The sequence below is a fragment of the Eucalyptus grandis genome, chromosome 2 (genome assembly GCF_016545825.1).
Source record: "Eucalyptus grandis isolate ANBG69807.140 chromosome 2, ASM1654582v1, whole genome shotgun sequence".
In the NCBI taxonomy this organism is placed as follows: domain Eukaryota; kingdom Viridiplantae; phylum Streptophyta; class Magnoliopsida; order Myrtales; family Myrtaceae; genus Eucalyptus; species Eucalyptus grandis.
The window spans coordinates 12,652,769-12,703,334 of record NC_052613.1 but is presented as its reverse complement, the minus strand read 5'-3'; the positions used below and the strand labels follow the sequence as shown (position 1 = coordinate 12,703,334).

Below are 50,566 nucleotides of genomic sequence, written 5' to 3'. Positions count from 1 at the left end.
TGGGGCTCCAATGGCCTCCTTTCCTTTTCTCTTTGAAGCAGACTGAACAGGAGTTTTCACTCTGAATTTCTCCATTGCCTTGGAAAGTTCTTGCAGACGCATCTTCGTTAACATCTTTAAACCTACCACCATCTTATCACACGGTTGAACACAAAGAGTTTGAGGCGGTTCAATATTCATGTGTCTGAAGATCTTGGTCACAAGACCAGGATAAGGCAATTGTCCTTTGTCTTTCGACATTGATCTGTACATATGGAAGAGAATAGTGTGCGGTAGAGAGAACTTTCGTCCTGTGTTGATCGCGTACATCAACTTTGCTTCAGAAAGAGACACAGAAGTCTTTGACGTAGACTTTGGTCTCGAGACGGTTGATCACAATCTTATGAAGCACAATGTTGATGACATTCATCTGGAATAGGTAACTTTCTTTCTGCGTCCCTATCTTTGACCGGTTCGAGTAGTGCGAGCAGGTGAGACTTTGATTGGTAGATAGCGTCCTCGTTCAACTCCAACTATATCAGCCAACATATTCACATCTACCACGTAGACTTTGTCTCGTACACTAAATGATATTCTATTCGCATCCAGAAAGCTTAGATTTGAATAGAAATAAGCGGTTAGATAAGCATACCCATCCGTAGAGTCAGAGCAAAAATTCTCAAGTTGAAACAAATTCAACTTTTCTCTTAAGTTTATGTTGATGGCGTCCAGGAAGTCAAAATCGACACTTCTAGGGTTTATCACCCCTCTTTTCAACAGCCTGGAATACAATTTTTCTTGATCCTTGGATTTGAACAAATCCATCCGATTTCCTTTCACTTTTGCTGCCACTCCCACTTTCGGTTGAAATTCAAGGAACATTCTGTCATCATCGTTCCCTTCAATTAAATTTTGTCTGGCATACGAGGATCACTTGGAATGTTCGCAAGTGCTTCCTCTGCTTTTCCTTTCGGGGTAATTCCCCATTCCTCCATTTTCTTCAGAAAAAGATACTCATTCCCATAATTTTTTTCCTTAAGGAAGTCATCTATATAATTCAATGGAGTACCCGTGCTTTTCAACGCACGATAAAGTTTATACAAAAAGGAGGGCTTTTGAACTCTTACTAGGTCGGCATCCTCGATTATCTCTTCTTCCATTATGACTTGCACCTTGTGGGCGGGAGGCGATGAATGACGTGGATGAGAGCGAATCGGACTTTGTCGCTGACTTGTTAAGTCTTCTTCCTCGGTGAGATCGAAATGAGTCGGTCCCTTCTCCATTCTTTGTGGTCCCCTGCTTGCGATTCTTGATGATTTCCTCGAAGAAGACATCTTTCTTGTCGATTGGAAGATTCCTTCACTTGCTTTCCCAAGGAAAAATGACCACTTTCTCGACGATGAACAAGCAGTAGAAACAGTATCGGGAGAAGAGTGCCTTTTAGGGTTTTGAAGATTTGGGAAAAGAAAAAGTGTATATATATAACTCAGTTTTGAAAAGGGAAGTTCAATCGGTGCAAGGAAAGTAAACGATCACTTCTTTTCAAAATCAATAACGCCAAAATTATTCTTTTAAAAAATCTTCAAATTTCATGCGGATTATAGAATAACCGAACAAAAGATCGTACCTTTTCGAATGAAAATTCGTACCTCTTAGATGAAATACAACTTGAGTCTATAGCCACGAATGTCGAGTCGAGGATTTAAAGTCTGAAAGATTAGAGTCTTAGAGTTGGTGAGTCTCTAGACTTTAACTTCTTCGGGCTTCAAAATGTTGAGTCTTGAACGGATAAAGTCGAATTGATTTTTCTCCAAAGGCTTTGTGAATATATCCGCTAGTTGACTCTTTGAATCAACAAATTGAATCGAGATTTCTCCATTTTGAATATGATCTCTAATGAAGTGATGTCGAATCTCAATATGCTTTGCTCTTGAATGAAGGATTGGATTTTTGGTGAGATTAATCGCCTTTGGTGTTGTCACATCTTATTTCGTGCATGAGTCTTCAATCCCAAAGTCTTGTAGCTGTTGTTTTATCCATAGAATTTGCGAACAGCAGCTTCCAAGAGCTACATACTCTGCTTACGTCGTTGAAAGAGCTACGGTGCTTTGCTTCCTCGAAAACCAAGACACCGTTCTATTTCCAAGTATTTGACAAGTTCCGAGGTGCTTTTTCTATCGACTCGCAACCGGCCAGATCTGCATCCGAGTATCCTAGAAGATTAAAGTCTCCCTTTTGGGATACCGAGAGACCGATGCTTGATGATGAGGCAACGTATTTGATAACACGTTTTACAGCACCGAGATGGGATTCTACGGGATCCGATTGAAACCTAGCACAAATGCAAACACTCAACAAAATATCAGGTCTAGAAAAGTAAGATAAAAAGTGAACCGATCATGCTTCGTACAGCTTTTGATCTACTTTCTTCCCTTCTTCATTCTTGTCTATCTTCCGAGAACATGACATTGGTATGTCGGTCTTTTGCACTTTTCCAATCCAAACCTTTTGACAAGGTCATTCGCATATTTTTCTTGATGGATAAAAGTTCCTTCCTTCATTTGTTTCACTTGGAGTCCAAGAAAGAATGTTAACTCTCCCATCATACTCATTTCAAACTCATCCTGCATAGTCTTAGAAAATTTCTTGCATAGACTTTCATTAGGAGATCCAAAAATAATATCGTCTATATATATTTGAACAAGTAAGAAGCTTTTGCTTTCCTTTTTGATAAACAAAGTAGTATCTACTTTACCTTTGACAAAACCATTATGTAATAAGAATTTACTTAGTCTACGTCGTACCAAGCTCGAGGTGCTTGCTTTAAACCATACAAGGCCTTTTCAGTCAAGACCGAGTTTGGCTTCTTTGGGTCTTCAAATCCAGGTGGTTGTTCCACATAAACTTCCTCATGGATGAATCCATTTAGGAATGCACTTTTGACGTCCATTTGGAATAACCTGAAATTTTTATAACAAGCAAACGCAAGTAATAGACGAATAGCTTCTAACCTTGCTCTTTGGAGCGTAAGTCTCATCATAGTCTATTCCTTCTTCTTGCGTATATCCTTTGGCCATGAGTCTTGCTTTGTTTCGTACGACTTTTCCTTCTTCATTCATCTTGTTCCTGAATACCCATTTGGTTCCAATAACAGTTTTACCTTTTGGTTTAGATGTCAATTCCCAGACATCATTGATGTTGAATTGTCTGAGTTCTTCTTGCATAGCTTCGATCCAACTTTCATCAGATAAAGCTTCTTCTATGCTTTTTGGTTCGATTTCAGAAATGAGAGCCACAGCACTAGATTCTTCAAGCCTTTTTGATCTGGTGTGGATTCCTTCATTGATTTCGCCAATAATGAGATCTTTAGGATGACTGGATTTATGCTTCCAGTTACTGGTTGTTTTGCCTGGTTGATGATCTCTTTCTTTGTTTGAATCTTCATGTGCTTCTTGATGTTGGACTTCCAGAGACTGAGATGCTTCTTGAGTTGTAAGCATTGGAAGGTCTGGAGTAGGTTCAGACTCTTCATACTGAGTCTGGCTGGATTCATCTTGCATTGAGTCTTGGAATTTAACATTCGTTGATTCCTCCACTGACTGGCTTTTCTTGTTATAGACTCTGTAGGCTTTGCTTGATGTAGAATATCCAAGGAAGATGTCTTCATCTGATCTTTCTTCAAACTTACCAACTTGATCATTTGCATTTTTCAACATAAAGCATTTGCAACCAAACACATGAAAGTATGAAACAATAGGCTTTTTACCTTTGAACAATTCATAGGGGGTTTTTTCTAAAATAGGTCTTAAAAAGACTCTATTTATAATATAGCAAGCTGTTGAGACAGCTTCAGCCCAAAATCGTGAAGAAATTTTGCTTTCAATTAAAAGTGTTCTAGCCATTTCTTGAAGAGATCTATTCTTTCTTTCCACAACTCCATTTTGCTCTGGAGTATATAGAGAGGAAAACATAGAGGTGAGGACACCGGAGTGCCATAACTTGGCACGCCGGACACTTAAGTGCCATAACTTTAAAATGGTACACTTAAGTGCCATCATCGGAGCAAAATGGGACACTTAAGTGCCACTCCGGCGAAAATCCGGCCAAATGGCTGACGTGGCAATTTTCCGGCGAGTTTAGTCCAAAACGGCGTCGTTTTGCACGCTGACGTGGCGGAGAAAACGCAAAAACGACGCCGTTTCGTGTCTACGTGTAATTAATAATATAAAAATTAATTAAATTATAAAGTATTCAAAAAAAAAAAAAAAATTTAAAATTTTAAAAAATTAAGAAAATTTTAAAAATCAAGAAAATTTTAAAATTTTTAAAAAATTAAGAAAAAAAAAGGGGGGTCGAAGGGGCGGCTGAGGGCTGAGCCCTCGTCGCCGCCGCCGCCCCGTCGTCGCCGGGAAGGGCCGGCGACGGAGGGGGGAGGGTCGGCCGGGGTCGCCGGCCCGGCCGACCGACGGCGAGGGCTCGCGGCCCTCGCCGGATCGCAGCGAGGGCCGCGACCCTCGCCCCAGATCCGGGCGAGGGCTTTCGGGCCCTCGCCGCCGGTCGGCCGGCCTCGCCGGCCCCGGCCGGGCCGGCGACCCCGGCCGACCCTCCCCACTCCGTCGCCGGCCCTTCCCGGCGGCGGCGAGGGAGGAGGCCGACCGGCGGCGAGGGCCCGTGAGCCCTCGCCGAGATCGGGCGAGGGTCGCGGCCTCGCCGCGATCCGGTGAGGGCTGCGAGCCCTCGCCGTCGGTCGGCCGGGGCCGGCGACCCCGCCGACCCTCCCCCTCCATCGCCGGCCCTTCCCGGCGACGGCGGGGCGGCGGCGGCGAGGGCTCAGCCCTCGCCCGCCCGCCCCGCCGCCCCTTCGACCCCCTTTTTTTAATTTTTTTTAAATTTTCTTATTTTTTTTTAAAATTAAAATTTTTAAAATTTTCTTATTTTTTTAAATTTTTAAATTTCTTAAAATTAAAATTTTTAAATTTTTTAAAATTAAATTTTTTAAATTTTTTTAAAATTTTTAAAATTTTTTAAAATTAAAATTTTTAAAATTTTAAAATTTTATTATTTTTTTATTATTTTTATGCTGATTTGGAGCTCCGGCGAGCCACGTAGGCAAAAAATAATAATAAAAAATTGCCACGTAGGATTTCCGGCAAGGGTCGCCGGAGGTGGCACTTAAGTGTCCCATTCGAAAAAAAAAGTGGCACTTAAGTGTACCGTTTGAAAGTTATGGCACTTAAGTGTCCCGGCGTGCCAAGTTATCGCACTTGCGCTGTACTTCTGCCGGAAAACATATGATTAAAACCAGATTTATCACAAAATTTCGTAAAATCTTGATTTTCAAATTCACTTCCATGATCTGTTCTTATGCTTGAGATTGCATATCCTTTTTCATTTTGAACCTTTTTGGCAAATTTTTCAAAATACGAAAAGGTTTCTGACTTACTTGTAAGAAAATATACCCAAGTAAAGCGGGAGTAATCATCCACAATTACTAGGCAATATTTCTTACCTCCAATGCTCGGGTTCGGTTGGTCCGAAGAGATCCATATGAAGCAAGCGTAGTACATGATTAGTAGAAACATAGTTTATTTGCTTAAATGAATTTCTTACCTGCTTTCCCAGAATACATGGAGTGCATGAATCAGACTTTTGGTATGGCAATTTAGGTAGACCTCGAACAAGCTTCTTTGATGAGATTTTGGCTAATTGTTTCATGTTGACATGGCCAAGCTTTCTGTGCCATAAGACTGCTTCATCTTGAATTGAGATTAGGCATTGTGCTTCATTTGGTTTTACATCAAGGAGGTAGATATTTCCATGCCTTCGACCCATGAAAGATTGAGTTGAGTCTTTGCTAATTCCAGAACATATGCCTTCTTGAAAGGAGATCTTGAAACCAGTATCACACAATTGGCTAATACTTATAAGATTGTAGTTGAGTCCTTCCACTAGAGAGACATTGCTTATTGTGAGATTTCCAATTTTCACAGTTCCAAATCCCACAATGCTTCCTTTGCTGTTTCCTCCAAATGAAACTTTTCCACCATTCACTTCAACAAGCTTTATGAAGCAGTTTGAGTCTCCTGTCATGTGTCTTGAACATCCGCTGTCAAGATACCACTTAACTTTCTTTTTGACAGAGACCTGCATTCAAAAGAGAGTCTCAAGCTTTCTTTGGTACCCAAATTTTCTTGGGTCCTTTGGCGTTAGTAGAATAAGCATTACTAGGTCATACTTTCTTAACAGGCTTCCAAACCATAGGACACTCTTTTTCAAAATGATCCCGTTGTTACACTTTGAACACCTTAGAGCACTTCGACCTACAGACTTTACAAAGACTTTCTTGAAATGATTTTTGTAAGCCTCTTTTGACGGTCTTTTCTTAATTCTTTCTTTTACTTTTGGAAAATCAATCAAGGGAATTGTTTCTGCTGTCATACCCAAACCAGACTTGTTAAAGTAAGGTCTTTGGACTAAAAGAACTTTTTCAAGTTTTTCAGACCCTATTGAAAATTTCTTTGAAATATTTGATAAGTCAGTTTTTAAGAAAGCATTCTCTTTTGAAAGTTTATCTTCATTCTCCTTAAGAGTAGAAACATTCAAGTCTAAACTTTTCACTTTTTCTTCTAAAATATTTTCCTTTTGTTTTAAAACTGAGTTTTCCTTTTTAAGTTCGGAAATCCTTTTCAGAGAAGTCTTAAGACTAAAACATAGTTCATCAATGTATTTAGAGACTTTGACAGGGATTTTATAATCACTTACCTCAAATTCACTATCCGAGTCGATCCGAATCGAGTCGATTGTGCCATTAGACAAAGGTTGGCATATTCCTCATCACTTTCTTCACACTCGTATCGCTCCAAGTTTCGGCTTTGAGAGCTTTTCGAGACTTTTCAGCTTTTCCTCTTTTCTTCTTCAGGAGAGGACAATTTGGTCCGATGTGTCCCTTTTCTTATATTCGAAACAAACTACATCTTTGTTTGGTTCCTCATTATCAACAAACTTGGTTTGCTGTTTCAAGACTTTGTTTCCTTGAGTTGAACCTTCTCCCTTTTCTATTCAGCTTTCGAACCTTCTAATCATAAGAGCAAGCTCCTCATCGTCCGAGATCTTCTTGAGTCCGTATCATCGAATCATCGTTAGATTTTAATGCAATGGATTTCTTACCTCTTGGATCTTCGTCTTCATTAATTCGTTCCACTTCATAAGACCGAAGAGTTCCAATCAGCTCGTCTACGAGATAATGGCATAATTCTTTGCGTCTCTCTTATTGAAGTCTTTATATGATTCCAATCCTTGGAGAGTCCTCGCAAAGTAGCTTGTTCACCTTCATAGGATCAGAAATTTTCTGTCCTTGATTCTCAAGGCCATTGACAATATCTGTAAAACGGCTAAACATGTCAGTTATAGATTCTCCTTGTTTCATTTTGAAGGCTTCATATTGACCAAGGAGAATATTAATTCTGGTCTCCTTCACTCGGACTGTCCCTTCATAAGTGATATGTAATCTGTCCCAGACTTCTTTTGCTGTATCACAAGAAGATATTCTGTTATATTCAGTTGGTGATAAAGCACAATATAAAGAGTAAATTGCTTTTGCATCGAGTGCTTGTCTCTTGTTTATCTCTTCTTGAGACATTCCGCTGATTTCAACAGTTTCTTTCCCTCTTTCGGATGCTGATGCAGCAGTAGGAGTAATTCCTCTTTCCACCACATCCCATTCCAGAGGATCCTTTGATCGTAGAAAAGCTTTCATCTTGTTTTTCCAGATGTTGTAATCCTTTCCATCAAAGTAGGGTGGTCTGGTATTGCTTTGCCCTTCCACCAGCCCTGGTGCTAGTATACTAGCCATGGATCTTTTACTCAAGTAAAACACTTCAAATAAAGTAAGAACACATGTGCTCGATACCAATTGATAACGCTAGTACGAGTACCTAGAGGGGGGTGAATAGGTTTATAAAAATTTTCTTGAAGATTGCACAATACTTAGACAGATGAAGGATTAAAAAATCAATCGTAAGACTGAGTAAAGGAAAGAGAGAATTAAACACGAGGTTTATAGTGGTTCGGCTTGATTCAAGCCTACATCCACTCTTCTGCACTGACAGCCGATTGGCTGGATTCCACTATGAACAAAGAGATGTTACAGTGTTGATCTTCCTTGATTTCTCGATGTAGATGAACTACTACACTCGCTCAAGGTATCACCAAGTATAAACACTCTGTGTATACAATTTCGCTCGAACCGTATCGACTAACAATCAAGGTTCTTCGAGACTCTGGAATTTTTCTATCGATCACACACTTAAAACAACTAGAACGTCTTCCTTTTATACTCCTTTATGCCATCATAGCCGTTGGCACTTACCAAAGGAATTCCTCCAATCTACCCGTTGGACGGAATCAATTAAGAAGATCATCCGAGTTATTTAAGGAATCGATGATAGCCCATCAATCTGTTCGCCCATACAATCAGGATTTTGGTTTCAAGAATAGAACATTCCAAGAATGTTTCGTCGACCATCGGATCTTCTATTGTTCTTAGATAAGAATAAAAAAATCCGAAGTGATTATCCAACCAAGGGATCTTTTCCAGAGGATTGGATTGAATCCCCAACCATATACTTCGGCCGGATATCCTTCGCCACCTTTGGATTAGAAAGACTGTCAGTGAGAATAATCTTGAGTCTTGAGTCTTGAGTCTTGAGACTTTGAAATTACACAAAGTTTTGAGACTTTAAACTATCGATATCCATACTAGACTGATAGAAATGTTTTGTCAGCTTCAAAATATTCTGGAAAGATTTCTCCAACAAAAAGAAGGGACTGAGAAAGATCCCTCCAATGGCTATGAGCAAATCAGTTCATTGTAGAAGTTATGGCAAAACAAAGTGATGAGGAGCTAATGGAGAGAGAAAACCATAAAATTTCAAGAAGATTGGGACTTTCACCTACTAAAGGTATCAATTTCACACGAGGACTTTCATATACTAAATATATCATTTTCTTTCTTGTCTAAGAAGTGCAGCACAAGTCAAAAAGTGATGGTGGTAAAGAAACTTTAATAGATTTTAGGAAGGCCAAGATTTTTGCACGCCTTTTGATGGCGGGAAAAAATTTAATAAATTTCCAAAAGACCAAGACTTTGCACGTCACATGTTTTGATCGTGGTAAAAAAATTAATAAATTTCAAGAAGACCAAGACTTTTGTATGTTTTTTGATGGTACACGTTTTTTTATGTTGGAGAAGAAACTTTAATAAATTCCAAAAAGACGAAGACTTTGCATGTCACGTGTTTTGATTGTGGGAAAGAAACTAATAAATTCCAACAAAACCAAGACTTTTGTATGTCTTTTGACATTGCACACTTGATGATGGGAAAGAAACTTTAATAAATTCTAAAAATACTAAGACTTTTGCATGTCTTTTGATGGGCACATCTTTTGTTGATGGGAAAGAAACTTCAATTGATGCCCAAAAGACCAATACTTTATAAGTCTTTCTTGTGGTTATCAATAGACTTCCGGGTGTTATAAGTCTCGTTTAAAATTTAGAATACCATAATTTTCCTCCAACTCATTTTCGGTCTAATCATTTTGGGATTTTTCTATTCATTAATCTCTATTGTTTCTTTTCGAATTTGAGTTCAACAAAAGAAAAGAAAAGAACAAAGAGAAAGCCTAAAAGGAAGAAACAGCAAAAAGTTAACAAAAAATATAAAGAAGGAAAGGAGCAAGGTAGAGCACCATCAAAGCACGGCCATGGCACTATGATGACTATTTCCAACTTTGCCACCTTACAATGACCTTCGTAGATAACATTTTTCTTGAGATGCTTTTCTTAACGTGGTTTAGAAGTTGAGGATAATGACATCAAAATTATCAAAACTTTTGCTTAGCTTACTATTGACTATCTAAACTTCTTTTTTAATCAAGTACCTCATTTTTTAAAATTTGATTCAATTTAAGGCATTCGTAAAATGAATTATCATGTCATATGATTTTGTTGACATGATTTGCTCACTATTGGAGATAAGGTAAGAGTAAGGTTAGTCATTGCACAGGACTTAGACGATCCTAGCAAGCTGAGATATATTAGACGCTATATGTCAAAAATATTGCAATGGCTATATGTCAAGCCCATTCAGAGACTATAAAGTTCTCAACGTTGATTTCCTTTAGATTTTCTGCAATCATTCGACCATAAAGCATTGCTCTTGCCCCTTTTTCTTGGCCAATTCGATTGCTTTCCCTTTGATCTATTCACCCAAAACTTAAAAAGTATGTGTAGGTAGTTCGGCCTAAATCAGTTTGAATCAATTTAAAAATATACCAATTTTCAAAATTGGATTCACCTATTTTTAGAGTCTCACGGGTACAGAACTGGGCTTTTGGCTACTGTTGCACATGGAGGGACTCGAGCATTGAACTCCATGGATCACTGGCACTTCACTTTACCACCAAGGTCGAATCCACAACATTACTTATCTATAATCGTTTGCTCATGACATCTTCACCGATTCACCCGTCATCCAACTGCTTGGACCACGGACCAACAACCTAACTGGTTCTTTGACCGGCCCAAGTTTGAAACATTCAAAACTCCAATCCCTTCTTAAAACAAGTAGGTATGATTATCTAATATGAATTGAGCCGTAACGCACGCAATACTTTTCCCATGTAATGGATAATGATAGCTAAGTGATTATAACTGATAAACATCGATGCTGCTCTTTCTCCTTGATTGTATGAGGTCTAGAAACCTTCGTAGTGCACCAAACGAGGTTGATGCTCAACCTCCATGGTACATTACTCCTGTCGCTGCTCTAGTTGGAGCTATGACTGATGCTTGACTTTTCCCTTAAAAAAAAATCTCGTATCCAACGGTGAGTACTTGCTTTGGCATCGCACAAACTTTGATTTTAGATGCTAATAAATCTCAATCAAGAGGGAAAAAAATTAACGTCTACCGCTCTTAGGAACATTATATGCATTCAGAAACTTAGTTGAGCATGGCATGCTGTCGAGGGGTTGGAGGACTCTGTCAGGCTTGAGAAGAGATCTAATTGCTGCAATCAAAAGAAATGAAATCTATCAACCACTGGATTTTGTTATAAAGCAAAAACTAGAAAATAATGCAGTGTAATATAATTAGCTACATAGGGGCAGTTTAATTTGTCACATACAGTTTTGGATATCATGATTTTTATGAGCACAAGAAGAAATCTAATCGCAACATTTTGAAGCAAATTACTCAACATCATCTCCAGTGACTTTGCTAAGAATTTTCTTTTGATAAGCAAAAGCAGTTATTGCACAATGGCGTCAAGCAGATGCTAGGTCATGTAACAAATCATAAAGGCAATTCATATTATGAGGTATAAGCAAGAATGGACGTTAGTAATGTCACACAACCAAAACCTGTGGAAAGCCATCTATAATTCAAATTAAAAAACCAGTTCTGCTATTTTCAAAGGCTCTCCTATTTCTTTCTTCAAAACGAAACAGTGAGCTAATGAAATGAATCAACCATAAACACAGCCCAACATAAACAAGGAGTACTAAAAACTACTTACTGTTTGATGTTGGGTTCTAAAATCCAACAAAAAGAATTTCTCTTGTAGAACCCAAAAATAGGAGTGTGCCATAGTTTCATGGAGGTTTGAATAGAAATTACAAGACCTATGGGACAGGCAATCGGACAGAAAGCAAATCATGTTGCAGAAGGCAGTCTTAGATATTGTGGACCTGAATATCCATGCACAGTGATGAACAAGGCATTACTGCAGGGTGAGCTTGGCATCTAATTTGTAACAACAAGAGAGAGAATGTCAATCATTGTAGCAGCAGAGGCTATGTTCTCCATGATAGCTACTACCCAATCATCTCTTTGACCCAACAATTGAGATTCAAATGCAGTGTGGCAAGTTCATCTTCAGAATAGCAGATTAGTATAGCCGCACTCATTAAGTCAGACCAATAACTGAGAATGAACCAGTCACCGTAAATAGATTGCTTCTGATGTCCTTGCTGGCATCAAGGCGAGCTGAGAGTTGCCAAAAGCATTATCCGCACATTCTTTCTGAAGCATTGATTTCAGGAGTTTCGGTGCCAATGTTTAGGACTAACAAGGAATGAGATGGATCAGTCCGCTATTAGTTAACTTGGTTTATAGATGTAAGCGGAGTTTGTCTAGTTAAATCTGCACAAAAACTCGAAACATTGAACTTGTGAAGAAGAAGACTGGAAAGCAAGTTATCTCGACGACTTGAATAAGAACTTATGACCTTAAAATGAATCATGAGGCTTGTATTTATTGTCAATTTCATGTATATCCATGAAGGAGCTGTCTCCAACTGCAATATCCTCCAATCCACTGATGGCTTCTATTTGGTTAAGCTGCATAGCAATGCCTCCATCCTCAGAGCTACCCTCTAGAAAATCATTATCTTCCATATTTGATAAGTCCATAAAAGTTTCTTTTTCTTCCTCCCTGTATGACCAATAAGGCTTAGGGCCTTTTCCTTCCAAATAACCAGCGGACATTTCTGAATCAGCTCTGCACCTTCATAAGCTCCTGTCAAGAACACACTAAACCTCTTTCCCCTCTCAGAGACATAGAAAACGCCATAATGTTTCAACAGGAGTCTCATCAGCTTCTGAGGCATTGCAAATTCTTGTGGAAAGTGCATGAGGTGATCGGTTACCAACCTCTTTTCCATTGTGAAGCTAAGTAACTCGTGCATTGCTACAATGGCTCTCTTATTGAATTCTTTCAATCCAGCTTGAAGGCCACATGCATAAGCAAAAGGAGATAAGTAAGACCTTTTCTGAAAGTGCTCAATTTTCCCTCCTGATCTATACACCTTATAACTGGCAGGAAACTTCAAGGGGAAAGTAGGGAAAGCAACCCTGGAGTGTGAAAGGCAAATTCTGATACCCCCAATATGGGTTTCTCCAACTCTGTGATAGCCCAAGCAGGATTCCGCTCTATGAGCTTGAGATAATCAACTTCATCTGGAGATTTGACCACTTTGAAGTGCTGCGGATACTTGTGTACCCATTTGCTCCTAAAATCAGCTGGCAAACCAAACTCTCTCCTGAAATGAGCAATTTTATCCACAGGAAGCCATTTATCGACTGACATCATCAACCTCCTAGTCATGTATTCAACAGCCATGCCAGAGTGTCCACTAATCAATCTCTCCTCTTCCTCTGATCTTCCTCTAACAAGTCTTCAGCTTCTTTAGTCAATTCCAAACCACAATACCGCCTTCTGATCCCTATACAACTCAAACAGTTTTGGTGACTTCCGAATAAAATCCACTATACCGTTTGGCCTGGGTATAGATCCAGCGACCTCACAAAGATTATCATCTCGGGTTCCTTCTTCAACATTTCCATCAAAATCTCACTAAAACTCCAGTTGTCCTTGCTCCTATCTTGCACTCTCTTGCTGGTGGTCATGAATCTATGCTGCGACTAGTTAAGTAAAAATCTCGCCAAAACTCCAGTTTCTTCTCAGGGTAGGGAAACGCACTAGCAAGGTGACAAAGCAACCAAACTCTCTTGCCGCGCTCCATTCATTCGAGGAAGCTGCGGTTTTACCAATGATTTGAAGATGGCTCATGTCAAGTTGGTAATGCATCGCTCCAAATTCAAGAAACAAGCCCAAGAAAAGCAAATACCTCTCGTGCAGGACAAACATCAAACGGCTTACGTGCAATGGAATTGGGAACAACAAGAGCCCAAGACAAAAACATTCGAGAAGATCGCCGTAAATGCGCGATTACCACCTCTCTTGGATCACTCGACAGAAGCTGGCTGGGATTTCAGGCGGGGTTTGTGCGGAGAACGAAGAAGAAGAAGAAGAAGAAGCGAGGTGCGAAGAAGAGGGAACCGACAGTAGCCGCGGTAGAGATGAGAGGGCTTGTCATTTTGGTTTTTGCATCCTTGGTAGTGTGAGAGATGATATTTTGATTTAAATAATTAAAAGAGCTCGAGGGTTTTATAAATGGCGATATTCTTGTGTTTTTTTTTTAATTATAAAATTGAGGCGTTTGAGATTACATCAAAAATCCGATTCAAAATCATAATAAAGTTTAGTGAAAAAAAAATCAAACCATATCGAAACCAAAAACCAAACATTGTACCTTGTAATTCATAGAGACCTAAATGTCTCCTCTCATTATACATATGCTTAAAAACTTATATAAAAAAACATTTTTTTTAGGAAAAATATGTCGGAGATTACTAATAGTTCTACATTTTAAGTATGATTTGCCTATTTTTGTAAATTGGAGTAAAAAAGGTTTGATATTAAATAAAATTAAATGTGCTCCATGTTCAACAAAAGAAAACATATGCTCCATCTTCATCACCTTTTGCTGAATCACCAAGTTACAAATTTTAGGATGTATGCCGAGCTAAATATGGTACAATCACACCAGTCACAAGAAAGCTCTTACTAGCCATTTCGAATCACTCAATTGTTCATTGATATTTTCATGATTCTATGAGCAATAAGAATGGAGTTTGAACATAATGCAATTAAAGCTAGTTAGATCGATTATTTTCCTTTTCTAAGAAGAACTTAATGTAGTGTAATTTAAGAAAATTATAAGCTGATCGGGATTAAGAAGAATACAAAACCAAGCTAAATGAAAAAAAAAACTGAGTTATTTAATGCGAAAAAAAAAAAATCAAACCAATATTTTCCTCTCCCTCTTTAGCAGTGTATCTGACAAATTCTTAAAACAGATCTATTAAACCTCAATTTATAAGGATCTAACTCAGAATAACGAAACTAAGTCAAACCTCTTTTTTCTTTAAAAAAAAAAAAAAAGAAAAGAAAAAATAAGCCGAGAGCCATTCTTCCCTGCTTCCCGCTCTCTCTCTCTCTCTCTCTCTCTCTATGTAAGATTCCCTCCATTTTCCGATCGTTTCCAAAATCCGCAGAAAAAATTCGAAAGTCTCTTCTCCTGCAACTCCATCGCCGTCGAAGATGCTTTCGTCTCTCAACTGAGTTTCGCGATCTCCCCTTGATTTCAGTTCATGTCCTTTTCCGCAGCGCGATCGCCGGCCACGATGATTCTGAGTTTCGTCTCGCGTTCGCTCGTTGATGTTCAGAGCCGAAGAGCAGAAGATCGTGGAAAGAGAGGACGTCGACGACGAAGCAGAAGACCTGCTCGAAACGATCGACAAACAAACGTAAGTTACGGCAAAACAGAGTGTAGGCAACCGCTCTGTGTTCATCTGATCGCTTTCGTAATGAGTTTCGGTGCGTCCTTTGATTCTCAGATGATTATCGTGATTTTTTTATCCCTGTTCTGAAGTTAAAATTAAGATGCAAATGGTTCGATGAAGCTACGGCTGTGATTATCGTGATGTACATCTCGACCTTTCTCTCGAACTCGCCGTGATTTCCTGCGCGTGCAATAGTTTTTAGTTTTTAGTTTTTGTCTTCTCATCATGCAAGAGCAATTCCAGACTTCGTTATGTTACGTGACCTTGGAATTGCACCATTGGATGTCTTATTTTCCGTGTATTCGTGACATAGCTGGATTAATTAATTCATCAATAATCACTGTTGGAACGCTAGATTGTCTATAATGATCTAGGAAATGCTTTTGTCCTGACATTCTACATTCACCAGAAAACAAAGAGTTTAATGCGATGGTTAGGCTCGAGTCTTTGTTGGAGGATGATTCTGGTTCGCTGAAATCCAGCAAAGTGAAGAATAATGTGAAGAGAAAATCAAAGACTAAGATCGAACAGTATCTCGATCTTAATTGACGAGGAGTAATTTCCGCTACTACTTGAATACAATATGTCTAATTCACCTGTTTGACGTCTGTCTTCTAAATTATACAAGAGCGATTCGGCCTTTGTTATGTTATGTCACATGGTAATTGCACCATCGGAACATCTATTTTCCACTTATTTATGGCACGGATGGATTAATAACGAATCTCCTAAGCTGAATTTGTCAATAGTCACTATTGGAACACTTTGACATTCTACATTCACCGGAAAACATAAAGTTTAACACGATGGCGAGGTGTTCTCATTTTCTTTCTCTGAACTTCTTCCTTTGCTTTGTTTGCGGTTATTTCTCAAGGAATAAATGCTGGAGATGTGAAAAAGCTCCAGGATGCAGGAATCTAGACTTGCAATGGCTTGATGATGCATACAAAGAAGGCATATCTGATCTTTAGTCCTGGGATTCAAGTTGGGGAACGTATTCTTATTTGGCCAAGTGATTTGATTTTTTTTTTTTTTGGGGGGGGTAGCACTTAACTGGAATAAAAGGATTATCTGAGGCAAAAGTTGACAAGATATGCGTAGAAGCTGAAAAAATAGTGGCTAGAGCTTAAATTCTTCTTGACCTGAGATGGTGGCTCCAATCAATTTGAACTTCTGTAAGCATCTTCGGAATACCTCAATGAGTTATTAACCCTTGAAACAAAGCCTGCAAATTAGCATTTGTGTTGCTCGAAGTACTTTAATGTCTTTATTTCCAGAGAAAGTTGGCTGTTCGCATCACAACTGGAAGCCAAGCCCTTGAGGAGCTTTTAGCCGGTAATGAACTTTCTTTTGAAGACCGTGTGTCTTATTCTTCATGCATTTCAACAAAAACAAATTTCACTGGCTTGGCGATGTTAAACAGGTGGTATTGAAACTCTGGCAACTACGGAAGCATTTGGCAAATCTGGGTGAAGATCACATTCCCAAGACATTACCTTGGACGAACTTTTAGTTGCTTTTGTTAGTTGGCTTTCTCAGAAAATGCTGCTAATGTCACTTCAGGTCTGGGAAAACACAGCTTGCACATACCCTGTGTGTTACTACTCAGGTTGGGCTGAATTGCATATTAGGTTTCTGTCGTTAACTTCTGTTGCATTTTTCGTTCAGATAAACAATGCCATATGGTAACATAATGATTGAATTTCTACAAAGAATAAAGATGTGGGCAATCTTGGCATCAGAACATGCGTATTAGGTGATTCTGGAAGTATGGCAATCTCATTTTCTGTAATCTGCAGTCAGTGTACTGAAACGCATATACAGTGGCTCAAACCAAGCAGGAAAAGGCCAGAAGAGTTTGTACTGTGTCATAACCGAGTAAAAGCCTTAATTATTGTCAGACTCTGAGTTGGATTGATCATTAGTTGAATCTGATGCTTGAAGATACTCTACTTTATTTGCAAATCCTACAACAGTATATACCCCTTTTTTCAATCGTTCTATTAATGGCTTGTGCATTCCATGTTCGTAAAAATTTTCAGCTGCCAACTCACATGAGAGGAGGAAATGGCAAGGTCGCTTATATCGACATAGAAGGAACTTTGTGTCCTATGATAATCTGCCTGTATTTTTCTTGACCTCGACAGAGCTGCTTGTGTTTCATAAATGTTGTCTCTCCATGTAAGCGCATGTGCACTTTGTTAACTTAGTACACCTTCAGTTGCCCTGATTGAATCGTGCCAATTGCCGAGAGATTTGGCATGGATCCTGATGCAGTCCTAGATAATGTAAGCAATGCTTTCTATACCGGTGGCAACTCTTACTTTTCTGGCTAGTGTACTTGCTGTAATCTAGTTTTTCCATGAATTTGAAGATCACATATGCCCGTCCCTCTACTTGTGAGCATCAGGACAACTTGCTTCTTGATTTTGGCTGCCAAAATGTCTGAAGAACCATTCAAATTACTGGTGAGACACTGCTCAAGAATCAAACCCTACAGATTTTCTGAGGTGTGGATGGTTGACGTATGGTGAGTGCCTTTTTCAGATTGTGGATTCGGTGATCGCTCTCTTGCAAGTGGATTTTACTGGAAGAGAACTTGCAGAGCGCCACGTTGAAACCATCAAATCACGTGAGTTGTTATTCTGCAGCTTATCTGGTTTGACACTAACGAATTCCGGATTGCAGTGAAAATTGGCACAAATGCTCTCACTTTTAGTTAAGATAGCTGAGGAATCTAACGTGGCAGTGTACATGACCAATCAAGGCACTGCATCACATCTCATTTCTCCCACATAGTCCTGCATCCATTCAAAGTTCTTATCCAATTTATCCCTTTGATGGTTGCACACTGACAAATAGCATTTTGGGGACTGCACAAAGCTCATACGAATTCTTGTAAATCTCAAGAACCAGCTGTTTGGTGTAAACTGGTGATGCATACAGTAGCTGCAGTCCATGACAAGAAAAGTTTTTTTTTTTTATATGACTGTCTTTGATTTATTTGTTTCAGTCTTAGCTGATCCATGCGGAGGTGTGTCATCAGACCCAGTGAAACTTGCAGGCAGGCATGTTCTGGCTCGTACAGCCACAATTAGGTTGATGTTTAGGAAAGTCAGGGGAGCAAGCATGTCTGCAAGTTGTTTGATGCCCCCAACCTACCCAAAGCTGAAGCTATATCCTTTTTGCGCCAGATCTTCCTCTAGTTATATAATTTATTGAAACTTATCACATCATACTGCAGAGACTATATAAAATATCTAGAAGTCTATATCAAAATCTGTGAGAAAGTTGATACTGTGTCTACGTAGGGATTGGTGGAGACCTGATTTAAGCAAGATACTCACAGTATACTTGATGTTGCCGGGAGATCCATGAACACGTTGTATGTGAATTTTGTGCAGAGGAATTAAACAAAAAGAAGTGGATATCGAGAATTTTCCTCATCCAATTGCTTCAATATGAATTATTTGGAGGATGCCTTATGTCTATTAATATTATATCAAATCAAATTCTGAACAGCTATACTGGCGGAACCTAATAAGATAGCAATAGGACTGGTATATTATTATTGGCTGTACTGTTACATAGATGATGCACATCTATCAAGACCATCACTCAATTTTGTCAGAAAATTTAGCAAGAGCTGGTCTGTCAATACGATGAGATTGAGATATTCCACATATGTTGTACTTGACAGACACAAGGTTTTTAGATAACACCAGGAGGCATCGCTGACGCGAAGGACTACAGAAGTCTCTCCAACCAGGAAGGCCAGGCGAAGTGCTTGTTAATCTGCAATTTGATATTAGTTATCGTATTGACAGCTTCCTCTGTCTTCTTTTGCTTCCTAATATTCGATATGCAGGGTGACATCTGTCCATCATCACCTTCAGAGTCACTTCCAATCATGGATGTCCCCTACTTGTTCATTTCCTTTCTCTGCAGTTGACACTTTTGTCTCCCTTGTCATGGATGTCCCTAAGTTTCGTGTGCTTGACAACAAACCATCCATTAATGACATGAAATACTTTCTCTTACTGTGATGTTTACCTGAAAAGGTTTTTCAACTACAATGTCACCTTTGTGTATCAAATGCAAAATATATCGCTAGGTTGCGGCTGAAGTATCCTTTCTGCTGCTGCGATTTATCTTAAGCCAATCGAATTTAAATAAGACAACCTTATATGCTGTTAAGAACTTAGTCACACAGGCATGCTATTGAATGGTCATAGGACTCCATCAGGCTTGAGACGATATGTAACTGCTGCAATAATAAGAGTGTTGATCATCGTAGTGGCAGATAGGCTTTGTTCTCCATGATAGCCACCGCCAAATCATCTCTTTGACCCAACATTTGAGATTCATATGCAGGGTGGCAAGTTCATCTTCAGAATAGGAGACTAGGTTTGCAGTACTTATTAAGTTGGACTGATAACTGAGATTGAACTGGCCATTGCACATAGACTGCTTCTGAGGTCCTTGTTGGTGACCTGAGAGTTGCCTAAAAAATTATGTGCACATTCTTTAGGAATCATTGATTTCAGGAGTTCAAGGGGCAATATTTAGGACAAATGAGGAATGAGCTGGATCAGTCCGCAATTGGTTTAGTTTACAGATGTAAATGGGAGTTTGTCTAATTAAATCTATACAGCAGATGCCCAAAACTTTGAACCTTTGAAGAAAAAGACTGAAAAAGCAAGTTATCTTGACAGCTCGAAGAAGAGCATTTGACCTTAAATCGAATTATGAGGCTTGTCTGCTTTGTCAGTTTCGCAATATCCATGAAGGAGCTGTCTCCACCTGCAATATCCTCCAATTCACTGATGGTTCCTACTGGTCAAGCTGCATCTTCATCCTCAGAGCTAACCTTGAGCACGTCATTATCTTCCATGTCCGATCAGTCCGTAAAAGTTTCTTTTTCCTCCTCCCTCTCTAACCAATAAGGTTTAGGACCTTTTCCTTCCAAATAACCAGCGGAGATTTCTGAATCAGCTCCGCATCTTCATAAGTTCCTGTCAAGTCCCCCTCTCAGAGACGTAGAAAACGCCAATATGCTTCAACAGGAGTCTCGTCAGCTTCTCAGGCATCACGATTTCTCGTCAAAAGCACGTGAGCTGATCGGTTACCAACCTCTTTTCCCTTGTGAAGCCGAGTAGCTCACGCATCACTGCAATGGCCCTCTCATCGATGGCGATTTCGAGACCGTGGACCCTCTTGTTCTTGCTCCTATCTTGCACTCTCTTGATGGTGGTCATGAATCCGAGCTGCGACCAGTTACGTAAAGCCTCGCCAAAACTCGAGTTTCTTCTCAGGGTAGGCGAACGCACTAGTGAAGTGACAATGAATCCAAGCTCTCTTGCCGCACTCCATTCATTCAGGGAAGCTACGGTTTTAACAGAGAATTGAAGAGGGGTCATCTCAAGAGGCTAATGCCTTGCTACGGATTCAAGAAACAAGCCCAAGAAAAGCAAATAAATGCCTCTCACTCAGGACAGATTTCTAGTTGTTTTCACTTTTAAAGACTGATCTGATTGTTTTGCAAATTTTAGCCGAAATGATTTATTCTGTTTGAGAAAATTATGAGAGGCGTGTATGAAACTGAACCAAATCTTATAAATTCTTAAAAGTTTTCAATTAATTAAACCTCCTTCTCTTAAAAATAGAAAATAGAAAAGAAAATTAAACCAAGGGCTCTTTTTTCTTTCATTAAAAGAAAAATAAATAAATACCAAAATTCCAACCATTACTCCAATCGAATTAATTTAGTTAAATCAATCCCGCTTACTGCCTTTATATATAAATACACTCTTAACATCGTTTTGCAATTGCAATTTGGGTTGACAACTACAACATGGTGGTAGGGGTGAGCAGCGGTCTAAGATCGACCCTAGACCGACCCTCGGGACTGGCCCAACCTTGCCGATCATGGTCCGGTTCCCAAGGGGACTGGGGTTGGTCCTTGGTTCTCAAATTCCAGGACCAACATTTGTGCGGGTTGATCCTCGATCCTAAGAGTTTTGGGTCGGTCCAACCTGGTCCAACCCTGGACCAACCCTGTATATTATATTATTTATAATTCTTTTATATATTTAAACCTAAGTAAAATGTCTGTTATATTATATTATATTGAGATATTCTATCAATAGCACTAATAGTAATTTTAATTTAAAGCTTTTGTTGAGTATTAATTATGTGTCGTTTGTTTTGTTTTCAGGTGTTTAGAAGTTCAAGTGAATTAACAAGATGTGAAGTTATATATTCATGGTTTATATTAAGTATTTTGAACTTTTTATGGTTTAATTGTATTTTACTAATGAATTTCAGCTACACTTTGCTTTTCAATTTGTGTCAAATGATAGAAGTTTTTGAAGAGTAGAGTAGTACTGCAGTTGCTACGGTGATTTGCTAGTCAAGTGGTGTGAAGCTCATTTTTTGGTTGAGTGGACTCTACATGATCAAATGCAGGAAAACGCTTTTGCATATAGTGTTATGAATATTAAAGATAGATGATTAAAAGTGTGGCCTCCTAGAATTTCTTGTCAATCCTTAGAGGTGCTCTAATTCACGTCTTGCATTGAGATTTTTGGCCAAGCTATTGGTGGGTAATTATTTGATAGGAAAATTCTATTTTGGCCATGTGAATTATGGATTGGAATTCATTAAATTAGGTCACAAAGTTTTGTGAATTATAAATTCCAATTAAGTGTTTAAATAATTAAGAATTATGTGGATTATTAGGATGAGGATGGGCTGGACATTTAAAGCCCAAACCAGCCCATAGCCTCACCCCATTCTTGGCCGGCCCACGAAGCCCAAGGAGGAGAGCTGTCATTGGCCCATGGCTGGCCCAAGCCCATGAGGGGCTGTTGACGTGTAAAGGAGGGGAGGGATCCAGTTGCATGCCTCCCCCATTTGTCACAAGGTGATGGCCAAGTGTCCTCCATGCATGATCTAATGATGGCTAATGATGGAGGGGAAGAAAATTAGGGGAAATGATGGCCGGTTTAAGCGAGAAAGAGAGGGAGAGAGAAGGGTTTGTCTGAGAGAGAAAGAGAGGAGAGAAAGAGAAGAAAGAAAGGAAGAAATGAAGAAGAGAAGAGAGGAAGGAGGAGGACCATTTGTCGACCGTCCGCCATGCGTCCATCGTCCGTCGCCGTTGTGCTCGTTGCTTGCTCGGTTTAGAGGCAAGTGGGATCCTTGATCTACTCTTGCATGTTGTGCCTAGTGTATGTGATTCAATGGTAACAAATTTCGGATGTTTAGGATGTGAAAAATTGAAGTTTTAAGAGTGGTGTTCTAGAATAGTAAACTGTTCTTGAGAAAACAGCTCGACCTTGGATGTTCTAGTGGCTTGCATGTGATGTTCGAGTTGGATTTTGGCTTTGAATTCTGAATTAAAGTTGTTAAGGACTTCTTGGAGTATAACATACTCATATTGGGGATAAAACAAACAAGTATAAGTGGGTGAAACCTTTATTCTTTGGAAAGACTGAATCTGGAGATTTCGGTAACTACCCTTGATGAATGCATGAACTGTAAGGCAATCTTTTTGTTGAAATTTCTCTTTGATTTCTCAACAAAAGATGTAAAGGAAATCCTGAGGTTTAACATATAAAAAATTTAGAGAAAAAAAAAACAAGAATAGGTAGGTGAAATCTTAGTCTTTCGGAGATGGTTAGATCTGGAAATTTCGGTACTGGGAACAGAAGTTTCAACCGCCTATATTTCATTACCTAGGACGAATATGACTTTGATGTCTTCATGAAGTATTTACCTTATGGTCTTTGCTATCACATAGTTGAATTTAATAATTTTTTGAAGGTCATTTGGGTACTTAATCGAAAATGTTTCTAAAACTGTGTAATCTGATGTGTTCTGACTTGATAATGTTGTAATGCGTGGTCTATACCGTTTTGTAAGAGATTTTTTTGGAAAATTTTTCTGCATGAAATATCTTTTTTTTATGTCTTGACTACAACATATTCAAATTTTGTAATTTTGAAGTTCATTTGCCTATTTAACCAAAAATGTTTCAAAAACTGTGCAATTGGAACTGACAGAATTAGTAGTGCTGTGATGTGTGTTCTGTATTGAGCTATATGGGAATATTTTGGTGTAGTGTTCTTCATGAAGTATCTGCCCTTATGTCTTGACTATCACATGTTTGAATTTCATAATTTTTGAATGTCATTGGATATTTAATGAAAATGTTTTCTAAAACTGTGCAAGCTGGATTGTGCGAATTTCAAAAGCTGAAATTGACCTTGTTGCCATTACATCATATGCCATGTTGATATTGAGGCACAAATGTGGATATGAATTATGATAAATGAGGATACCGTTGGAGGTGTGAGCCGACGATGTCTCGGTAGTGTTGGGATGCCCGGAGGTGGGTCTTGGATGCACAGGTGCGTGTGTCGGATGTCCTCGGGAGTTTCGGGATGCCGGAGATGTGTGCCGGATGCCGGGAGGTGTGTGCCGAAGGTTCCTTGTGACGCTAGGTTGGGTGCAAGCAATAAAATGTGGGATGCAAATTATTGGTCCCGAGAAAGAAAAATTGTGGTGATCCAATTGAAAGATAAAAAGCGGAAATTGAATCATGCATGGTATGGTGATATGTATGCATGGCCGTATGATATAATATGATGAGTGCATGGTGGTATGTGCACATAAGGCATGGATATGCACGAATGCTTGATGACGAGTGCATGGTTGTATATGCACCTATGGCATGATGGTATATGCATGAATGATATGTAGTCTACTATGATGTTATAATTGTTATGTTTGATGCATTGAGTAGTTTATAGATCCTTTACTTGTTGAGTGGTTGTACTCACCCCTTTGGGGACCAACATTTCAGATTAGACAGATGCCTCTCGCTCCAATCACGCGGGGTACCTTTTACGGTCTTCCACCTGACGTGAAGGTCGATTGTATGGAGCTTGATAATGTCACCATCCCTGGTTTGACGTTCGTACGGGTTCGGGCTCTGGTTATGTATGATGTGGGCCTGGCTAGGGGCCCGGTTGTCCAAGAGCTCTTGTCTATCCATGTCCTCCGTGACGGAGTGATGCGGGGGATGTTGCCGCCACCACTGCCCGGTGCACCTAGATGGGTGTGATGGCCCGCGTGAGGAGAGGGAGCTAACCTTTTTTGGATATAGCCGACACTTGTAGATGGAGGGTTATACATGATCGATATAGGGGTCGAGATCTCTTTTGAGCTGTTGCCAAGTTTAGCTAAAAGTCTTGGCTTTTCTTTTTGGTTGTACTGACCCAAGATGTCCATCCTAAAGATGTAAATAAAAGTGGCTCGACTTATGTTTTCCTTCGATGTGTAGTAAGTGTGCATTGTACCATCATTAAGAGAGTAGAGGGATGGTGAGACTGGTCTTTAATTTCGCTATGAGCTGTGCTAAACTCTTATAAAAACAAATGTGTCTATGAACTATGGTGCTTTCGCTAAGAGATGTAACTGGTATTCATAAGGAGAAGCGATTGGTAGCTGTGGCGACCTTAGCTGTTCGAGGGTGCCACAACAAGAACTTTCCATCTTGTCCCATATCTCGATGAGCGGTTAGCAGGTACAAAATTTCTATTATTGTGTCATCTTAAATTTGCTAAATATGTATTGGTATTTATACTTTAGTTGCACAATGCCACATTGTCAATGGATGTGTAATTTGAATTTATAGGTTTGCTTTTTAGGGAGTATAAAAAATAAGACGAAAAAAATTATCAATCGGTCTCGGGTTGACCTTGGAACCGGACCGAACCCATTGGGTCGGTCCAGTCCTTGGTCCTAGGCTCAATAGGGTCGGTCCTCGGTCGTAAAAATTGAGGACCGACACCATGTCGAGTTGGTCTCGGGGTTAAGGGGTGGCCCGGACCAGCCGGACCATGCTCACCCCTACATGGTAGTGACCTAGGACGAGAAGTGGGCCAATGGACCTCGAGCGCGATCTTAACGGATCGATCTAACCATGTTTCCACCAGTTTGAGCAGCATTATTATTAGGTAGTAATAATAATAATAATAATAATAATAATAATAATAATAATAATAATAATAATAATAATAATAATAATAATAATAATAATAATAATAATAATAATAATAATAAACAGTGGGCCCAACCTTTCATAGTGGCCTCGCTTGGCCCACTAAGTAGCCTAACTAAGCCATAGGATGTCGTTTCCAGAGCGAAACGGGCCCAAAACAATGCTCCTCTTCTTCTGTTGCATTTTTGTCGAGACCTCACTCGACTCTTACTCTCTCCGAGCTGCTATGACAGCGAGTGATGCACTCGTCTACATGATCAGCGGCCGCCAACAAAGTGGAGATCCAGTGGCTGAGCAATGCCGAGCGCTCGGCTTACTTCGCGAGTAGGGAGGAAATGGGGGTGTTGCGGTTGGTCCTGCAGGGAGACGCTTGGTGGCGGGCCGTCAGCTTCATCAAGTCACTCATCTACAGCTCCTCGTCAGGGAACAAGAGCCACATTCGCTTTGGTGTGCCAAATGCTCACGCGTAAGACGTTTAAAGTTGGGCGCGGTGCATTTGTGAGCTTTTGATTTTGTTTCCTTCTCTAGCATGGAGTCTCGTTTTGTTTTTAAAACTTGTCAAATTGGACCAATTAAACACTTCAATTGATTGCACTTTTTAAAATATTTATGACGCAATTGCATTTTTGTAACAAATTTTAGGACATGATTATGCATTTTGAAAGTTTATGACTGATTATACTTTCATAATAAGTTTTAAGATTTAATTATACTTTTTGAAAGATTTAGAATTTATTTGCACTTTCATAATAAGTTTTAAGACTTTTAGTGTAATTATCCCCTTAATTTTTAATTTGTTCAGTATGGTTCTTGTGACATCCACGGTTTTAGCCCAAGTATCAATAATGAGAAATGGCTATGGGATCGATGCACCAATAGTGGGGACCGATTATGGATCGATCTGCCCGATCGGAAGGACAGGCGAGGATTGGCCAAGGTCCAATCTAAAGATCAACCATGGATTGGTAGTGAATTGATCATCGATCACACAAGTCAAATAGAGCTATCTAGCCACATATCAGTCGCTCGATCATAAAGGTTGGCCATGGGACGGTCATGCACCATAATGGATTGATGGATGATCATGGATAGATCTCGCGTGGTCATGCATCGGTCATGGGTGATTTTCACTTGATCATGTACCGGCGTAGGTGACTATGAATCAATCTCGTGATTTGTGTATTGGTCGTCAATCGATTGATCCCACGTAATTACATGACAACCGAGAGTCCATGCTCGACCATGGATCAATCATGAATTGACCATGGATTGTTTGTGATGGATCACCGAATTGGTCACAGATCGATTTCGGATCAATTCAACGATTCTACTGCCTGGCCATGAGCTTGACCATGCACCTAGTCAATTCTGGCCATGCGCTTACCAGTCTTGGCCGTGGACTTGGCCACACCAGTTAGGATCGACCACGTCCAGCCATGTTCGGTTGTGAGTTAGCCACAAACCTCAGTCTAAATAGTGTAGTTGATCATGGATGAACACGAGAAGCTCTCGTCCGATAATGTTGGTGTTGACATCGGCTTCCTCCTCAAGCTTGCATTATGTTCTTTGGATGTTAATTATTAAATGAAGAGGATGAATAACCCACTTAGGTGGCAAGAGGAGGATTTGGTCATGATTAATGCTACTTCAGTAGCAAGAAACTTATGACCAAAGCAATGATACCCAAATCTTAGGCATTTAATGAAGGCATGACTCACGAACTTAGGTGGCAAAGAGGAGATTTGGTAATGATTGCTAGAAGATTTGACTTGGAGAACAACAAAGGCTAAGTCATGATTATAGGGTGACTTAGTAGCTTAAGTTGACCAATAAGGAAAATAAACAAAGGTCTTTAATCATTTCCTTAGAGCTTTAGAGTGCCACACCATTAAACTGGCTATGTTGCTAAAAGAGAGCCTAGTTGGCCACTTGTTAAGGCCAATAAATGAGGAAAGGCGTATAAATAGGGCATCACCTCTCCATTCTCACCACCTTTGGCTCATCTCTCTCCCTTTTTTCCTCTTGCGCCCTCTCTCCTTCTCTTGGCCCTTACTTGTTGTTTGCCCTTGTCGCTCGGCTACTTCTTGACCAACCGCCGCTACTTCATCGACTGTAAGTAGAATCCCTAACCTTTAGCTGGGGTGATGTGTTGTGTTATTGAATTTGGATGTGTGCTCACCCACGATTAGTTGTGTGTATGATGATGAGTATTTTGTATGGTTTGTTCATGTCTTGTATTCATAAATATGATCAGGCCATGAGTCACAGACGAGTCTTGCTTGGCTTTGGGATAGGCATTGAGGTGTGATGGTTCGAGCCTCACTTAGCCTTGGATTGGCATTAAGGTTTGTTGATTTGAGCCTCACTCAGCTTCGGATCGGCGACCAGGTGTGTTGGTTCAAGCCGCGAGTCACGTGCCGCACTCGGCATATTAGTATAGTTATGATGTTATAGGTCATGACATACATACACTTACATGAGCATGCCCTCAGGCTTTGTTTGCATTGGCTAAGATGAAAGATAATGAATTGGCTTGTATGATGCATGACATGTGATCACCTAAATGAAAGATAAGACTAATTGCCATTTGAGATGGTGACAATGCCTCATTAATGAGAATGGGATGCCCCATGTCAACGGGATGCCTCGGGGAGAGTTTAGGGATGCTACCGAGAGTGGGCAATGCCTTGTAAGGGAAACGGGAGGGCCCCCAAGGAAGGGTTGTTAATTGGGATGTTGCTTGGTGATGATGCTTGGCCTCAGTTGAGCCAGAAAGAATTATTTGAGATAGTCAATGAACTTTTGGTACATGTTGCTATGCGTGGTTTGATATGCTTGTTAATAAGCTGAAGGTAGGACATGCATAGATGGTAAGCCGGAATTGATCACATGCATATAGTCGAGGTATAGCAATAGAATTGCTATTAATCTACCATCAATGCATTAGTGCGAATGATGTTTAGATGGTACATTTGATGATGAGTTGTCCTTTTATTGAGGATTAGCAATTTTACTTACTGAGTTCTCCACTCACTCCATTGTTTTTCGAACTTGTAGGCATGGATACTCCACCTCTTCCTCGTCATGATTTGCTTATCTCTATGGAAGTGTCCGTTGCTGACATTATCAACGTAGAGAACAATACTACCTATTGTAGATGTGTCTCTACTGTATGGGCTGAAGAGGGCCTAGATGATTGGGTCCCCTGTTGCTATGTGGATTGGTATGTATGGTTCGATGGTGACCTTGTGGGGCCTCTTAGAGGTTTTGACGGATGCAGGGGCCGACCGGTGGGTCCACGCTCGATGGGGTTGTAACCAACTTGTAGGGTACGTATGCGGTGAAGGGAATACCAATTTTGGAGCTGCAGCCTCTTTAGAGGAGCTCGGGATTATACATATAAAGAAAGGGCCCGTAGATTAGGGCTTGTAAATATACTAACGCAATATAGGAGAAATGTGCTTTGTGAAGTGTTCTCTTGGCTACTTATTTGTTGTGTTATCTGGGTGTTTATTATTGTACACGTTTCCGCATTCTCATAAAAAACAAGATAAATCAAAAAGACAATGGTCAACGATGCACCTAGGGCATCACATCCCCTTGGTTGTGGTCCCTGTGGATGTGACAGTTTTCGAACAATTCCTAAATGTTCAATCTAATCCCCAAACTTTCAATAAAAAGTCAATATTTTCATAATTATACTATTGCTTGGATATTAGAATATCTTTTTATTTCCGCCCATATCCTAAAATCAACAAAAACTATGGCTGTCTCTTGATTACCTTTTTCACTTTGTGATCTTTTTAAATCTTGCGATAATTCCATTTAAATATATTTTAGCTTTTGATCTCTATAATAGTCAAAGTAGAACCTTTTTTACAGTCATTTAGGGTGGATGTTCTTACTATTATAATTTCCTACACATATTTAACTATATTTAAATGAGAAAGCAAACAAACATAAAAAATTAAAAAAAAAAATTATCTATCTAAAAAATTAAGAATAATATTTAGACTAATATAAGTACGGGCATCTATAGATAAATTAATATAATTATTAAATATTCTTATGAAACATTTATTTTTGAAATAAAATGAATTTGAATATAATCTAACTCTAAATGAGGTTGTCTTTTTAATATCTTAGAATCATAAGTTAAAATATACTTAAAGAGAACTAGTTTTTTTGTTGATTTATGAAATGGAATGAAATAAAAATGTATTTTGTGAGTAATACTGTAATTATGAAAAAATATGAATAGTGGAAGGACTAATTTAACTTTGATATGGAAAATTGGGGACTAGATTGAACAAATTGAAAGCTCAGGAACTAAATTGAACATATATGAATAGTTCATGAACCGCATAGAATGAATTAAAAGTCCAATGACGGCATTATATATTGAGCCAAAATTTATGAATTATTTGTGTCAGTTTCCCTACTTTTTGCCCTCATAATCTCTCAAGATTCTCCTTTAGGGTTGCTAAAAAAGGATTTTGCTTGCTAACACAACCAATCATCTCATAGAATTCCATGTCCATAACCAGGCAGCTTCGCAAGTGTACGTGGCAAAACACCACATGAAGTCAACATTAAAATCTTAGGGTTTTTGGCTTTCCTCTAGAATGCTCTCCCCATTCTTTCGTGATCATCACTTTCTACTTGAGTGCATAAATAAGCTTGGGTTTTTTCTAATCTAAATAATACAAATTCGGGCCATGATAACATTTTGATGAAGAACGCGTCTGGGTGTGCTTGGATTGATCAGATCAATCCCTTACGGGATGTCCTCAATACATAAATGTAGCATACTTCATTGCGGCATGGCCTGAAGGTTTTCAGTGTAAGAAGGATCATGGGTGATCCAAGAAGGCCGAGTGAGTCTCCTACTTGTGTACTCTTTAATATTCTTAGGGCGGCCAATATGGGGAGATGTACATTATTTTGGAGAATTCTTGTAATTAATGCAAGTAATTGGTGGATGGGAAGATGTATATATGGTTATGATTAGGGGAATACTTGTATATATGGGTCCCTTCCCTCATTTATATCATCTTACGAGTAATTGAAAATTTAGAGCTTTTTGGAGCTTCTCTCCAAGAGCTTCTTTCTCTAGAATTCTTGTGAGTATGGTGAGAAAGATTAACTTGGAAAAAAATCCTAAGAACATATTTCAAATTTTGCAAGTAATGATTGATCTTGAAAATTTAGATCAATGTGAAACTTTGCATGTAATGATTGATCGACCTAAATTTCCTAACGTAGATAAAGAACTCAGTGAATTGCAGACACGGTTTTAGCTAGTGAAAAGAGAGAAATTTGTCTGAAACATGTTTTCAAATTTTTCTTTAGAAAAAAAGTTAAATTATAAGAATGAGCTCAAATGGGCCCCAAATTAAGATTCATTTTATTTTGTAGAAAATGACAGTTTTGGAAAATATTTACCTAAAATTAATTTTTATTCTCATAAGAAAATAGATGAACAAAAGTATCTTTATCAGTCATGAAATATTAGACATAAATTATTATTGATAATGGAAAACATTTTTTTCTCCAAATCAGTTATTTTTCGTAAAACAAAAGAAGCTTAAATGGGGGAAGGTATAAGATGGCATGTTTGTAATGAATGGGAGGTGTTGTCTTGATTTAGAACCGTTTCATTGATAGAAGAAAGATGTCAGTTGAATATTTTAAAATAGCTTGGAAACCTAATCGAGTCAACTAATAGTTTTGGGGTAACATTGCTTATTAAACAAAATCAATTACCAAATTGAACCAAATTGAAATTTCAAAGATGACATAGGCACATTGAACGGTGGAAAAAAAGTTCAAGAACTAGTAATCACTATCATTACCCTGCCAAAGATAGATAGCATATATTATAATTATATCATGGGTCTCCAGCTTTTCCATTAAAGCCTGTTCATTCAAAAGAAACCTCAACACTAGCCACTGCCAATGAAATTTGGCATGCAGGTATTGAAGACATGCACAAAAATTTGGTTTGGTTTTCAGCATGGCGATCTTTAGATTCCCCGTGTTCAGTAATCCAACTCCTATCGTCCTTTGTAAAGAGAGTAGACATTCTACAGTCAATAATCGCATCAAAAAAGAGCCAACAATTGAAGGTCTTTGATTTCAAATGCAAGGCGGTAGACACTACTCCAACATTAATACAAATACAGAATTTACTTTTAAACAAACATCCTGGAATGAAAGGTGTTTTTGGCCTCAGTATAAGGAATGCCATTAGAGAGAAAGCAGGTAGAAAGACCAGGGAGTGTCTGTTGCAACCTTGGAAGAACTACGATAGATGGTCTTTAACAAGTTCAACAACCCATTCATCAGAAACTGTTTCAAACCAGCAGATGGAACCGATGCACAATAACTTTGTTTGGACTCTTCATTTTAAAAATTTCAAAGAGATCGGATATTACTGTTCAAATTTTGTTGTCACGCTCCTCACTAGTTGAACCAACTACATGCCTTCCTTCAGTATGGAGACAACAACCATTTGCTCTGGGCTAGTACCGCCTTGAATGTCTTCTCCAACCGTAAGAGCTGCCACAACGGCAGTGACTTTGGTGGCTCTGCCAACTGAAGTAGGAGCACTAGTACTTGAATAATGAGTTTCGGCAGGGAATTGATGTTGATTTAGTGATGACTTCCTAGCATCAAAAGCTCCAGAAAGAGTAGAAGGCACTTCTGTGCAAAACCTACCTCAAGTACTCGCCTCTAAAGCTCACCAAGAGCTTTTATAAAGAGGCATCGTTATGTTATACTGATGCGCAAAATTTGCCTCGCAATCGTCCATGAGCTTGGAGAAGAGGGAGAGTTGTTTTCAAACCACCTTCCGTAAAATCAGGTATTTTGACTAGAGTTGGTCCAAGTATTTTCGGCTCTGAAGCCTAATTGTTTCCCTGGGTATTTTGTTGATAGCTTGTTTTGAGCTATGGACACTCATTTCAATTTGATTATGGAGTAACAAATCAGTAAAAATGACAAAAGATCTGCAATAAGAAAATTAAAACTAGCAACATAAGATATTAGCTATTGTATCAAGCCTCACTAGGCCGACACATTGGACACTCATTGAATAAGCGGACCTCTCTTCCGGTGATTTAGGGAAATGAAGAATCCCTATTGTTTTTCCATCCCAGCAGACAAGGGGATTTATCTTCTGGAAGGAGTAACCCTAAATTCAGCGGTCTAGGTTGTCCTTTGTCCTTTTGATGACCCAAAAACTAGAACTTTTCCAATGGTTATCTCTGTTTTCCCTTAATTGTTAAAGTGATAGGTGGAGTAATTACTATCTTCTTTACAGGATAGCCTCGTTTTGCTTTCTAAATCCTCATCGTTATCACTATCACCACTTGGATCTCTTGCAGCTAGGATGGACTCCGTAGCATCTTTCGAAGCTTTTCTTTTCCCAAACTGCAAGTTGGCATACAATTTCCTTTCCACGGGGTCATTTGAAGGTCCGGGTCTCATTTGACGTGAAAACTCACCAAGACTAAGTCTATAGAAAGATTTGAATTCAATTTAACAATACTACATCTAGGAAAATATTACATGGTAAGATTAAGAAGATAGCCTTTACTGACCTAGATGGTCTTGGATTCTGCCTCTGTTTGCTTGTCCTCATCAACTTCAATCATATTATTGACCTATCGTTCAGCCTAACAATAAGCATGTTTCCATCAATGGAAGAAGCTTGAAATCTGTCATGCCCTCAACTGTACATGTATGGAGGCAATGACATGCTCGTCCTTCCACCCAAAGACGTAACCTCATGCATAACCATCATCAACCTATTATCGAAATATATACATCCATATATATTTGATTGAAGAGTCATTTGGTTACAATATCAACGTTTCTATAATCCATCAAAAGATACATTTGTCCCCATCTAACAATTAAACTCAAGCTCATCTTAGATATAAACAACTCATATCCAAAAATCCCACCTTCAAAATATCCTCATAATAATGTATACTCTTGCTCTACTTGCGGCTCATTGAAGAACCTAGTAAGACGAAGGGAATGAGCAACTAAAAATGTTATTTCTTAACTCATAATATAATTAAACCATATCACTTTCAAAATATGAGTTTACAAACTCAAAGAAAAGATAATACCACTTACTTGGAGAAGCTTAAAACCATTTTATGAAGATTACTCGAGCTAACACATGTATTTCTATCAATTAATCGAAAAAATAATACTAAAATCCGAGTAATACACTACTCTGACAAACGACTTGAATAAATTACACTTATTCACCAATAGAAAGACTGTTACATGCTCACGAAAAAATGTGTTTATAGCGAACATTTATCATTGTTATGATGTTACGCGTAACTTACACGTGAAACATTCATAAATTCGTTCCGATCAAACTATATTTTGGAATTAATTTTTGTCAAAACCTACGGCTCCGCCTTGAACTATCATTTTCATATAAATCCACAGCTCTATGACTCTTCCATTGAACACTGCCGTTCAAAATCGACAGAATTTTGAATTTACAACCTTACTTTGAAAATTACTCCTATTAGACGAGTAATAGGTTTGGATACTTACCAAGTGTTGCAATCCGGAGTTGATACGGCTTGTCAGCACGTTCGAAACGGCTACCCGCAAATTTTTTGTCGATCCTCTCTTTTTCCTTTTCCCTTCTTCACGGACAAGCTCCCTTCATTTCCTGGTTTGGTGACTTTTGTCCGCTGGGTTCATTGATTTCAACAAAAATGGGTCGGGGTCGGGCTTTAGCAAACATGGGCTGTAAAGGTGGTTATTAGAACATGGGCTTGGGCTGGCTCGTTATTACAAAATTGAATGGCAAGCATGAGCTTTAGAATGAGTTCAAAGTGAAACGAGACAACCGACAATTATAATATAACCAGCGTCATAAAAAATCTATCCTCTAATTTCCTAAAACTAGGTTCCAAAAACTAGCTGGACAATCCGTGTATTTTCTAGATGCAAAGACGTCTCATCAACACATCCCAATATTATACACCCCAGTTGCATATTTGGATGTTTTAGGTTTAGGCTAAATTCCAATTTTTGTGTGAGGGGGAGTGTTAAAATATTTGAAAAGAGCTCTAGAGACAACCAACAATCATAATAGAACCAGCATCATCAGAATCTATCCTTTAATTTCCTAAAACTAGGTTCCAAAAACTAGCTGCACATTACCATATATTTTTGAGATGCAAAGACGTCTCACCAATGCATCCCAATATTATACAGTCCAATTGAATATTTGGATGTTTTAGGTTTAGGCTAAAGTCCAATTTATACATGAGGGAGAGTGTTAGAATATTTGAAAAGAAATCTCTTTATAAAGCTAAAGATAGGGAATGAGCCAATGTTTGCGTTATGCAATGGGAGATTGATAGGCCTTGAGGAGTTGCAGCTAAAGTTCATTAGGAAGTGAATTTTTTTCCGTATTTGTGTGGTTGAAAACAACGGTAGACGTTTTTTGCTCTCTTGCTCTCTCATTTTTGAGTCCCTGATATGTACATAACAGGTCAAAGTAAACACGCTAGTTTCTTGTACGCATTAGTTTGTGTTATATAGGTGCACATCTACGACATTCTTTCGTAAATGTCTCTTAAGCGTATGATGAAATTGAACCGATGCAAAACCTATAATGCCTTCATCAAGAAGGATAAAAAATTAGCACCTTCCCTGAAGCTTTGTCTATTAAACTGCGATTTCTGTTGTACTACATTATTTCACCAGGGAAATGATATTTTCGCTTCTGAGCACAATTCACAATTCACAATTCGAACCCTGATCGTTGCAACTTGTTGGGATTAAAGGATTCCCTAAAACCGATCTGATACTCAATCAAATCCCTAAAACGAATGTGAATGCGGAAGGCGAGCCTAGGAAACACATGTATCACCGATCAAAAAGTACATTACGAAGTCGAACGTACCTTGTCTTTCACAGATTAAACACTAATGTTGAAGTTCGAGGAAGAATCACAATCCTATTCTACCAAGGAATGTACTGTTCTTTCCAGGAGGAGAAAATTCTGTTGAGAGCATACTGTTCTTTCGTTTTTTGGGGAAGGGAGTGTTTTCTGAAAACGTTCATAAAGGTACGTTTTTTTTTCCTATCTCTTATAACGTCTCATTCAAAAAACGTAACCCCTCAATGTAAAAACGCCTCTTCCAAAAGACGTAACCCCTCATGTACCCTTTCACATCTCAACCCTTCCTCCGTGGGCCCTTAACCTGCGGGCCGGGTTTTTAGGCCCAACATGGGCGGGTGGGCCTACTTAGGCCCAGCAACACATAGAAAAACCCATCACAACCTTTCTCTAATCCGGAATGCCCAATCATGGCACCAACTTGGCTGATGTCGAGAAGTTTTTTTTTTTTTTTTTTTTTTTTTTGTGGTGAAAGGTAAGTACCGATGTCGAGAAGTTGGTGCCATCCGAAGGGACTAATTTCACGGGAATTTGAACTTGTTTGTCAAATTGGTGGATTTCTATCTTTATTTATTTTTCACCTTCGTCACTAGGCAAAAGAGTGGCGGCAACAACTAAGGATTTTTTTAGTAATATTTCTGTTCTTGAGAACAATTTCTGTTTAGAAATACTTTTTTTTTCATTTCTCTTACTAGGAACAAAGAAGTAGATTTTTTTTACTTATTCTTTCTATTCCAAATATATTCCATAGCCACTTTCCTCAAAAAAATAGAAAAATTAATTGACGTTATTAAATGATTTTTTTTTGTTTTTTTTTTTTCCTGTTTTGGAGGATGAAAGAACCAAAAAAAAAAAGGATGGTTACCAAATATGTCCTAAATTAGTAGTGCACGGAAGGACAAGCACGATGGAGAGAGGTCAAGTTGAGCAGAGAATCGTCATCATTTCGGTCTCAAGCGAGAGAGAGAGAGAGAGAGAGAGGTGATTGTTAAGTGAGTGGTCTAGCTTCATGCATTTATGGACGAAAAGGAGGGCAGGCAAAGACTTTTTGATCTTGTATGTCTCCATGGGAGAGCGAGAGTAATGTGTGAAAGTGCGAGAAAGACAATCCCAAGTCTTCCTCCCATCGATATTTATCTAAGGAAAAATAACGTAAATGATCCATAACTTTTGACTTAATATGCAATGCGGTCTTTCTAATTTTAATTTGTTAAATATGGTCTATGGATTTTTGATACATGCTCAATTTAGTTTTAGGATTATATGAAAATATTCAATGTTGTCTTGAACTTGAATTAATGGAAACATAATACTGAACATTTTCATATAGTTCGAGGGCTAAATTAAATAAATATCAAAGTTTAAAAATTATATTGCAAAAATTAAAAGTTTAAGAACCATATTGAACATTAGAGTAAAGTTCATGGACCATATTGAATATTAGGATAAAGTTCAAAAGTATATTGAACATTAGAATAAAGTTCATGGACCAAATTGAAGAAATTATATATTCAAGGATCGCATTACACATTAAGAAAAGTTCATTGATCAAACTGAATAGATTATATGTTCAGGGATCATATTATATTGAGATAAAGTTTATGAACTATTTGTGTCATTATTTATTTATCTAGAATGAAGCAACAAGCTTTTGTTCAACTCTTCTCGTGTAATAACTTTTTTATATCATTGGCCTACTAAATAAAAGTCTTTTCTTTCATTTTATTTTCCCCCTCCATTTCGTTTTTCTAACGACAATAGTTTTTTCGACTACTTTCATTTTGCCATGATTACGTCTTGGATTTGGCTTCTTAGACCCTAATGGATAGTAGAGTCCAAATTCCACAATCGTCAGAAACTTCATTAATTGATTAATTTGTCTTGAAAAAGAATATTAGATTCACCTTTTCGGACAATTTTCTTTTCTTCTTTTTCTGTTAGTTTGGTTGTAACCAAGCAATCGATATGGAGACTTGGCTCTTTGAAAGTCGATAAGACATCCAGCAAACCTTTTAAATCATTAAGTGCAACCTTTTTATTTGCACAAATAGCCTTAATTCCAAATAGTTTTCATGTAATTGGCGATATTAGATACATCGAATGTGAATAATGGACAAATTGTCTTGACAATATAATGATATCTCCGGACTTTCAAACAATATTTGAGTTGTCCTTAGTCTATCCCATTCCATAATGGCTGCTCTGCTCATACTCCATTTTTTCTGAAGTCTCCATCAATGTTGACAGGTGTTTCGCTTTCACCCACTCACAATGAAAATAGAATAATCCCAGTCAACCACGCAACTCTCTTTCTTTTTTTTTTTTCTTTTTTTTGGTTAGTCGTATTCTACTTCTACTTCTAACTCTTACTCTCAGATTTTTATCCCGACTCCTTACAGGACATGAGAGTTGAAATCTACATTTAAAACTAAATCGTTCCCAACCCAATCTTTCTAAAAATATGAGAATTCGAACTTCTCACCTCCTCCTTCCATGTTGCAAGAGTGGCTACTAGAGCAAATCTCAATGGTTACTCTCTTTCTTGAGTTGCTCATAAAAGACTAAAAATTCTAATAAATTTACCCTTCCACAATTTTTGTTAGATCGAGTTAACTTATATATTTATGATAATTATATAGAAAGTAAAACTTCAAACTAATATATTCGCCAATTGTCACATGCCATCTAACTTAGTTATTTTATTTGTAAAATTTAATGAAAACTAATAGAGAATAAATTTATCGCAAATGTATCAGTTCGAGATAAATTTGTTACATGTATACCGATTTGGAGTTTTTCATAATATTAATCATAAAAAAAAATTATTAGAAAAATTACAAGGATCAAAGAGGTGTGGAGATACGTGTGTCTATGCATGACTTTCTTTGTTCTGGCTTCTAGAAAGTCAATAATTTTTTGACCTTTCCCACCAAATTTAAACTAAAACTCAAACATTGAAAAATCTTTAAAAGATCATATGAGAACTCTTGAGGCAAATGAAAAGTTTCAAGTGCTATAAATTTCCTTTTTTTTAATAAAAAAAAAAAGCCAAATCATCCACGTAGCCACCGTTAAAGATTTGAAATTTTTTAACTGTTTGCGTAGTCACAGTCGAAAAAGGCTGAAATTTTCCAATCAGTGTACGGTCATGGAGTCATCGAATCAGATTTGGTCGAATTTTACGGTAGACGATAATCTTTGCTCCCTCTCTAAGCTCCGTTCTACGGTAGAAGTTGTAGCCACAAATCCCAGAAAAACTGCGCCACGTGCAATAAAATGTAAATTTTTAAGATATGTTTGTTTGTAAAATTTACAAAATACTTTCCTAAAATTGATTTATTATATTGTTTGAAATAGTTAGTTAATAAAAAGTATTTTCATTATTAATGACAGTTTATATCTAAATATATCGTTTTTGGTTCGTACATTTTTTTAAGTGATATAAAATTCATTTTTTATAAAACAATTGGAGCCTTATACCATAAAAGAATGGTTCCACGGGTGAAGTCATGCACAAACCTTCGGTAAAACGTCATCTTTTATGCATGTCTAATCAGATTAACGTAAAGTTATTGAGGGTTATTTTAATATTGTCAACCAACATAATTATAGTCAAAATGAGAAGTTTAGGAGAGCTTTCTGAATTCCATGTCTAACTTTAACTATGAATTCTAAACACGTAATATTGTCGCTTACCAGTCAAGTGAAAAGCGACTTGTAGTTATATATCACTTAGAAGAATAAGGTAATTATACAATGAGAAGTTACTTTTCGAGCATCTCTCTCTTTCTCTCCCGTGGATAAGTTTGCTCCAGATAATACATAATATACATAAATCTCGCTAAAAGATAAGAAGACCACTACCATGACAGACTTGATATTACGAACTCAAATTTCAAAAAGAAATAAATGGAAGTTACATTGAAGTTTAGAAAGTTAAGGCTCTATTTGTTTTACGGAAGCTGTGGCATTTCTGAAAATTATTTTCCAAGAAGCTATTTTCTAGGAAAGTAACCATGTTTTCTAGTGTTTGGCTGAAATTTGAAAATTGAATTAAAACTATTTTCCACGGTTTGGTAAGGAAAATCTTTATTCAGTAAAAAGGAAAACATTTTCCTACACATACTCATTTTCAATCATTTTTATTTTATTTTACTATTTTAAATCGATTTTTCAATTTTTAATTTTCTTTTCCTTTCCTTTTTCTTTTTGTTTCTTCTTCCTTGCCCTTGGCCAATTGTGGGCTAAGGTAATGGCCAACGATCAACCATTGGCAAGCTTTGGCTTGGCCCTAAGCCGGTGAGGTTCGAGCTTGCCAAATTTCAATGAGGTCGAGCCTTGCCCACCTCGGGCGAGCTTAGCTTCCCAGTTAGGTGAGGCAAAGTCTCGTTGGCATGTGGCGAGGCTCGAGCTAGCTTGTGGTCGGCCGCCGGCTGCCACTGTGGTTGGTTGTTGGCTACCACTGTGGTTGGCGATTGGCCAAGGAAGAAGAAAAAAAGAAAAGGAAAGAAAAAAATTAAAAACTTGATTTAAAAAATAAAAGAAAATTGTGTTTAGTGAAAGAAAGTGAGATGGCGAGAAGTTATGGAAAATGTTTTCTACTTTTTGAAAAGTGGAAAATATTTTCCCTACTTTCGAAAGCATTTTTTTTATTAGCAGAAAGCATTTTCCTTGATTCATTTTCCATGAATTGAATGCCGAAGAATCGGGAAAACGTTTTCTTGTAAGTTATTTTCCATGAAACGAACGGAGGCTGAATTTGAAATCTTTCTGAAACCCTACAGATGGGACAATTTTCGAGCTTGTTTGGGATGAAAGATGGGACGTGTGTATGGGCATGTTATGAAATATGTGAGTTCATTGATATTCCTATGAAGTCAATTGAATATTGTGTCTATGTGATTAATATATCTTGAGATGGATCTGAGTATGTTGTAAAATTGTTTCGTTTGAACTCTGGGACATAAAACTTTGGGCATATACCCTCCTAGGCAAGGAAGAAAAATTTACACCTAGAGACTAAGGGGGCCTTTAGGAGGGAAGGTAAATTCCCCATCTCTTCTTCGGAAAATTCTACCATTAGGTAGGTAGGTTTAGTAATCTCCCACACCTAGAGTGAGGTGGTGGAACTCGAAAATGATCTCTACTAGGTTGGCCTGTGCTTCACATAGTGTTTTGTAACCGACTTGTCAGCCTAGTATCCCAGTTACAAGACTCAAACACTCCCATGATGTTACCCTCATCCCTCCACATGACATTTATTGCACATTGGACTTGAACCGCATTAATGACTTATAACTATAGCTTTGATTAGTATCCATGCATAAAAGATACAAAGAGATTGCCGAGCTGAGAGAATAATTAACTTTCAATAGGATACATGTATCTAAATTGCACCAGTCCACAAAGCTTGCTTCATCTACTAAGTAAATGATCAAGTAAATCATATTGGTACTGACCAAAAAAAACAATCATATTGGTAAAGAATTTGGGAGGAATTATTTATTTAGTTATTTATTTATTTATTTATTACATACGGCTAAGAACCAAGATTGCTTCTCAAATCGGAAAGGATGATTCGGATTCCACCACCACTTGCGTCTCATATAGGAAAACTTTCTTCCATGACTTAACCATTTTGAGTTGGTCAAACCAGAACAAGAAGGAGAGATAAATTAGCATAAGCGGGAAAGCCATTAATTGTCCGAAGAAGAGTTGCTCGCAGTCAAAAAGAAAAAGCATGATCAAAAGCTATTTTTATTTTTTGGCGTGTGTATAAAATTAATTTATTGTGAATTTATACCTAATGGCCACAAAAAAGAGCTATATAAAAAATTCTTAGCTATCTTTCTTTATGAGTTTAAAATTCTCAGGCCATCTTAGAAATTACTCTAATAAAATTTTTAAATCTCATTACAACACGTAAGTGGACGCATATTTGATGTGTCCTCATGTCACAATCCCTTTCATGGATTACTAGTATCTACAATTGAATAATATATCTTGATGTTTGCGATAACACAATTTCCATCAATCAAACCATTGTTGGACGCAATCCTTCATTTGAAAAATATTAGAAAAGATCGGTTTAATCAAATTTATTTCAATATGAAATAAATATGTTAACAAATTACGACTAAAATTCTGTGCTAGATACTTCTCATTTTTGTTCGAAAAAATTAAGAAAGATTGGTATTTTCTCTTATAAAAGCAAGATTAATTTGAATTTAGTGTGTAAATAAAAGAACTTTTGTTTTTGTGTATACACCTAAAGAAAGATGTGAAAGTTCACAATCTACTATCTTTGTGGAGCATAATTAGTTTTTGTTTTTGGTGAAATGCCACCTGCCCTTTCCATCTAAAGTGAAATGCGTGGCTGCCCTTGCACTGTTACCAGATTAAAATAACCATACAATTATACTAGCCACATCCAAAAACAAAAAGACCCCAAATGGGCCGCTCATTTGACTATGGGATACGCAGGAAAATGTGAGGAGTAATATGGACAATAGACTGTGGAAGGGAGTGTTAGAAGCTAAATGACGAGTGGAAAAAGCGCGACCTTAATTAATAACATTGGGGGCCACAATTATTCTTATACTTCTGCCTTGCCATATGTGTTCGACAATTTTTTGGCTTGTCTAAGAATCTCAACTAACTGGATTGGAGTAGATCTCTCAATTAGACAAATAAGAAAATAGTCAAATCTCAATCACTTCTCCTTTTGAGCTTCTAATTTAAAGATAAGAGAGTTCTTAAGCCATATTTAGTCAACTGGATCACTAGAGATATATTTAAAAATATTCTATGATTTTATATATTATTATGTGGTTTTACATATTTCTTTTAATTGGTCTTGATTTGTTATTCTATAGTTATCATGTAAAGCTTATAAGTAGGCTCTTCATTTGATGTTATCCAGAATATTACATTTTTCAGTCACTATAATTCTCAACTTGAATGAGGAAAAATCAACTCGTCAAAATAGGACCTCTAGTCAATTTATTTGCCTAGCCGCCTGAAACATTATTAGCAAACTATTCTATGACGTGGCTTCCTTAAAGATGACCCGATGTTTTGCCTTTTAATTTTTTTTTTGGGTTAATTAATGTCGGCACGGTGATTTTGAAAATCTCGACAAGGACTGCCCAGTCAACCATGCAACAAGGGGACAGTCTTTGACCGGTGGTTCTACGACAACTTGTTGTCGATGAGGAACGTGCATTACGCGCATTGACTATGGGAGTTTCAGAGACAATTATTTGCTACGGCCGATACTGAGAACCCCACCTCCATGATTTGGCAATTCATTTTTGCGTTCATACTCTAGAAGGCTAAATTTGTGCTAATGAGCTTCTTTGAATTTTCCATGTCCCTCTTCCTTGTTTCTTTTTATAGGAAACTTCCAAGCGGATGTTTCATTGCATTCAAAAGAAATGTCAGTCTTTCACACGATACTTCCATGAATGTCTTTACGCATTGCAATTGTGAACCTATTAGTACATGTATTAATGCAGCTGAAAGTTGATTTGAAGGGTTGGGTAGAAGATTTTCATTCAACTGGTGAATGCGTCAAATGCGGGAAGATAATCATATTAAGTAGGTAGAATATGGCTTTCAGCATATAAATAATATGAGTTAAAGAGTCTAAATGCTCGACCCATCTTAAATTTTGAGATCCACGTTCTCCCTCAAGTCTAATAAGAAGAAACCCATGACCGCCAGATATTTAACTTCTCTACTCCTTTGTTATATTCCAGTTCAATTTACATGTTCCTGACTTTGATATTTTCTAACTTTATTTTGATCTAAAATGCAAATGTCAGCATCCAATGGAAATAACGCAGATTAAAAGATAATGTGGATGGATGAGGTCGGCCACTTATTTTGAAGAAAAACCAATTCTGTACTTTGCCAATTTTTGGATATTAACTCCTTTCCACTCACATCAAGTTTGGCCATTGGTATTCATTTGAAACCTGCCCCTTTTATGAGGCATGGAAAAAGTAAAACACTTATCAAATATATAACGTCCCACCAATCTTATCTTAAATTAAGATTTGAGTACGCTATCAATTAAAAAGCCTACTGGATATTGCTATTTAAATAAGATCTTAGTAAAGATTGCATGTATCATCATGAATTATCTAGCTTTCATTTAAACCTAAATCAAGGTGATTTAAGAAATATGATAGATAGAGAAATAAATCATTTTAATGCTTTGCATTGTGTGGAAACGAACTAATTTTTACTAAATTTCTAATAAATAGGTAAACAATTATTTGATTCGATCAATAACGCAAGATTGCCTATTAATTTGTCATAATAAAATAACTCAAACCACATTTTATATAGAGTTGATTTTTTTTTTCTATTTGTTGATTTTAAAGTAGATGATTGCGAGAAGAATGTTGAGTCGAGATAGTAAAGTTAAATTGTATCTTGTCAATTAGTATCTCAAGTACCGTTTATATATTTAATGACAAACATTTCGAGATCGATTGACTAACGGTGCTGTTAGCTTGGAAAAGAGAGGGTCAAATTTTGGCCACGCATTTTTCATAAGAGAGAGAAAGATCTGTGTTTTGTTTGGCAGTTTTCCACGTGCTTGTGTTGGAAAAAGGAAAAGTTTACTTTCATCATGGATAAAGCAAAACAGTGCGGATTAGAACGACAAACACAAAACGCTCGAAAAATACCTCATCTCACGTCCTCTCCAAAATCGCTCCTCTCTTGCGTCTCTTCGCGCTGTTTTGGTCGTGGTCGAGGCAGCACCTCCGCGTCGTTTTGCACTCGTAAACGGTTTTTCGAGGGGATCGCGGTCGGTGTTTGCGTCGGTGTCGCGCCTGGGAATCAGCGGAAGTTAACAATGGTGGTGCCCCTGGGTTCAGTTTTCAGAGTGGTTGTCTGCGTTGTTCTTGTCGTGATTTGCTCTGCGGTCTTCAAGTGTGATGCTCGACTCTTGCCACAAGAGGAAGGTACGCGAGAATGACTAAAAGCTCTCCTTTAAAGACAGTAGTTAAGTTCTTTTTGGTCCTCTGTTGTTGGGATAATTACTTTGTGAACTCTGATCTTGAATGTCTCTCTGGCTCTTCTCTGTTGAGGTCCGCAAATTGAACTATAACGTTCGGAGCAGCTATCACATTTCTCAGCCCCTTTTTCTTCGCGATTTTGTTTCTGGTCCAAGAATTCCTTTGGGAAATTGTTGGGGGTTGCAGGAGATATTCTTTTCTGCACTTTCATTTCCTTTTCTGAAAACTCCCCCTAGCAGACAGGGCAGGGACCGAGGCGGCCGCCCCTCCAGCTACTCTAAAAATTCTATTTTTATTGGAAAGTTCAAGCATAATTTTCATCTCTCCCGTCTTTTATCCTAAAAATCCTTCTTCCGTAATTTGATTGTCGAATCCTTTCCAAATACTCTCTTTGCTCAATAATTATACTGATAATCTTAGGATGCGATTGATAACCAATCTGGATCTTCTTTCGTAATTAGATTATCGAATCATTTCCAAATACTCTTTTGCTCAATAATTATACAAATAATCTTAGGATGCGTTTTGGTAACCATTCTGAATTCTTCTTCCGTAATTAGATTATTAGATTATCGAATCCTTTCCAAATACTCTCTTTGCTCAATAATTATACATATGATTTTAGGGTACATTTGGCAATCATCATTTTCCTAAAAATAATTTACTTTCAGAAATGATTTTTTTTCCTGTTCTAAAGAATAATTTCTGAGCATTTGAAGGCGTTATAACTACCCGAAATTTCTATTATTGGAATAAAAATGCGTTTGATAAAACCCTTAAATTTCTAATCCAAATAATTCATTTTAATCTTTTAATAATTTTTTCTATTCTTTCTTTTCTTTTTCTCTTTTCATCTTCTCCTTCCTTCGATTGTAGGCCCCTAGCAACCCAAGCCATGGCGAGGCTCGGCCTTGCCTTGGTTGGGCAAGGTCGATCTCACCCAGATCTAGTGAGGCTCAGCCTTGCTAGGTCACTGCTAGGTTAGCATTGCCCAACTAAGGTGAGGCTCACTTAACCAAGGCGAGGTCGAGCCTCACCCAGTCACGGCGAGGCTCGGGCCGACAAGCCTCATTGTGGTTTGGCATCGCTGGGAGCCAATGACGCTTCAACAAGGTTGCCAGTCCTTGTTTGACTGGTCACTTGACCATGGTTGAGGTTGGCTACCTACCAAAAGGAGGAAGAAAAGAAGAAGAAGAAAGGAAAGAGAAAAAGAAAAATTAAGCTTGATTCTGGAATTGTTCCTGGAAATAACGATGTAACTTTTTTCTACTTCTTGATTTTCTTCTAAATCTATTCCCGGAAACAAAAACAAGAAAAGAAGATGATTTATATTCCCAGAAATAAAAAATTTACCAAACAAAATTTTGTTCTAAATTTATTCACGGGAATAATAGAATAAAAGTTACTATTTAGCCTATTATTAAACAGACCCTTACTTTAAACGGTGAAGATTATTGGTAAGGTTTCTCAGGCAATTTTTTTTTCCCCAGTCTCCTTTCCAATCCTAATCTTGTTAGGAAAAGAAATTTAGGACTCAAGAAAAATCAGCGGAAAAGAAGTTCTGGCTTTTTGATTCAGTCAAACCTCGGGTGTCTAGGGCCTGGGCCCACACGAGCCCATCTCTCTCCGACCGATTTTTTTTTTTTTGTCAGTCCTACTCTATTCCTACACTACACTCACTCTCAGACTTTTGCCCTGCCTCTTGCAAGGCGTGAGAGTCGAAACTCACTCCTGAAACTTACGCGTCCTCATCCCCACCCCCCCTGAGAAGGTGAGGATTTGAACCCATCACCTCCCCCTCACCTCTCTGACCGATTTTGAATGCGTGCAAGCATGGTGGGTGCGTCGAATCAGAATGTTTAAGAGTGAAGAATGAACGTCTTGCGGTAGTTTCTTAGTTCACCAGTTGGAGTTGATACCTTCCTTTTGTAAACAAAAACGAGATATGAGGTATATATCAAAGTTTTAGATTTGAAAGAATACGTGACTCCATATGATCTTTTTATTTTGTCTAGTTAAAATTATGTGATGTTGATATTACACATTATTTTAGATATCTCTCCACATCGAATTCATGCTGTCAGAATAGTGGTCTTGTGTCGGGGAGCAATAATTGTGATTGATGGGCCATCCTGAGTATTGCCACCAATTCACATGAAGACGACCTTCTTTTTTGACCTCCGCTTCCTGCAACTTGGTTGCAGTGATCGTGACATGCATAGAAAGATTTCTGCCCTTTTCAAGAGGGAAAGAAAAGGTGCCATTACATAGTCATGCGATAAGCAATATGATCATCACGAAATAAAGATTCTCTCTGTCATCAACCAGCTAATAATACCCACCACCAATAAGGTGGTCGAATAGATGGCATTTCATTTCTTGGGTGCGAACCCGCTCTCTGGATTGCAATGTGAAAGAAGCGGTTGGTTTTTTTGAACCCAAACCCACCCACCCCCCAACCCCCGTGGGCGGCGATTTGGTCAAACTTGAGAAGATAGGAGACTAGCCTCTCTCACCGAGTACATGTACATAGTTTACTTTTCCTAGTTTACTTTTCCCGAATGAAGTAGATTAAATGTCCTGCTGGTCAACCGTCTGTGAATTTCTTCTACTATTCTACTACAGAAGGTGGCATTGGCATTTACTATGTATGACAGTGGAATGAATCTATCATGATCGCTTGCACCATAATCTTGCAAGCTCATCTTCCCATATATGCACCTTGTATAAGCACCTATTTTTGATTGAATCAAGTAAATACGATGCACTGTCTGGAGTTCACTCATTGCTCCAGTCACGAGATTGAATAAGCCTTTCTTACTTGTGGTTGACCCAATTATAATGATCATCCTCACTAAGGGGTGCTACCTTCGTTGCTTTGAATTGTTCTGTGCTAATGCACAAGACGTGTTGCGTAAAATAAGCACTTATCAGAGCTTGTGTATGGCTGGAACCACATTACCACAAACAAACTCACAAGCACCTGCTAGTGTACATGTTGGTTTGGTCCTTCTCAATTTCTTTCATATATCCAGCAATGGATACTGATAAATGATTTCTTAACTTCTGGTTTGTCCTTGTAGTTAATTTACTGAACACAATCGCCAAGAAAATGCAAAACATATACTGGGATGTAGGCGAAACATCATGCAAAGGGGGTCAAGGTCTAAATGTGTACTTGGCTTTAGGAATAATGAGCAACGTGACTTGCAACTGTTCCTTCAATGACGGCACAATTTGCCACGTCACAAATATGTATGAAGATCCGACAGTTATTTTTGTTTCTTCATGTATCCTTCTTTCATGTACATCAATTTGCAATTTAGCTATTCTTCGTGTTGCAGCCAGCTGAGGGGACTTAATTTGACAGGGATTTTTCCTAAGGAATTTGGCAGCCTCACTTACCTAACAGAAATGTAAGTTAGACTTGACCACATGATATCTTCTTATAGGGAAGGTAATTAGGCCAAAGAAATTGAATGTGACTAATGGGCCATGGTTCTTTATTTTCGTGGGGTAATCAAAGAAAAGCATGCTATGAGTTGGGTGAAGACTATTGTGGTTCCACCTCTATCATATTATTGACAATGTTCTTCTCAAGAATGTATATATCTTAGAAATGTAGCAACTGTGGGAAACTAAAGCAAACTATTGCTTGAGAATTGTAAAAGTACTAAAGTGATTGTTCTTTGGAAGCAGAGACCTCTCTCGTAACTACATTAATGGATCGCTCCCCACAAGTCTTACTCAGATACCACTTACCATTTTGTAAGTTAATCCTATCATACATCGGATATTATCATCACAATGTAATTAGGACTTTTTAAAAAGAAGCATAATTTTGTTTTCGATTTGGTACTTTAGGTCAGCAGTCGGAAATCGCATAAGTGGTATTCCCAAGGAAATTGGCAACATTAGCACATTGGAAGAGCTGTAAGACTTACTATAAATCATATACCTTTGTATTGAGAATGTGTTAGACTTGACGGTGATAAATTTATGGTTATGCTAGTGGGTTAGAGGACAATTTGCTTGAAGGCACTCTTGAGCCAAACATTGGAAACTTGAGCCACTTAAGGAGACTGTAAGTAAATTGGAGTATATAAGTAGCACACTTTTACTTGGATAACACGTTTCAGAAATTCTTTCTTTATATTTGTGAGCTCTCTTGATTGTGAGATAATAAAATAAAAGATCCGACTTTAATCTTCTTGCTTGAATTGGAAAGAAGTTTCTCTTTGTTTAGGGAAATGAAAATATACTTTGTTCAATGTTCTATACATTGAGACTTGATACTTCAATGTTCCTAATTCTTGGAATTTGTTTTCCTTTGTAGCCTTTTGTCTGCTAATACTTTCACGGGAACGATACCTGAATCCTTTAGCAATCTAAAGAACTTAGAAGATTTGTAAGTGGCATCATAGTATTCTTTTTATTTCTCAAAAATGAATTTCCTATGAGTGATTTTGATTTATAGGCCACTTGCAGTCGTATAGATGGAAGCCCATTATCAGGCAAGATACCTGATTTTATTGGGAATTGGACCAAAATTACAAGATTGTGCGTATCTCAATCCTTCTCAATTAAGGCAAAAAATTATTTATATGATTTATGAGATACTCAAAAGTTGTTCTTATATTATGACATTAAGTTTTCAGGGACATGCAAGGCACATCCATGGAAGGACCTATCCCTTCAAGCATATCTTTGTTGACAAACTTGACAGAGTTGTAAGCATTTGATCCCGTGCAATTGTTCTTTATCTCTTATAATATTGTAAGATTGTGTTTTAGCACAAAAAAGGTAGAATGAATGTTAATGTTAAGTGACGGAGTGGTTTTATATGCGTCCAGGAGAATATCTGATTTGAAAGGTCCAAGCTCGAATTTTCCTGATTTACAGGGCATGAACACTATGGAGTATTTGTGAGCTCAATATAATGAATGTTTAATTTGTTTCTTTTGTTCTTTTTATTATAGCTAAATTTCCACTAACTATTGTATTTTTTTTTTTTTTCACATCTTAGGATTATGAGAAATTGCTTGCTTACTGGCTCAATTCCAGATTACATTGGGGAATGGACACAGTTGACAATATTGTAAGTTTGCTACAATGGGGTGGATAATTCATTTCTTTATAAGGATAAGCGTAATAAGAGTGTCATAACTTTTGTATGACGCTTACTTAAGGGTTATAATTTTTTTTCGCTCACTTAAATACCATATAAGAGTAAAATAGTTCATTTGAGTGTCATTTCGGACAAATCATTGAACATAGATTTTTTAATTAATTTTCCATTTCGACGTGGAATTCTTAAAAATAAATGAGAGTTCGACATGGCCATTTTTGTTCACCACTTGCACGGTCTTTCTTTTGTTTGTTTTTGAATCACAAATTAGGGCTTGCATCTCTCTCTAATCTAGGCGAGGTTGTACTGGGAGTGGGTCATTGGAGCTCATGGCCACTGGGTGAGGCACAGGTAGCCGCGGGTAAGGCCAGTCTTGCCATGGCATAGCTGGCCATGGGCAAAGGTGGCCTTGCCCATGGCTATCGCCCGTGGCCAGCGAAGAAGATGATGAGGATGGATGACCTTGAGATGGGTCACGGTTGCGCTGTCCCTGTAAACACGGTCGGCGAAGAAGATGACGAGGGCTCGTGCCAATTACGCACCCTCCCATTTCTTCTTCTTCTTCTTTGGCCCTTAGCTGATAGACGACGATGGTTCAGCTTCTACTCTGACACAGTTAGATTAGGGTTTTTAATTTGTTGAGTCCTACGACACCGTTTAGCAGCTCAAATGTTGACTTGAGGTTGTCAACACGCTACAATGAAGCAAATAGACGATAACACTTAAACGATCTATTTTTTAAATTTGTGACACTTAAATGAGCGAAAAAAAAAATTATGGGATTCAAATGAACGCCGTACAAAAATTATGGCAATCCTGCTGTTCTTATTCCTTTGATTGGAAGATACATCTTCTGTTTTTTGTGAAGTCCAGTGGACCGATTATTAAGCGCCAACGTATTTTTGGACTTGTCCCAGTAGAGTATTGCATTTTTTGAGAAGAGATTTGTTTCATGAATGAGAATGGCCTCAAACTGAAGATCAAATTACATGAACTTCTACAAGTTTTCTTGAGAAAACTATCTGATTCTTATCTTTTTTTTTCCATCTTTGGGTAGAGACCTGAGCGTCAACAGATTGACTGGTCAAGTTCCTGACAAGATGGGAGCTGCTCTAAAGTACATGTAACTACAAATTTTCTTGACCACTCCTAATGTCTTAGCAAAT

At 38.1% G+C, this 50,566-nt stretch overlaps 1 long non-coding RNA gene and 2 pseudogenes across 1 annotated transcript; 2 read left to right on the top strand and 1 right to left on the bottom strand.

Moving 5' to 3' along the window:
• Window positions 1–12,217: 12,217 nt before the first annotated feature.
• LOC120289609 lies at window positions 12,218–13,595 on the bottom strand (annotated as a pseudogene).
• A 1,328-nt stretch (window positions 13,596–14,923) lies between these two features.
• On the top strand, window positions 14,924–18,431 carry LOC108953941 (annotated as a pseudogene).
• Window positions 18,432–47,365: 28,934 nt separating this feature from the next.
• Window positions 47,366–49,011, top strand: LOC104434548. The gene is made up of 4 exons (XR_005548272.1): window positions 47,366–48,040; window positions 48,137–48,356; window positions 48,609–48,680; window positions 48,761–49,011. It is a non-coding gene; the product is annotated as an uncharacterized LOC104434548 (long non-coding RNA).
• The last annotated feature ends 1,555 nt before the right edge of the window (window positions 49,012–50,566 follow it).